This window comes from Musa acuminata, chromosome BXJ2-8 (assembly GCF_036884655.1).
Source record: "Musa acuminata AAA Group cultivar baxijiao chromosome BXJ2-8, Cavendish_Baxijiao_AAA, whole genome shotgun sequence".
Lineage (NCBI taxonomy): Eukaryota > Viridiplantae > Streptophyta > Magnoliopsida > Zingiberales > Musaceae > Musa > Musa acuminata.
The window spans coordinates 8823575-8884522 of record NC_088345.1 but is presented as its reverse complement, the minus strand read 5'-3'; the positions used below and the strand labels follow the sequence as shown (position 1 = coordinate 8884522).

General features: G+C 40.0%; 7 protein-coding genes and 1 long non-coding RNA gene across 13 annotated transcripts; 4 read left to right on the top strand and 4 right to left on the bottom strand.

Moving 5' to 3' along the window:
- Positions 1–775: 775 nt before the first annotated feature.
- Positions 776–4755, bottom strand: LOC103993212 (F-box protein At4g00755). Its single transcript, XM_009413186.3, has 5 exons — positions 4380–4755; positions 2780–3196; positions 2510–2688; positions 1942–2060; positions 776–1498 (listed from the first exon to the last, which is right to left on the bottom strand). The coding sequence occupies exons 1-5, from the start codon at positions 4504–4506 to the stop codon at positions 1174–1176; spliced, it is 1167 nt and encodes a 388-aa protein (XP_009411461.2). The 5' UTR covers positions 4507–4755; the 3' UTR covers positions 776–1173.
- Positions 4756–9420: 4665 nt separating this feature from the next.
- LOC135619085 (COP9 signalosome complex subunit 1-like) lies at positions 9421–16075 on the top strand. The gene is made up of 6 exons (XM_065120707.1): positions 9421–9964; positions 12171–12491; positions 14487–14603; positions 14698–14783; positions 15269–15503; positions 15669–16075. Exons 1-6 carry the CDS (start codon positions 9536–9538, stop codon positions 15843–15845), a joined length of 1365 nt encoding a protein of 454 aa, XP_064976779.1. The 5' UTR covers positions 9421–9535; the 3' UTR covers positions 15846–16075.
- A 1050-nt stretch (positions 16076–17125) lies between these two features.
- Positions 17126–19942, top strand: LOC135619084 (protein IQ-DOMAIN 22-like). The gene is made up of 5 exons (XM_065120706.1): positions 17126–17279; positions 17388–17892; positions 18687–18881; positions 18970–19041; positions 19114–19942. Exons 2-5 carry the CDS (start codon positions 17452–17454, stop codon positions 19831–19833), a joined length of 1428 nt encoding a protein of 475 aa, XP_064976778.1. The 5' UTR covers positions 17126–17279; positions 17388–17451; the 3' UTR covers positions 19834–19942.
- A 3024-nt stretch (positions 19943–22966) lies between these two features.
- On the top strand, positions 22967–27833 carry LOC135619083 (E3 ubiquitin-protein ligase At1g12760-like). 2 transcript variants are annotated; one of them, XM_065120704.1, is made up of 5 exons: positions 22967–23647; positions 25198–25317; positions 25399–25531; positions 26352–26513; positions 27438–27833. In XM_065120704.1, the coding sequence occupies exons 1-5, from the start codon at positions 23112–23114 to the stop codon at positions 27609–27611; spliced, it is 1125 nt and encodes a 374-aa protein (XP_064976776.1). In that variant the 5' UTR covers positions 22967–23111; the 3' UTR covers positions 27612–27833. The 2 variants fall into 2 exon arrangements, with proteins under 2 accessions (XP_064976776.1, XP_064976777.1); XM_065120705.1 differs by lacking the exon at positions 25198–25317 and having other exon boundaries at positions 22972–23647.
- A 2877-nt stretch (positions 27834–30710) lies between these two features.
- Positions 30711–38586, bottom strand: LOC135619082 (mitochondrial inner membrane protein OXA1-like). 4 transcript variants are annotated; one of them, XM_065120699.1, is made up of 11 exons: positions 38251–38584; positions 38073–38148; positions 36968–37429; positions 36803–36893; positions 35343–35384; positions 35069–35127; positions 33025–33100; positions 32761–32892; positions 31458–31565; positions 31233–31287; positions 30711–31103 (listed from the first exon to the last, which is right to left on the bottom strand). In XM_065120699.1, the coding sequence occupies exons 1-11, from the start codon at positions 38327–38329 to the stop codon at positions 30841–30843; spliced, it is 1443 nt and encodes a 480-aa protein (XP_064976771.1). In that variant the 5' UTR covers positions 38330–38584; the 3' UTR covers positions 30711–30840. The 4 variants fall into 4 exon arrangements, with proteins under 4 accessions (XP_064976771.1, XP_064976774.1, XP_064976773.1 ...); XM_065120702.1 differs by having other exon boundaries at positions 36968–37613; positions 38251–38581; XM_065120703.1 differs by having other exon boundaries at positions 30961–31103; positions 31229–31287; positions 38251–38586.
- Positions 38587–44030: 5444 nt separating this feature from the next.
- On the bottom strand, positions 44031–44520 carry LOC135619081 (uncharacterized). The gene is made up of 2 exons (XR_010489309.1): positions 44382–44520; positions 44031–44281 (listed from the first exon to the last, which is right to left on the bottom strand). It is a non-coding gene; the product is annotated as an uncharacterized LOC135619081 (long non-coding RNA).
- On the top strand, positions 44182–46242 carry LOC135619080 (short-chain dehydrogenase TIC 32 B, chloroplastic-like). The gene is made up of 8 exons (XM_065120698.1): positions 44182–44314; positions 44391–44622; positions 44703–44782; positions 44865–45021; positions 45113–45194; positions 45315–45402; positions 45485–45531; positions 45624–46242. Exons 1-8 carry the CDS (start codon positions 44191–44193, stop codon positions 45834–45836), a joined length of 1023 nt encoding a protein of 340 aa, XP_064976770.1. The 5' UTR covers positions 44182–44190; the 3' UTR covers positions 45837–46242.
- A 1072-nt stretch (positions 46243–47314) lies between these two features.
- Positions 47315–52016, bottom strand: LOC135619079 (uncharacterized). Of its 2 annotated transcripts, none has more exons than XM_065120696.1 (8): positions 51479–52016; positions 49867–51086; positions 49685–49775; positions 49429–49586; positions 49299–49350; positions 48667–48746; positions 48477–48570; positions 47315–48380 (listed from the first exon to the last, which is right to left on the bottom strand). In XM_065120696.1, the coding sequence occupies exons 2-8, from the start codon at positions 51016–51018 to the stop codon at positions 47803–47805; spliced, it is 2205 nt and encodes a 734-aa protein (XP_064976768.1). In that variant the 5' UTR covers positions 51019–51086; positions 51479–52016; the 3' UTR covers positions 47315–47802. The 2 variants fall into 2 exon arrangements, with proteins under 2 accessions (XP_064976768.1, XP_064976769.1); XM_065120697.1 differs by having other exon boundaries at positions 49867–50994.
- Between the last annotated feature and the right edge of the window lie 8932 nt (positions 52017–60948).

The window sequence follows — 60948 nt, the reverse complement described above, 5'->3', positions numbered from 1 at the left end:
AAATTTTCTTTCTTTTTTTTTCTAAGGGATCGAGCTGCAATATCAAAATTGAAGAAATATAAAAGATCAATAGAAATTTCTTCTATTATTATAAAAGATCAAAATTGAAGAAATATAAAATTGAAGAAATTAAGATCATTTGTTCTTGGGCTAATAATACCTTACATCCTTCCTTTTTATATAATTTCTTCTATTATTATTTCTGAAGAATATAAAAGATCAATAGAAAATAGCAAATTTTCTTTCTTTTTTTTTCTAAGGGATCGAGCTGCAATATCAAAATTGAAGAAATATAAAAGATCAATAGAAATTTCTTCTATTATTATAAAAGATCAAAATTGAAGAAATATAAAATTGAAGAAATTAAGATCATTTGTTCTTGGGCTAATAATACCTTACATCCTTCCTTTTTATATAATTTCTTCTATTATTATTTCTGAAGAATATAAAAGATCAATAGAAAATAGCAAATTTTCTTTCTTTTTTTTTCTAAGGGGTCGAGCTGCAATATCAAAATTGAAGAAATCGAAAATCTCTTGTCGTCCATTTAAAAGTCCGATAACAACAAAACAGGCAAATGACAGGAGTAAAACACATACAGCAAAGATCCTGTGCCTATCAGCTTCTCAGCACCACGCTTCACGTTGCTTTCCAAACAGCATAAACGGAGAATTTGGCTTATTTAACCAGTCCAAAAGCCACATTTCTCACATTCTATAGACTAACCTCAGCTATAGGATCCACACAAGTAAATCATCCAAGGAGGGCACATCCATGTCCAATAAAACATTTGCATTAAATACCATGCAGTTATCAGAGAAATTTGCATCCATGGACTCAGGCAGAATGTTCTTGAGCCTCTAAAAATTGCCCAACACAATACTCTCTAAAACTATGGAATCCGTGAAGCCAAGCGAAAAAGCTACCACTGGAGAACCATCTCCAGTAATATCATTGGGAGACAGGTAGCAATTTTATGAAACCTATACATACCTATAACCAGAAAACCATAGCAATCAAAATGGGCCATACATATCAGTTCTTGACACAAGATTATTACATTAGCACAGCAGAACAAGTGGACCTATGACTCCCACAGACCCAAGAAGGATGTTGACGCCCTCTGTGATATCATGTTATGATGGGCACAAGGGGAGACGGTCTAGAAGCTTATCATGCTGCAGGCTCCTCTTCCAAAGCATCATCGTCACCACCATCACTGTCACCATCAGTGTCATCGTCAGAAAACTGCATGGGTCCAAGCAGTGCGCTTAGACTTACTCCATTCCATCTCCCAACAGCTCTCAAATGCCCGAGTCTCACAGTAGAGGAATGCCGTGAAGATGACTCTCCAGCTTCATCTTCTTCAGTACCCTCTGACACAGTGCAGCTTCTAGCTTCCGGGAAGCACTTCAAAACCAAACTGCCCGTGCTCTCAAGAATGTCAAGACCTAGCACAGGTGATAGTGGACGGCCGATTACTTGTACATGGCACACACTTCAACATGCAAAAACAAATCAAGCGTTAGTTTATTGATTCATAAAATCTAACTTTGGAATTTCTAACTGGACTCAGATGAGCAGGCTAATGGATGCTTGGCATGCTTTCAAACAGTGTCAAGTCTTAGGATATCATGTTTTACACCTTCTTCCACATTTATATAGCAAATTCTACATACTCCGTACTATTATGAGCATTTGCTACACATACATGATCATCAAAACTGCTGCTGCAGTAAAATTCAAATAAAATGAATCACAATAAAAGATGATGGGTAGTTAAAAAAGAAAAAAGAAAGGAGGACACGAAACAGCCACAATTAATAAATTTCAAAATCATAATCATATCAATACTCACCATATATAATACAAAAAAAGAAAGGAGGACACGAAATAGCCACAATTAATAAATTTCAAAATCATAATCATATCAATACTCACCATATATAATACAAATCGTCCGTTTCTTGTTTCTGGACCCTACCCAGCAACTCGATTTGCAATATTCCACCAAGGCAGATAACTGGGCTACGAAGTTTGAACGATTGCAAAACATTTTCCTGGTTAACAATAATTTCAAAGGAGGTAAGAACTAGAAGAAAAAAAAAATGTTCTGCTGGATATGTTTCAGAAGAACTAACTCTTGAACCTAGATCAAATAGTAATAATAAATATTACATCCTCTGTAATTTGACCTCAAGCCCCAGCATGACATATTTACTACTATAACATAGTTAACATCCACCAACTTCTTTTCCTTCACAAGTCACAACTGATGCAATTGCAAGACCATCACCCAACAGGTAAAATCATGTGCAATGCCACACTGCATTAGATGCATGCAGTTCCAGAGTTTCCTAATTAAGCCGTTTCTTTAAATTCATTATTATAGACCACTGAAATATTAAAAATAGTAACTGTAAGTTTCTATTAACCTGCTACTCAGTTAAATGAGTATCTTTTAGAACTATATTATTATGTTAGAAGAAAATCGACATTCACAAGTCACCTGCAACATTGGAAATTCAGGTGAAGTATATGTCCAGTAATAGTTGTCATCATCGGCTGATTGATGTTCTGCATACTCATTTGTGATACAAGAACTCTGTCCTTGTCCTAATCTGGAATAGCCCATCCGAAAACGTACAGACTTTGCTGAGTATACGGGATCACCAGGTTGAAAAAATGCTGAATAAATAAACACAATTATGGATAATCAATAGGAAGGAGCATTATCCAAGCATTATAATGACTAATAGGATATGTTAAAAAGGCAAACCTTTGAAAGGCCGTATCTTTATTTCGCTGACAATACAGAGATTTGCGACCAATCTGTACGTTAGACTCTCTGGAACGCTAGCTTCTCTCTGTCCACCACTTGACCAATAAGAAGGCCTACGGTCCGCTATTTCACTAGGTTCCAATGTATTTTCAATGCTCTCATCTGGATAATTGTCAGTGCTGGAAGCACAAATTGCCTGATAAATGCAATCCCTTTTACCTTTAGGCGAACTAAGACAATGACCTAAGTACAGATACACTTTGTGTTCTCTCTCCATGCTTTGCCATTCCACAGCAGAGCTAGATCCAACTTCTGTAGTCTTGGAAACTGTACTTACTTCAACAACTTGAGCAAATTTCGACGCCTCAGGGGAAATCCTTAGGCACAAGTTTTTGGTGAAACCATTTGCAATAACTGCAGTATATGTCAAACAGCTGCATCAGAATCACATATGAAAGTTGGAAATAAAACTTTCGTAGAAAAAAATGTTTCCCAGCAGGACTTCCTAAAAGACAACAAATACAACTCGTTTAAACCTAAACTAAATGAGTCAAACTTAACTCAAATTTGACTCAAACTATGTCCTGCTGTCTGGACTGGGCTGCATAACCCTTTCCTTGCTATCCCCAATTTCTCCTCCATCTTTCCTATCTCTCATCACTCCTGCAAACATGCAACAAAAACCCCTACCTTACTCTGCACACTGTTAAGCACACATCCTCAGTTTTTCATTACCCAGTTTAATTGGTTATGAAACATAGTTATACGAGAAAGAAGGCAACTAAAATAGGTCAACTTTACATTGCAGTTTCAAAACCCTACAAAAAAGCATCTAATGCCATCCTCATTAGACTACTTCAGGGATCAACTCGATGGTCCAATACCAAATTTGCAAAATGTGTATCACTCAAAGCCTAAACTTCAAAAATATGAAAAATATTTCAAAAAATCTTTCTGTAGACTCTGCATAAAGAATTCCATGAGGTTCAATAAAAATCATTAGTTAATGACAATGCCACAGATGACAGAATACATAGAAAAGCAAAACTTGTAAGAAACTCTTATGTCCGGAACAAGCTGTACATAACTTGTAGAAGAATGCCCTTCTACAATAGTGCTAGCTTTTTACCTAGTGAAACCATAAAAAAATCCCTTGTCAAGGATCACATTTTGTACATTGACCTGGCTTAGTTTTCTCCTTTCAGATAACCATTGTTCATGTACCTCAGCCCACTATTATTTCAAACTAAAAGGTTCTCTTGTCTAAATATAAGACTCTCCCTCTCATTTATTTGCACCATTGCAAAAAGAAAAGTGATGGAAGTACATAAAAGTTATGCTATTCTTAGATTTGTAGACATTTCAACTGTTTTACAGCACATAAATTTGCAGTGACACATCAAACTCATCGAGTCTAAGGTGAACATATCACATATCCTGCCCTTTCCCCGCTGTGAATGTAGAACTGCTTCAAAATCCTCAATGGACGCAAAATGGTGGAAACCAACAAACCAAACAATCAATGGCGTAATAGCAACCGAGAAAAATAAGAATCCACACCAGATTCTACTCGCCCGCACAGGACGAGGTGACTCACCGAACCGGCGCCACGATCGGGACACGGAGCTGACCCGCACGAGATCACCCGGATCGTCCAGGAGCATCAGCACGGCCGTCGAGGCGTCCGGCCCCAGCCATTCCAAGAAATCCCAGCGATTCTCCATCGTAAACGATTCGCGGCGATCCGACTCAACCCCAGTCGGGCCCCAAACCAGGACACGGCCGCGGAAGAAATCGGTAGAGGAGGACGAGCAGAGGGGAAGAGAAACCCAACCGAGAGAGAGAGAGAGAACAGAAGGGGAAAGAAATCGAGAAAAAGGGAAAAAGGAGAGAAATCTGAGAAGGAGAGAAAGTGAAGGAAAGGAATGGGAATGGTGGAAGGCAGCAACCGACACAGCTGGCCGTCAAGGAAACATGAGACGCCGAGTTTAGGTTCTAAATAATATTATATTTATACTCCGTCTCTATCTCAACAAGCAGACTCGAGCTTATGTTTTCTATTTGTGACGGTTGACAAGAATTAACTCTCACTCTTTGATTATACACGGCACAGAATATTTAGAATGCCAAATTCTATCTTTTACTAAAATTTTTGCATCACAAATCAACGTACACTCCTCTTATAATGTATTCTTGGATTATAAGACCGAGCGAAAAAGATGAATTAGAAATATCGTTTCAATCGTAACTCTTTCGATTGGCAATATGACGATCGATCGATCATTGTTGTGGTAGTATATTAGACTCACGTACTAATGAGTTTAAATCCTTATTTGATTTATTTTGAAAGTGTTAACTAGTTTGGTCGGTAAAGGCTTCAATATGACCTTATCGTAAAGTCCTGAGCTCAAATTTATTTTTCATTATTTTTTTTTAAAAAAAATTAAATTATTTTATTAAATAAATATTTATTTATTTTGATAAGGTCATATTCATTTGTCAACTTAACTTAATGGAATTGATGCTCAAAAAAGAAAAATCGTTATATGTTCGTAATTTAGATAAGGAAAAAAAAGACTGTCTATATCTTATGTCTTTTTGTCTTACTTCAGTTCAAATATAAAAAACTATATATCCAGTGTCTCGCTTCTTATAAAAGACTATATTAAGAGTTTATTCGATAAAACTCATCTGAAGAACAAGTTAGCACGTGTGCATAAGTTCATTCATTTCCTTCCACATGCCTAAGGAGGTTGCTTTATATAGTGTTGTTCTTGTAACATCAATTTAATGAGCTAATATTCACTTTATATGCTTTACCGACATGGGATGTCCGACAAATACTTTGTTATCTCTCGAAGTTGACATGTCATATCGCATACATATTGATTGGATTTTATTTGACTTTTAGTTATCCATTATTTTTTAAGATAAGGGCTTGATTATTTGATTTGAAACATTAAACACTACTATATATATTAAATTATATTTAAATTATTTTTTATCCTATATAGATGTATTAAGGATAAAGATGATGCTTTGAGATATTTTAAGTACTTTAAATGTTTCGTTATTTTAGACGGATATAACATATATAACCTTACGTGGTATCGAATGCTCTTATGTTTTATATGAATGATTCGTCCAATATCTTATAGTGTATGTCTATAATTCTCTTTTATAAACAAATATATCATGTACAAAGGGTATACCTTGAGTATATCGAGTGTTTCAAATATTTTTTTATTCTAGACGAGCTTATAAATATAACACATTTAAATGTGTCGAGTACCTTATATGCCCTTTTTGTTATAGGCATATGTATTAAGAACAAAGGAGATATTTTCAAATGCATCGTATATATATATATATTTTATCTTAGATAAGTACATTCATACATAAGGGGGATACCTGAGAGTATGTTGAATGTCTAAACACTTCAAATCACATACTTATAGGTGATCAAGCATTTCATACCATATATACAAACGAGATATTTTAGGATGCGTAGAGCGTTTTAAATAATTTAATAGTGGACTTATCGTATACAAATGAGATGTCTTTTGGTGTTTTGAATGCTTCAAATATTTTTTTTATCTTGAATGGATATATATATATATATATATATATATATATATATATATATAGGGGATGTTTTAGGGTGCTTCAAGTAGTTCAAATGCTTCTATGTCTTAGATGGACGTATGACGTGTAAACATATTATTTCTTAACATAAAAAAAATTTAAATAGATGCAAAGGGTTTATTTTAATATGGAAGCATATAGACTCTGGTAAAGTTAGGCTTATGAACCCAAGAATTATTGGGTTGGTCGTACCCGATTTGACTTATGTAGATATTGGACCCACGTGAACCTACTCTAGGTTGATTTGGCTAATTGACCTAACATGAGGTTTCTCAACCTGAACTAGCCAAATTGACCAAACTAGGTTGGTTGGGCAATTTGACCCTATGTGAGATGGTTGAGTCAAGTTGACCCAACACAAAAGCTTTGTGAGCATGCTTGGATGAGGTGTATGATCTAGTAAGATATGCTTTGAGAAACATACACAGATAAATCTTTTATGTAGTTATGTTAGTAATATAAAAAAAAACTATATTATTATAGTTTGAGACTTCAAAATCTCATTCTTTATATTTTACCCTAATCACTGATACGATAGTGGTGTATCAAACTCATTCCCCGTAAGTTCAAAATCTCATACAACATATTTTTAAATGTGTCAACTAGTTTTGTTGATAAAAACTTTGATAGTTTATCATAAGATCATATATGATGATAAAGGATTATCACACATGAACAAATGATCAAGAATTCAAGTCATAAAGATTGTAGAGTTTTTTTTTCATGTTGAGACTAAGTTGGTCACAAGTTTAATCTGATGAGGTTAAAAGGAAAAGGGATTAATACAGGAAGAAGACCTATTGTAAAAAGTCATCTTGATGAGAGATGATATCAAGTTGAAGATATCTCAAAGGTATAATTAGGTTAAAATAGTCATCTTAAGAATATGATCATATAAACAATTATCTTGAAGATAATTATCCTAAAGGAGCTGTTGTCATAGTAATGCGACTAACATGAAGAGCAATTATTTTGAAGGTGTGGTTGACTTAAGAAAGCGATTAACATAGAGAGACCAAATAACTATGGGCTTAGGAGAGTAGGGTGTGAACTTATTATAATCTTTGGCACCCATTGCACCTATGATGACATGACATAGTGAAATTGTGAAGGCAAAAGCTATATAGAATACTTTTCTTTGTGTCACTTCTTAATGTTGTCTTTTTTCTTTTCTCAGACATAAAGGACTTTTGTTGCTATATGGTTATTTGTCCTTTGCAGTAACAAAAAGAATCTTTGAGTGTCAACGAGTTCCTTTTGTCAGTTGGAGTATTTTCACTAAGAATGGTCGGAAATGTCTAACACATAAACGTGTTGGATGTGGCATATAGGGCTATTTGCCTCATGAATACAATAACATGCTTTGAGAGGTGGGAGCTTCCATAAAGGCTCTCTAGATCGATCGAGTAGATCAATTTTTTGAAAGAATATATTCCTTTCAAATATAATAAGCGAAAGAGAATTAGTTCCAAAGCGTCGCTTTGTTGAGTTTTTTTCGCTTACGTCTCGTGCTCTGTTATCGAGTTGTTTGTCTATTTCTCATAATTATTTATGTAAAATAAGATTTATCTCGTTAATGAAGTTTGCTCAGATTAGGTCAGAGGCAGTTGAGATTGAAATAAATTGATTTCTTCAAGAAGCACTCGTAGTGTTGATTGGCCTTTCAAGGAAGTGATTATAATGGAGGGGCTTGTAACATTTTATTTGTTAGAAGGATAACTAATATGAGATTTCCTATAATACTTAGAATTAGTTTCGATTGAAGAATTTCTTATGACCGATAAACATTACGTATTGTTGTTAGCTGCTTGAATTTGTGGATGAAGCCAAAGAAGACCTCAATAAGAACAATAAGTTTGGTTAGATTTCTGGTTAGAAAAAAAAAAAAAAAATCTATGATCACTCAAGACGTATTGTTGGTAGCATATGCTTAGATATTAGGGAAGTAGAGAATTCTTGCCTCTATAGTTAGAATAATAGTCAAGAAGGGTTTCTTTACTATATGCTTTGTGGGATAACCTATCTTGAGAGCTCTCGTAGTACAAATTTGATAAAGTCAAATTTGATCATCAATTTAAGTTAGCAAAATTAATTTGGTTGTGTCGTATTTTGAATACTATTTTTTTCAGAAGAGAGAAATCTCAAGTATTTAGGATTTATCGTATTCTAAACTGTCTTTGATGCTTATCCTGCCTTCAAGCCATTTTTACTAACTTTCCAATAAAAATATTAGATAGATTACAACAAAACTTTCAACACAAACCAATAGAAAGGTATAAGGAAGGACACATACTATTGGAAAATGGAGTTCCAATCCTACATTTTAGATGTCGATAGGAGGAATTTTTCCATAGGTAAAAATATTTGTATTCCATCTCCCTTATCTTATATAATATTTTATATTCATATCTTATATCATATTTTATATAAAAATATTATGTTAGGATTTTTTTTAAAAACAAAACCTCTTTGATAATTAAATTAATGTGTTTGTGAGTTTTTAAAGATCATAAGTAAATTCATTTTTTGTCATGTATATAAGGAGATTATTTTATATACGATCATTTTTATAATCACGAGTTTAATTATTTAATATTATTCTTTATATGCTTTATTGACATAAAATGTAGAGTAGATGTTTCATCATGTCTGTGTGTTCAATAGATATTTATAATATTTCATATGTCAACTGTTGGTTGATAGAAAATAATAATTATATATTTAATATTTTAATGTACCTCTCAATATAGTTTTGTTAACTTTCACTAGTAATTATTTTATGGTATAAATTGTTTAGGAAATTAAGATATTCGTATGAAAATCTCGCATTCCGCGTGGAGATAAAATCATCGAACTGAGACGACACTAATGACCCTCACATCTTTGATTCACGCATCTCAAAGCAACACTTAGCAATGGGAATCGTATCTGACGGTCAGAAATGCCTGACCTTACTTGGATACTCATACCTTCGGGCTTAAAACTATTTGTATCGGAGAGAGGAGCCTTCGTTACCGATCGCAGCATCACGCGATTCTGCTAGGGTTTTTCGAAGCCATTCTCCGCGCCTCGAAGCCAAGGAGAAGGGGTGACGCGAGGGAAGAGGCCATGGAGGGCGACGATGAGGCCACGTTCGCGGCGGCGACGGGCTACGAGGCGATGTACGCCAACGGCGACGCCGGTGACGACCCGCGCCTGCCGCCAACACCAAGGTCGGGCAAGGCGGCCGTGGGCAGCGGAGGAGATCTGATGGACGTGGAGGCCTACGCGGCGCTATACACCGGCAGGACTAAGGTGGCGCGGCTGCTCTTCATCGCCGAGCGGTGCGGCAACGAGGGCATGCAGCTGGAGGCCTTCCGCTTGGCCCACGACGAGATCAAGAAGGGGGAGGACTCCCACCTCTACCGCGAGGCCATGGCCAAGATCGGCGATCGGCTCGGTCCGCGGTATGCCATCGACCAGGTCTGGGCAGACGCCGTCGATCGCCGGGCGGAAGTGCGGAAGGAGAAGCTCGAGAACGAGCTTAATATCTATAAGGTGCGTTCCGCCTTCATCTTTCTCTCCGATTCTTGTCGCCCTTGGTGAAAACCCCCGATCTGTTCTTCGTGACTCCTGGTGAAATGATCCACAACCTTGTAATAGGGCTTGTAGGGTTCAGCCGCAGTGCCCTAGAAGTAGGGATTGACCATGCTAGATAATAGTTTAAGGAATAAGGTATGGCATTCTAATGAGGAGATCATTAATCATGCTTGAGATTGCCATCTGAAGTTTGCATGACAATATGACAGACCGTAAGATGTTTAGACTCTATATTTTTCAAGCGAATTATTTTATTTTATTGTAGTGATTAGTCAAATACTTATTTTCTTTTCAGTACTCATAAGTTCTTAGCACACATCTTAAGGAAAGAGAAACTAAACTTTGCTGAAAGGAACTAAATCTAAACGAAACATCACGTTTCTTAAACTTGATCAAACTTAGCCAACTAACTCGCAACCCGATTCCCCTTACGGAGTACATGCGAAACCTGAAATCCCATAAATTCCTTTGAAAGAAATACAATGCTCCACCGAGATTTAAAATCCTCCAAGGATGAGTGCTCCTTGCCTGCAACAAATTAGCCAAAGCAGTATAGTCTTTCTGGCATGTGTCATCCCTTAAGGCTGTTTCACAGTATAAGCTGTCTCTACCGGTCAAGTACTTGCACCAAAAAAATAATACCTGCAATAGTCTCATCTTGGATCACAAAATCGATACCCTCATCAATTTCATGATCCTAATTAAGTTCGAACCATCTCACATCATGATGATCCCATCTATACTTCTAAGACAAATCACATTTGGCACCTCAGACTCTGGCTTCAACACCGAGCTATGAAATGAAGCCACAGTCTACCAATCAACACATTAAGCTTGGGATGAATGCTATGGAATGGATTATCATTCCAAGCCTTCCAAAGCACCCACAACCCTTCAGCAATCAGGACCTCATGCGTGGAAGCATTGTTGTTGGATAAATTGGCACCCTCACACAACCAAGCTTCCTCTTGCTGCTGACCAAAATTTTGGAAATACACATTGAGAAGTTTCTTGAGAATCTTCCCAAACTCAATAACAAAACCACATTAAAAATATCCTAGCACAAACCTTAAATTTTTTATATTACTAGTGAAAGTTGAAATTATGAAAGTCATAGATGCAATGATTTTAATTTCGAATGATATCGTTCGTATCGGGCGGTACGTACTAGTTCACTAGCAGATCGGTACGCAGACCGCTTGCTATCGAGCGGTATCAACCTAGCTGTGGCCTGGCTGCAGTGAGGGAAGAAGAAGCGTCGAGGGAGAAGAGGGAGAAGGCACTCGAAGAAGAGGGAGAATCGGGAGAACCTCGACACTTCCTGATCCGACGTTGCCCACCCTCGACGATCCCGATCTAGGAGGCAACGAAGAGGTGACGGCTCAACTTCTTATTTGTCGCGTTCTTCGTTGAAGGCCGAAGACTCCTGCGGCCTTCGCCACGTTTTTTGCCGAAGGTCGGAGATGTCTGCGGCCTTCGACGTCTTCGCCAAACATTGCAGATGAGGAGAAGACCACATCTTCTCCTCATCTAACACGACGAGGAGAAGAAAAAGGAAAGCGATGTCGTCGAGGTAGCGTACACCTCCTTATATATATATATATAGTGGTATACTTTGGTGTATTGCTCAGTACGTCCGTACCGTATCATACCAAGCAAAGCTTGAAACTCCGGTATGGTATGAAATTACGAACCTTGGATAGATGTATCTGAATGTACCATTAAAGCTTGAATGATTGTTATCTTAAGAATCTTATTTAGAGCATATATGAATAATTTATTTCCTTTTTCCACTTCTAACATCATAGTGTCTTGCTGTAAGCATCTTTAATCTTCACTATCTGCCTGAATTTGTTGAAGATATAGCGTGTACACATGATTGTCAAGTCCTCTGTCAACTTTTTAACTTGATCTTGATAATTTTAAATTTCCTTTTATTGTCCTAGCTAATGCTTGATTTTAAATTACCTTAGCAAGTTTGACTGATCTTTATTTTTTTCCCTTAAGGTATGTACTTATGAAGTTCTTAAAATCATTGTCTTAATGTATCAATACATTGTTAGAAGCTCTTGTGTGATGCTTCCTCTTAAGTTCATGTACTACATTATCTTATGTTTTTGTCTCTTCATGAATTATCAACTGTCTTCTTGAACTTTTTGTGCAGACAAATTTGATCAAAGAAAGCATCAGAATGGGTTACAATGATTTAGCAGATTTTTTCTATTCTCATGGTCAGCTTGGTGATGCCTTCAAGAATTATGTTCGTACACGTGACTATTGCACTACCTCAAAACACATTATCCACATGTGTTTGAATGTTATTCTGGTCAGCATCGAGTTGAGCCAGTTCATGCATGTCTCCAATTATGTCAGTAAAGCAGAGCAAACACCAGAACAGTTGGATCCTGTAACCCATTCAAAACTGCGATGTGCTGCAGGGTTGGCTCACCTAGAAACAAAAAAATATAAGCTTGCAGCCCGCAAGGTAAGTTTGTTGCAACATTTGTATCTTTTAATGCCATTGTTAGTATCATCTAATGATGTCAAAAGCACTAGGCACTATACTATCCCTTATTGGTCATTGCGCTAGGCACTCCCCTAGGTACTTGCCCAAGCAAAGCAAAGGTAATCAAGAATATAACTCTAATCAAAATGATCTTCATATCATTTTATCAATACAAGAACTTGTTATTGTTCTACCCAAAATATTCCGCTTCTAGTGGTATAGCCACGAAATGTGCAAGTGATAACATTAGTGTCTTTTGGATCCCCTAGATAGGTGTACCTTCACACAAGATCCTTTTTAATGTTAGCCGATGATGTTTTCTTTGACTAACCTATAATTATCATTGTACCTAAATTTTAGCTTAAATTGTCTTGTTAAATTGATTAGTTAAGCCATTAAGAGAAGGATGGAGAAGGGATAGGAAGAGGAGAGAACGGGAAGAGAAAGGAGGGCATCGACAATGCTGATTGCTGTATGCAGAGAAGAAGAGGGATGGGAGAGATGAGAGCGGAGAGGGTCAAGAGAGAGAGAGGAAGGAGAGTAAAAGGAGGAAAGAGGGAATAGACAAGAGACAAAAGATGATGATGATGGCAGCCTAGCATCCATGGAGAGGAGAGAAAGAGGGAGGAAAGAGAGAAGAGGGTAGAAAGAGAAGAGAGAGGTGAGGAAATAAGATATTACTGAATGGAAAGAGAAGCTGGGGGTGGAAGGTCAATGATAAATGATAGGGCAGAGCCTAGTTGTTGGTTATTTGTGGCAGGTGTTTGGTTTGAATCAGGTCCAGATTGGGTTTGGGAGGGAGAAGTTATGCAAGATTATTGTACTTTATTTCTTGTTTGAATAACTCCTATTTGTTTTATAGGTAATTTGCAAACATTGTAAATTGTCAATTGGTAACGTTTTCCATAATTCTACATTATTCGTTATGATTTCCCAAGGAAAAAAAAGGAAAGCCGAAAAAGAAGGATTTTCCACTATAAGGAGGTTTCTTCTTGATTGAAAAATGTTGATTAGGCTGAGGAGGGAATTGATAAATTGGATTTGGACCAGGTTGGGGATTTGGGTAGCTCAAGCCAACCCAGATGAGCACTTGGGATGCCTAGCTCTTCTGTTAAGGTAATCACCTAAAATGTGCCTCGCCTAGGATTTATTGAGGTGCTCAGGTCTTGCTTCGCCTAGCCTGAGCATCTAGATAAGCACCCTCTTAATTTCACTGGTATCACCTTTTTGATCAGTCTGACAAGTTACTTCAGTAGTGGCCTTATGGAACTTTCGTGGTATGCTATATGACTTTTATGGTAGGGTCCTTAGATACTGATTCTTGGGAATTTGAAAGATTGTTGTTTTCATATATTTATGGTCTTTATGCCCACCCATTTGTGCCTTCAGAATTCTGATGTGTTATCAATGTAAAGAGTTTGTACCAAGGCTATTAGGCTGATCTTGAACTTAATTTTCAGAACAACATTTCTTTCCTGTTGACTATGTCAAATTAGAAAATATCATAAGAAAATTTTAGGAGATTATTAGTAACTGTACTCACACTACAGAGGTAGTTTTTGTCTATCTGTTTACATTCTGTTATCTCATATTTATTATAATTGGGTGTGACATTGAATTTTTTATTTTCTATTTTGATGCTGAACAGAATATTCAAAGGTTGAACAATGTGTAGGCTTTATTTACTTTCTCCCATCATGTAATTTTTAAATTTAATTATTTCATCACAATTGATTGGAAGTTTTTCTGATGTTTCTGTTTGTGGAATCTGCTGCTTTTATGGACAATCTGAGGTGAATAGTATTGTAATAACTGCAGTTATGATATCTCTTTAAAATCTAAAATTGCTTTTTTGTTTTGGGGTTCCATTCGTAGATACCTATCATGTTACATCAGTGCCAACATAAATGATATTTTTTGCTTATTAGGCCCTTTCTTGTATATTCTAATTAATGGTTTCAAATAATTCTACAGTTTTTGGAGACTGGGCATGAACTAGGAAATAACTACACTGAGGTGATAGCACCACAAGATGTTGCTATATATGGTGGGCTTTGTGCGCTTGCTTCTTTTGATCGAACAGAGCTTAAGGTCTTTCCTTGTTTTTTTTTTAATGTTAATTGTTTTTCCTTCTTACCTTCTGTTCATCCATCCTGTATTTACTGTTTCTTTTTTTCTTTGCCAGAACAAAGTCATTGACAATGTTACTTTCAGAAATTTTTTAGAGTTGGTGCCTGAAGTAAGAGAACTTATAAATGACTTCTATGCAAGGTGAGACTGGACTTTTCAGGTTTTTCACCTTTTTGGAGATGAAGTAGAACACAGAAAGATATTGATCATTTGAAAGTTCCTCGACATGTATCCGTCTAATTAATTGATGCATCAGTCTTAGTCTAAATTCTTGATCCAGCTTATTTTTTTAGCTTATTTATCATAGATTTCTTATTGTTTAAAGTTCTGTGCACTTTTCAGATTCAGGCACTTACCATATGAAAAGATATTTTCACCATGAGATCCATAAGCTTCCTGAAGAAACGCATTAGATCCTGCTAAATTAATTCAACATGTTTACATGTCGAATCACTTGCTTAAAATTAGCATTCCTTTAATCTCACTGCAAGTTACATAGTGCTGGATTGCTTTAAAATTTTGTAGGTTGTCACTTAATGGGATATGTGTGCTTTTTAGAGTTCCAGAACTCTAATTTTGGGTTTAACATTTTTTATGCTCATTCTGAGAACAATGTTTCACTGCAGTCGCTATGCCTCATGCCTGGAGTATCTCGAGAACCTTAAACCAAATCTACTACTGGATATCCATTTGCATGATCATGTTGAGACACTTTACACTGAGATTCGCCACAAAGCCATTATTCAGTATACAATTCCATTCATTTCTGTTGATCTGCATACGATGGCTGGTGCCTTCAAAACTAATGTTGTTGGGTTAGAGAAAGAACTGGAAGCTTTAATTACTGATAACCAAATTCAAGTAAGTCGACATCTCTTTTTTGATTGAACCTAAGTATGTCTGTGAAATGCTTGCTTTATATTTGTTGTTAATTAAGAAGATATCCGAATTAGTTCCTTTTTCTGCATGTTAAGTCTCCAGTTTGGTTGGATATTATAACTTTGTTGGTATGTGGATTGGCTACAGGCTCGGATAGATTCTCACAACAAAATTCTTTATGCGAGGCATGCTGATCAAAGAAATGCAACCTTCCAGCGTGTCCTACAAACCGGTGTCGAGTTCGAGAGAGATGTTAGGGCCATGTTGGTCCGTGCAAATTTGGTCAAACATGAATGCATCACCAGGGCAGCAAGGAAACCTTGAAAGCTTAAAGGTGATCTCATGACTGGAGATTTTAGATTTGCACCCACCATGGATGGAAAATGATTGTTATTCTTTTGCATTGTATTCAAGTCCATTGTACACGTCGGCACATTGATATGTATTTGCAGGACAATGACTCCTGTGCGTCGGTAATCTATTTTGTTGCAATAGCGGTTATGTACATACTTTTGAGGATGAAAACACCTTCACACATATAACCGTTCAGGCAATTATCGGAGTACTTTGCATGTTGATTAACATGACAATTCTTTTTATCTGAAATCTAAGAAAGATGATGAGATTCCGGTCCAGGTTAACTGGTAATTTTACATTCTGGTTTTAGTATAATTCTACTGTGCATAAGCTTTTAGTATAATATTTTGACTAGGAATGGCATTTAATTTTTTTTAATATTTACTGTATGCTTTAATTAACTTAGATTCCAGTCTTGCTCTTTTATAAATTCTGCTTAAAATTATAGCACCGGACATAAAAAGCACTGCTTTAATGGGTACCCAACTTGTTAGGTGATGGATATCGGGTAAATTAAGGGAAGAAGAGAGGAAGACCACCGTGAACTGGTGCTGACTCTCAATTATTCGGTGGAATGGTGACAAATGTTTTAATTACCTCTTCATCTTTTCCGTCGTCGGATGTCTTGTCGGTGGTAGTGATAAGCTGTAACGATCTCTGCCTCGGATCACTAACAAACATATTAAATCACATGATCTGGTGCCAGAGGCTGGTCGCTCATGAACAATCCAAATCTACATCATTAAACTCCTTGGCGCATGTTCTCTTCCAAACGTGAAGAAGAGAATCGAACTCGCTTTTCCCCCGTTGTATCGTTCTTCATACTCGAATTCGGTTTCATTTTTTTTTTTGGTCTTCCGAGAATAAATCGTGTGAGAATCGAAGAACTCCAACCAAAGCGTCACATCGCCTTTCCCTGCTCTTCTCTCCCTGTCGTCAGCACCATTGTTGCCTACTTTTGTATGGAACCAGAAGTTGTTGAACAAAAGCAAGGCGCCAAGCAGACGCTCGCCGTCGCACATCCATGCCAAAGGACACCCTAAGACTTGGATCACGAATCCAACGGTGGCCGAAGCCGCTGCCATTTGCCATCGAACCAGCGTGTAGGCCCTGCAGCGTCGTGTAGCGTGGGTTGCTCACGTGAAGCTAGAAGCGAGTAGCAGCAAGGTCAGCGAATTGTACGGCCGACACAGCGGACGAGGAGGAAGCGGATGCAGGGCTATCCCGGTACTTCACGTGAGAACGCGTTCTTCTTCGTTGAACATTAGGTTGAGTATTACCACGACAATTACAGGTTGAGAGAAAGAGAGAGATAGCGTGAGAGAGCTGATGTTAATATAAATGAGAGTTATGAGAGTGCTCCGTCCCCCCACGCTGTAGTCTCCCTGCCCTGACTACTTGGTACACTTTTCCCACTCTTCCAAGTCTTCTTCTTTCCTTCGCCTTTCTCCTTTTTCTCGTTTCGGATTTGATTTCCCGCTCTTTGGTTGTCCTTTTCGTGTATTACAGGGGGAACAGAGCCGGGCCATAACCGGAGAGCTTGGGTCACCGCTTGCGGTGGACCGGTGAGCGGATGGGACGCGCCGCGAGGTGGCTCCGGGGGCTCCTGGCGGGGAAGAAGGCCGACCGCGGCGAGCGCCCGGCGGAACACAAGGAGAAGCGGAGGTGGGGCTTCGTGACATCGTTCCGGGAGAAGGAGCGGCGGCCGCAGCAGCGGAGGGGAGAGCCTCCGCGGCCAGCGGCCTCCGAGGAGCGGAAGGGGCCGCACATGGACGCGCCGAGGCCGTATCGGGCGGCAGCCGCGCCAGTGGTGAACGAGGAGGAGCAGAACAAGCGGGCGATCGCAGTCGCGGCCGCGACTGCGGCGGTGGCCGAGGCCGCGGTGGCCGCGGCGCAGGCGGCGGCCGTGGTGGTGAGACTGACGAGCAGCGGGCGGCCTGTGACAGGGCTCGTCTGCGGGAAGCGGGAGAAGTGGGCGGCGGTCAAGATCCAGTCTGCATTCCGTGGTTATCTGGTTAGTCTTCCCCCCTTTCTCTTCCCTTCTCTCGATATCAACTCGAAGAGTGAGGGAAAAATTACTGAAAGTTTCAATTGAGAACACTTCGCAACGATTGGAACCATAAAGTTCGAAGTTTGATGTGAATCTACAAGAAAATCCGCTTCTTTTCCATCTTAAGCTCTTCATTTTCTTATCATATTACATCTTTTTTGTGTGAACTGAGTGTGTATCATTTGGAGTTACTGCTCGAAGCTGCAAGATGCGATTTCACCCACAAATTGCACTCCATTGATCTCGGATTAACTAAGCATTTGGATACTTGCACGCCATGGGTAAAGCTTTGGCCTGTGATTCCAATGGCTCCTTTTACCTCAAAGTTGCCATCTTTTTGCATCGCAGACCTTCCCTCCTTTTAGTTGGCTCAAGCTCTCTCTCTCTCTCTCTCTCTCTCTCGCAGAGGGGAAAGTGACACGGTTCATTTAAGCATAGCTCTTTTGCTCCGTTGCTTTAGCTTTTGCATTTATAGTATCATCTCACGGTGGTAATAGCCACAAATGGACTTGGAATCATAGCCGCCTTCTTTGTCATAGGGTTCTTCTCTCGTGTTTGCAATGATCACCGTGACGCCATGAATTCTCTGGTCTTGTCTGAGAAAGATGGCTATTTTTTGGGCTTGATTCCCTACTCACAACTAGTGCGGTATCAACGCGCCAATCCGATTTCTTCAGCAAATGAGCCTATTTCCCTGTTTGCTGAAATTTATTGCATATTTTTTTGGGTTAGATGACTGATTAATCGGTTCTGCGAAGGCAAGGAGAGCACTGAGGGCGCTGAGAGGGCTGGTGAAGCTCCAGGCGTTGGTCAGAGGCAACATCGTGAGGAAACAGGCCGCAGAGACTCTGCGATGCATGCAGGCGTTGGTGCGAGTCCAGGCCCGAGCTCGGGCCTGCCGAGCCCTCCGCTCCGAGAGGAGCAGGCCTGAGAAAGCTCCTCGACCTCATGCTGTAAGTCTTCTTCTCCGATCCCTGTTCTTCTAATCGTCGTTCCTTTTCCAGTTCGATCGCTCCGGAGTGTTTGCCTTTTTGCGTTCAGGGTCCTCCAACTCCTGAGAAATACGAACCGAGTATTCGAATAAATGCCACTGATAGGTCCTGCATGCTCAAGGTAAATCTCAGTTCTTGAACCCTGGTGTTGGAGGTTGCGTGAGTGATCGCTTCATGCTGCTGTCGTCTGCAGAGGAACTCTTCGAAGCCCGCTGGAAGGGACGCAGTCGATTGCGACAGAGCAGATATGGCAGCATGGAACTGGCTGGATCGGTGGATGGAGGAGAGGTATCGGGACAGTCGAGAAGGCGCCAAGAAGGCAGGAAGCTTCGCGTCCATGGACGACGAGAGGAACGCTAAGATCCTGGAAGTAGACCCTGGGAAGCCACAATTCCGCCAAAAGAGGAGCAGCCACCACCAGCACTCGTGCTCCAGCTTGACCTCAGAGCACAACAGCCGCGGCTTCACGGCCGCCGCACCAGACTCGCCCTCGAAGGACTCCACCACCCTGCACCACTCTGTTCCCAGCCCTTCCTCCGTCGACATGCAGCAATGCCTGGGCTCCCTCAGGTTCCCGATAGAGTCCGGCGTCGGTGAAAGCCCGCAGTTCTACTCTGCCTCATCCCTCCCCGGCAACGCGAGGAAGGGCCTCTTCACGCCTTCGCGGAGCGAGTGCTCGCGCAGCCTCTTCAATGGATACGCAGACTACCCGAACTACATGGCCAACACGGAGTCGTCGAGGGCGAAAGCGCGGTCTCAGAGCGCACCGAAGCAGAGGCCCGAGAGCGAAAAGCCTGGTTCTCTCAAAAGATCATCAGCTCAAAGCTCGTCTTCTCTGCGCGCCAAGTTCTCGAGCAAGGCCTACCCTGGATCAGGCAGGTTGGACAGGTTAGGGATGCCTCTCAGAATCTGATGACCTCGAACACAAAATTCTGCTTCACAGATTCATGGCTGTTCTTGAATGATGTCAAACTAACAATGTCATCTTGTATCTATCTAGTTCAAATCTGTGATTTCCTCGAGTCAACAGTGTTGATCCAATTAAAATCAGAGGACAAAGCAGGTCGGGGGTTTGAATGGTGTCGGTGGGGGATTGCCGGCTACTCCACGTTCTCTCCATTAACGAGCCATTCAATCGAGCGACTGCTACCTGATCGTGCCATTCCACCGATTCCAATGCTTTAGTGTTTCCCCAGGCCTTTGTTTGTTCCATGGAAGTAAGTGACTGTAATCTTACGAGTCCAATCGCGTGGATCCGACGGCCCCGTGGAAGGAAGAAGGGACTCCTCGTCTCCACCGCACTCCTCTGCCTCCCCACCTCCGAGTACGTACGCGTGGATGGAAGGCTGCTGTTCGCGATAGGTTTGGCGTAGCTGTTGGGTCCAAAGATTACCGAGTGTGTTCTTCGCAACATGGTCAGCGACCTCACACCGGCTATTAGGAGCGGTGGCAGCGGCCGTGCGTGTAGATCGTCCTTATCGATACGTGTTCCGGAGGGGGAGGGACCAAAATAGAATGCAACGCTGGCTCAAGCCGTCGGCGACAACACCGGCATGGAGGTGACTTGGAATGTAGCGCTCCACGTTCTGATCCATGGCCATGGAACAGGGGCTATCTGTTGTTACCGCCGTTGGTATTGGGACGGTGAATTGTGCGGAGGGGATGAGCCTTTAATTTAGTTATAATTAGTCAACTTAAACTAAAAGATATTTCAATAATAATATCAAACTCGTAAAGTCTCATAATATAAAGAGCACTTAAATCAAGATATATAAAGAGTACTTAAATCAAGATCTATATGCCACCATCAAGGTCTATAAAGAGTCATATTTTTAACTTAGCTAAGAGTATTTATAATTTTTATTAAGGTTTTTTTAATATTCCTCTATTTTTCATCATATCATTAATAAATAATTATTTTATCTCTTCTAACAATATGTAGTATATGCTCAATAATACTTAATTATTCATAAATAAAAATATTTTTTTATTTTTATTTTTATAACTCATACATACATCTTAATATTTTCATCTTAGTAAGACACATTTCTTATGTCTGACACTCATATCAAAAAAAAATATTATTGATCTAATAATTATTTTATATTTTTTTTATTCACAAAGCTATTTGATGATCTAGGCATCGGGATTGATCTCGTCTGTAGGTTGGGGTACCGATGCTGTTTGAGGGGGGTACGTCTCTTGGTCGAGGTGGTTGGACATTCGAAGGCGGTCACACTCCTGCACACAAGGCCCTCGTTAGGTGGTTCCCGACTTTGGCCCCTCGACGACTAAGTTAGCGATTATTTTTCCTCTCTATTTTTTGCCTCCCTTTGGCCAAATACTACTCAGGGATTTTTATACTACTGTATGAGGGTTGATCGTACGCAGATTTGGCGCGACGATCAATCTCCGAGGGGTAAGATAGTACCTTTGTGCGGTCGTTGTCCTAGAATGCACAAAACGACGTCATATGGCGTCGTCTCGAGCTTTTCGAGACAGGATGTGCCAAGGAGTGCTTTGGTATGGATCTTGTTTGGCGCGTGGAAGTACTCATCGTGCTGACTTGGCGATGACGTGGTGCGCATCGATTGCGACGTGGTTGGGACCCAAAATATGCCTCATCACATAACAAAATGATTGGGATAATCGTTCGCCTCTTAATAATAATAATAATAATAAATAAAATAAAAAATAAATAATTTTAGTTTTAAGAAAAAAGAAAATAAAATCTAGATGGCCACCCGAGTGCATAGTTTAATTGAAGTTAATTTTACGAGGAATTTGACTTTGAATGGCAGATGGATGGAACCCCCGACGGCAATCAAATGAAGCTCCGGTGTACTAAAACAACATCTCGTATCTATCCTACCCACCCTCTTCTTTAGCCATTAATATTATTAAGATAAACATAACTTTGTGAATTCGAGCATAGGTTGATCAATTGATTATAGGATTTAAAAGTATGTATAAAATTAGTGGATCGTATCCATATCCGGACCGAACACAAACACAAATTTTAGTTTAGGTTCATATTTCTTTTCTTTTTCTTTTGACACATTGTGACAGTATACCAAATCCACTTAGCCACTCATCCGATGAGTTTAACACCTAATATAATTGAATTAAAAAGAATACTATCTCAAATTAAAATTATTTTTCAACTTAAATTTAATCTTTTAGTAACTTCATTCTATTTTGATTACATTTTCAGGTCAATTTCTTTAAATAACTATCATGTATCAATCTTTTAGTGCTATTGAACCAATCATGATAAGGAATCCAAGATAGTATTGTTGTTACATAAGAAATGAACCATAACAGGTCTATTTCTCCTCAACCGATGCTGTGCCTTGTACCTGTGCACAACATCAAGAAATAGATGCAACAGTCTTAACATGATCCATGTCATGGTCTCATCTGTGCAAGAAAAAGAAGGCATACTTTAATGGAAGAATCCAAGAAATCTGAAACAGTCTGCTGTGGTGGTGGTGACTGCCAATATAGCAGAATCACGAGGCTCATATGATTCATGGCAGCCATCCACCCGTCACCATCGAAAAACACCTTTATCAAAATTATAAATAAAAATAATTATTTTTAATTAAATTATAAATATTTTTAACTAAATAATTATAAATCTCAATCTCGACAAAATATTTTAAGTCGTAAATGATTATCGATCTTATATATAACTTTTTTTTTGTTTTTTTTGCATTGATCGATAATTGGGACATCAAAAGGTTTGATGCAGTGTGGTGATAATTAATACACTGATGCATTCAGAAATTGCCATTATTTGGTAATTAATGGTAAATTGGTAATTAAGTAACTGTTTATGTAGTGATTAAAGTAACGCTTCAGCCACCGCGACGTGTACGATTGATTTCATACACCGCACAGCAACTAAGCTGTTCCAGTGCTCCGCGACCCGGGAGTTCTGTACGTTGCTACGGCTACGTGTCAACAATTCTTTGGCCACACGGCCGGTCACGTTCAAGGTGGTACGGTTTCGCGTCGCTCTTCTTGGCGCTACTGCGATCGACCCATTCCTTTCTATCTAAATCGAAGGCTCTCCTCCCTTTGTTTCGCTTAGGGTTTCGTGGTCTCGGATTATGAATCGAGGGGATCGGATCGATTAGGGCTAGGTTAAGGGTTTCCTTCTCCGATTACAATTCGTCGATCTTGAGGATGGCGACGGCGAGGTCTTCGAACCCGGGCGGGAACGCCAGCGTCGACGCTGCTCCGCTACTCGGCACCCAGAACGGCGGCAGACGGTCCGGGCGGCGCGGTGGACTCCTCCGCGCCGCCTGGTTCTTCCGCCGGACGAGCAGCCGGCAAATGATGCGGGAGCCGTCGATGATGGTGCGGGAGACGGCGGCGGAGCATCTGGAGGAGCGGCAGACCGACTGGGCTTACTCCAAGCCCGTGGTGTTCCTCGACATCCTCTGGAACTTGGCGTTTGTGGGCGTGGCCGTTGGGGTGCTCGTCCTGAGCCGGAATGAGACGCCGTTGATGCCTCTTCGAGCGTGGATCGTGGGGTATGCGCTGCAGTGCGTGCTTCATATGGTCTGTGTTTGTATTGAGTACCGGCGGAGGCACTTACGCGGGGGAGCTATTTTGGACGAGGAAGAGGGTGGGAGTGGAAGGAGCTCGGCTTCAAATTCACCAAGGCGGGTGGGAGAAGCTTCAGAAAATGAGCAAGGCCGATACGATGATAATCCTAGGTAAGGGGCTTAAATGTTGGCTTATACTATAATGCTAACAAACTATTAGAGTTTTTTCCCCTTCTTGTTATGGGCATGCACATAGAATCATTTTATAGCATGCACATAGAATCATTTTCTATATTGGTGGTTTTCTATTGATTTTGAATAAAAGGTATGCTTGTTTCCTTTAATGTTCAATTATTATTATTATCTTGTAATTTACATCGGTTGTCACCGAAGGATATGCGCTGCATGGGCTATCTTTCAGTATGTTAGATTCTCTTTATGGTATGGCAAGAAGATTGTAGGAATGACATGTACTATGCGATTCAACATGAGTAACTGGACAAAGAGACTGACATATCCAACTTTATTGTCTGGTAATTGGCATGACTTGTTATTGTAAAAGATCATTTTGATTGTGAGACTAATTCTATTATGATTTTTTATCCTTCCATAGAAACAGTTTCATAAATTGATACCAGTGAACTGAGAAGCCTCAAAATACGGAAATGTTAAAACGTGAAAACAATGCATTTTCCAAACCTCATTTCAGGATAATAATGTTCCCAGATATCAACTTCTTTCTTTTCTTTCTGGGGCTTTGTTGCTTGTTCGTGAAAAAACCATGAGAGTAAAGAAAAAAAAATCTATTTTCTTGGTCTTCATTGATTCTTCACTCATGTATTCTTTGTCACATTTTGGTCCTCTATAACCATTCTTATTGTTATCTATAGTCATGGTTAAATTGAGTTTGATCAGTTTAAGGGCTGATTGCTTAAAATAGAGCTCCAAAAGGCAGTTTTGGTGCAGGAATAGCAATACAGAATGTAAAATATGTGTTCCTGAATATATCTGAAGCTGTATGAACTTGGATTTGTGAAAGATAAAGGGTCTAGTGTCTCTCTGATTTAATGTTCTTTTCTGTTTTCATTGTTTAGAAGACTAGTCTGACGGTAGTTGCAATTGGTCGGAATCACGAAAAAATACCCTTTCAGAGAGGTGTATCACCACGTATATCTGACTCTCCTTTATCTGTAAAGTGATAGGAATCCCATATATTGGCTGCCTTTGTCTATGCTTTGTTTCTAATTGTCGCTTCCAAAATATGCTGAGGAGGCAATGAAATATCCTACCGCATGTGTTTGCTTCGTAGTAGCCATACATGCAATTATCACCTGATTGCTGCATAGATTTTTTTTAGTTTTAAAATATGGAAGTAAATTTATTAACTTAGTTAATAATTTACATCTATCTAAATTTTGATATATGATGTCCGCTATAACTTGCCACTTTATTTTTGCTGGAATGGCAAGTCTTGATGCTGTAAGCTGCACCGTGTTGCGATTTAACTCTAACACTTGTATTGCAAATAGATCCCCACTCTAAGAGGACAAGGGCCATAGTTAGGAATAAATGCCCCTTGTAAATTATCAGATTTGTATGTCTTCAGATGCTTAACCTTTGTATCTTTTAGGGATACAAGACTATCTCAAGTTTGTATGTCCTTTTAATCATGAATACCATGCTTACTTTTTGATCACGTCTTTCGTTACCTGTTTTGGCAGTTGTATAAAGCATCTGGAATCAGTAAATACAATGTTCTCATTTATATGGTGGATTATTGGATTTTACTGGGTATCTGCTGGAGGCCAAGCGCTGACCCGTGATGCACCCCAACTTTACTGGTTTTGCTAAAATATAGATATTTTTTTCTTGTCATTTTTAAACTCTAGTATTGAATAACTATGCACCTTTCTTGTTTGCAGGCTGTGCATAGTTTTTCTGGCGTTTGACGTGTTCTTTGTCGTTTTCTGCGTTGCTTTGGCGTGTGTGATTGGCATAGCTGTTTGCTGCTGTCTGCCTTGCATCATTGCGATTTTGTATGCCATTGCTGATCAGGTGTGCCACCTTTATGCTTTCATATCTATATCATGTTGTAATGTTGTATCTACAGCCTTTGCTTGATGAATGTGACTTGGAGCAATTTGTTAAGACCTAAAATTTATTTTCTTGTCAGAGTAATTTCATCCATAATGAAGATAAGGATTGAAAAATAAACTATTGTATGTAACTGGAATAAATTAATAGATGCCCTTATCTCTTAAATTTGTTGCAGTTGTCATTTATGTGGTAATTGTATGATCTGGATCTGATTTAGTAAAATTACAGGCGCCAACCCCAGTTAATACTTCATTGTTATTGTATTATCATTAGTGTTTTTTTTGTTTTTCTTGCACGCCTAACTTTTCTTGTTAGGCAATAGTCTTTGTAGTTTCATTGACGTGTTCTCCATCTTATATTAATTTGCCTTTTTTATGGCACATGAGGTTCCTTGTCCAATACCTTTTTAATAAAATATTCAAATTATTGTAATGCTAACTGCTGGACCAGCTTTACATGGGTTATTTTTCTAAACATCTGTCCGATAATTGGTTTTTTTGTAATTACTAATGGGGGATATGGAGATTTATTTTACCATCATGACAAGGGTGTACATTAGTATGCTGCATGTTGTGTCTGCTGGCCATATCTACAATTTTTTCTGTGGTACTTATGGCATGCTGTGCCATCGTAGTTCTTGGATTATATTTTGAGGCATGAGAAACAATATCCAATATGCCATGTGGTTGATGGGAGCATATGGTGCGGTAGTGTGGCAGCTCAATCCATGAATTTATGATGTCTAGTATGTGATGCATTCATTTCACTTCCAAGACAGGAAGGGGCATCTGAAGATGATATAAGCCAACTTTCAAAGTACAAATTTCGTAAGATTGGAGATTCTGAAAAAATTGATGAGATTTCAGGACCTTTTGGTGGAATCATGACAGAGTGTGGCAGTGATCCACCCGTTGAGCGCACTCTTTCAGCAGATGATGCTGTAAGCTTTCCTGTCTGTCTACTCTTAAGATTTACATTTTTTACTTCCAGTTACTTTGCTTAATCATGTATGGATTTATTATTAGTCAGGCACCTAAGAATTCAGAGTAAGTAAAATTCTCTAAATACTTGTAGATCTCAATGAGAGTTGTAAGTGCGAAGATACTACTACTGGTTGATTCTGTTAATATCTTAATTTTTTTGTTTTTCTAAGACCTGGTGTTCTCTCTACTCTATTTGTCACTTACAGTTAAGCTCTCATGTATCATCTTTATTTTATTAGCACTATAATGATGTAAAAAATAAGGGCTCCTCTGTATGAAGAGTCTTTATGCTATTAGTACTGTAATCATGGGGACTTCTCTTCATCCAACTTTTCTTGTGAACCTCTGCGTCTTACTTTACAGTTACTAAACATGAAGACATTTCCAAGAAAGAGAGGTTTCTGTAATCTTTTGATGCAGTTTACATCACCACAGTTTTGTTCGTCGTCAGCAACTTGCATGTTTTAGAGTGCCTGTAATACTCTTTACACTCCAGATTAGTATTAGTTTGATTTGAGTACCCTTCTCCCACCAATGTCATCTGATTGTTTATATAAGCTCCTAACAGTATGTAGGTTTGACCATGATTTGGTACTGTCGTTGGAAGTGATATCATCCAAAGCTTTGGACAGATATTTCACTTTGTTTCGAGTGCCTCTTTGCAGTCAGTGTCGGTATTTCATGAGATTTTATCCATTTTAAATTCAACATATTTCAAGGGAACCAACCGATGTTAACGTATCCAAAATATTGTATCTAGTTATATTCTATCGTTGATTTGTTTGGGTTATATCTGTTTTGTTAATTTGATAGCTTGAAATTATGAGCTTTATTTTCTTGCATGAAAGCCAATGCCACCAATCTGTCTCCTCTACCTGCAGGAGTGCTGCATCTGCCTCTGTACCTACGAGGATGGTGTAGAGCTGCGTGAACTCCCATGCGGGCACCATTTCCATTGCGGCTGCATAGATAAATGGCTGCACATAAATGCGACTTGCCCGCTCTGCAAGTTTAACATAATAAAGAACAACAACCACGGAAGGGAGGAGGTATAGATGATGCCTGCTTATGCGATATGCTTGTTATTTGCCTACTTAGCTCGCAATTCGAAGTGGACTCTGTATGATTGCAAAAGAAAAAGAAACAGAAACCTCATGTTTTGTGTGTTGTGTGCCTAATGTTCATGAATGATATGTTATTTGTCTCAATAGTCTAAAACTATGATGTGAAACACGCTTCCTCACGAATAAAAGTAGTGTTCAGCATCAGTTTCTTTCTGTTCCTCATTTCAATTACAATGTTATTGGTGTTGCTTCATATTGTTCTCTCCAGTTCAGCATTTCACTGTCAAATAAGATGAGGACCTGCTTCAAACTCCATAATCTGTTCTAGCATTTATTTGTAGAATGGTATTTTCAGTACTGATCGACCCGAGTCAATTTGGTCGAATCGGCGATATCGTATTTCCTTTTAATAACATGCAAGTAAGTATAGCTAATATTTTTGTTATTTAATATTATTATATTTGTTAAAACGTGTGTGTTTATTATCTGTAATGAATAAAAAAGACGGGTCCGGCAGGTTCTATATGTTCTGTTATCGTCCTCTAAACTTCCTCCCAAGAATTCGTTGGAGGGGGGGAGGAGGGCGTTTCTTAGAGCACTTTGCCTCCGGTAGTCTTCCAAGAATTCGTCTCTTTGGAGGAGGAGGAGGAGGAGGAGGGCATTTCTTGGAGCACTTTGCCTCCACTCGTCGGCGGATAGGATCAATCCTGTCTTCTTCTGCAGCGGTATGGCCGCCGTCGGTGACTCCTCTCGACGCGTCTCCTACAGCCGTCCTCGTCTAGGCTGGCTGGCTGGCTGGCGCCGACTTGGATATGGCTGCGGCGATCCGGTACGTTTCCGCTGAGCTTTCGTTTCTCGTTTCGCTGCTTTCGTTCCGGTTCTTGGAGTTCTTGGTGTGATGACCTTACGCGGTGGGATCCGGAACCTTTAATCCGAGCTTTCGTTTCTTGGTTCTTGGATGTCGCTGCTTTGGTTTCGGTTCTTGGAGTCCTTTTGGTGTGATCTCAGGCGGAGATTTCGACCCTTGAGAAGATTCTGAGAGGTGTCCTTGGAGGAGGGGGGAGGGGCTGGATTACCCGATCATGGTAAGGATATTAGCTCTGTTCACGATTTCTCATTGCTTTCTTGTCTTGAGACATCCGCTGCACGAGTGCTACGATCAAGCATGTTTTCTTGTTTTGTATACCACATGTGATACCGTGATTAGACATATCTCATTCGAATTACCCCGCTAAGCCCATCTACTCATGCTTCTAAGTTCTTGGGAAATGTTTGCTGGGGGGGAGGGGGGGGTTTGTTCATGAGTTTGCAATGCTATCATGAAACACGGCTGCATGAATGCTACCATCAAGAACGTTTTCTTGTATAATACCATCATGGATCACACCATGATGCTTACAATGCGGTCAGGCATGCCTCATCAGGTACAAAAGTGATGTAACCTTCTTTGCCTATCTGCCTATGCCTCGAGACTTTGGTATCTGCTTATCATTTCTGGTCCGTGTCTTGTTTGGTTGTTCCATTCTTGTGTCATATTATTTGATGGTCAGTCGGCGAGGAGTCTTAGAGAAAGAATAGGTGCAGATTGGGGGGCCAGAATCAGTTTCAGCTGAGCCTTCTCAAATATCGCCGCTTTCATTCTGGTTGTCGAGATGTACTCGTATTTGCCTTATGTATGATGTGCATCATCATAGCATAGCATGCGGTATTTATGGATGCTTTTCTTTAGTCATTCTTGTTGTCAATGCTCATTTCTTGCGTGGCACAAGGTATGAATGATTAGCTTCCGTGCTTTATGCCGACATGGCCTCTGTCGGATAAAAATATTAATTCAGAATTTTTGTATTTTCGTGCAATCAACCTTTTTAGGAGCTAGTGATACAAGTACGTACTGGATAGGGCTGTTATAGTTTTGTAGATGTGTTGTCGGAATTTAGTTCCTATTTTATTGCTACTGATGCAAATTGTCATGGACCGTAAAAAGGGAATATGATTCATTTTACGTATATCGATATGTAATTATGAATTTACATATTGATGGATTGACTATATATGTGATGAGCCTCTTTATATATGAGTTCGGTTGGTTGTACCATCGACTGCAGCATTTTCTGAGGCCTTGCTTCCTGGGCTTCGTAACTATTCTGATCTTAAAAGGAGAGCGGTGGGTAGCATTATCATACCGTAATATCATGACTAAAGTATATTTACAGAAAAGGATTCTTAGAAAGAAAAAAAAAACGTAAACCAGTTATTCAGAATCTATTACTGGTCGAATTGGGGGCGGTGTGGTGAGCGTATACTGGCTGGTAAATTATGGATATGCTCACAAGTGAGATACTGAATGTGGTTTTTACTTGGCAGCAACTAACTTCTGATTGTGGTTTCTTTTTCTGCTTTGTAATATAAACTGTTCATCATAATGATCGTTCAGACTTCTCAGCTGACTATAGCAAAGTTTGTTCGATTATGGTAACTCATGTAACATTCAGATGTGACCTTAGTCATCTTAGACGTCTGGGTCCTCTACTTTCTGGATGCAGAAAATTTGGAAAAGGCTTGTTCTCTTTGCCATGCTAGCGAAGGCGCTGAATGCAGTCACTGAGAAAGGTCACATTTTATTGATATGCCAGGAGCATCCTGATATGCGTACACTGTTCGGCAATTGTTATTTGGAAAACACCCGGTATGTTCTAATAAACTAGAACTTCAACACCTGGTATGTCTGAAGGCCAAATCAATCCATTTTCGTCATGTCTATAACCTATTCCTGTTCAAGAATCACCGTCAAAAGTGACTTATTGTGCTGAATAATACAATAATATGTGTTCGTGACAAATTTTAGTAAAATCATGAAAGGCAAAAAGAAATTTTATAAATGTACAGAAGTACAAACTCTCAAACGCCAAAAGAACGAAGTACCAAATCGACTGATCACCCAATCTGCTCAATTCTTGCTACATGTTAGCCCAAGCAAAATTTCTTCTTTCAGAACAAAAAATGTTGCCTACATCTCCCACACGGCTATCCTCCACTAAAGAGGTTGAGGATAATACACACATACAAGTAGTTCTTGCGGTTAAAGCAAAATTCAATATCAAAAATACATTCAAGAATTTTATTTTCTATTTAGTTGTTAATTATTACACCGGTATGAACGGTTTGCATGCTGAAATACCCTCCATTATGTAGCCAAAAATTTCCATGAGCTTTGCAGGTTTTACTTTTTCTTATGTTTATTTCTAGCCTTTACCGTCTTTTCTAGGTTTCTTATCCTTTGGCTGATAACAGAAGATGAAGATAGCCTTCTGGCTGGTGTGTTAGTTTGATCGGAGTCCTTTGCTGGTGGTAGTGGAGAGGCTGCCGGTAAGATTGGCTTGGATGCACCAAGCAAGGTAAAGTTTGGTTGAGCTGCAGATTTGGTGGGTTCAGGAACTGAATCAGGGAGATTCAGGAACTTCCTCACCCGTGTAAGTTTAAGCACTGTCAACAAGTCAAAAAACAAATTATATTTATGTGGGTTTGGCTACCAAACCTGTAATGGCAGAGAAGCAACAAAGGATCATAAAGAAAACAGAACTACATGAAAGGGCTGGCTTTTATACAACTCACCAAAACCATACCCAAGTGAGAAAAGGTTTGACGTAATCCAGTAACAGAAGATGGCCTGGAAAAGACAAAATGTTAATTAGAACATCACTACATGGATAAATAAAATTCAAAAGATGGAATCATGGTATAACACTTTCTTTTTTTGGCAAATGGTAAGTGGTGTACACTTTCATCTAAAGCATCATCAAACTGATAGAGAAGATATTTGTTCAATAGGTGTATTACCTTTGGGAAGTTAGCAGTAAACGGGACGGTCATAAATGCAAGAACTCTGGAGAAGTTCTTCATGGTATTCGCCATAGGATTTCCTTCCATTCCTTCTTGCATGTTAAGCTGAATGGTCAGAAAGTTACCTCAGTTTGCCTAAACTAACAAAAATATTCTACTCAAATCAAATTTTAATATTTCATCCTTTGATATCACAACAGCATCATGAGAGGCTACCTAAAGTCTTTACTAATGCCAAAAAAAGGATCAACATGGACCATAAAAACCACATTGTGACCCACAAATTAAGCCCATGACTATGCCAAAGAACCCATACGACACTCGGACGTGTAGAAAGATACCTCACTGGCCTCAGGATAACCATATCAAATCAATTATCCAGCAAACAAAGACCAAAGAAAAGTTGGAGAGCCATGATACTGATTTTGTTTGGAAATGAAAAACAATATAAAATTGAGATTACACAAACAAAAGAAGATTCTAAATTCAATGAATATCCCATTCAGACAGAGGTAGATACTATTGAAGGTGGAGGGCAAGAAAACAAATAAAATTAGAAAGCTTAATTACATTATCCATGACAATAATGGGTTTGTTCTGTTTATTGGGGGCAGATACACAAGGAATAGGCCAACTATATTCAATGAAGCATTTGCCATTAGGGAAGGCCTGCCGTATGTGTGAGAAAGGAGGGTGCAAATGATACGATGGAGATAGACGTAGAATCTCTGATCAATAATAAAAATTTATGCTATAATTTGGGCATGTTTGTCGAACATAGAACCACACATGTATTTAAAGAGGAAAATCGATCAGCTGATTGGCTAGCTAACTTTCCCACACACAGTAGGATCAATAAGATATATAAAGTTCCCCCTTGAACTGAATATTGATATGCTCTGATCTTAGGGGCACTCTGTAAACTCATTTGACACAGTAAGATAGCTTTCTTTTCGTTTTTGGAAAAAAATAAATAAATAACATGCTGGCACAAGTTGTACCAATCAACAAAGGTCTCAGTCAAGCAAGAAGAATATGTACCTTATCTTGACAAAGAGTGAACTAGAAAACATAAAAGAAAGCCCAATAACTTGGCCGGCCAAAATGTCCCTCTTAGACCAATTGACAACTTATATGTAAGATTTAGAGAAAAGCCAGTCACAAAGACTACATATAAAACATTACACTTAACAACAGATTTTATAATTCAGATACATATGAGTCAACAAAATACTAAGTTGTCCAATTAATTATCCACTAACATACTTTCCATGTAATGATAAGCATTGTAGGAAGTTACCTCCGCAGTTGCTAAGAAGGTCAATCCCGTTAGCGCTGGAAGCATGTACTGAGGATCGGGCGTTGTCAAATCAGTAAACCAAAATGCCCCACCTCCTTTAAAAGAAGGAACTTTCTCAACCATGTTTGAGATCTATAGGAAACAAAAACAAATTAACCTATCTGTAAAGCATTAGAAGTTTAAAGGTTGAATGTGGCCATGCCAAGTATATATCAAGTAGTTCCCACAACAAAAAACTTCCTTAAATGAGGTCAATAAACTTACAGCTAAAAAGAAACTGATAAAAATTGGCCCTTGGATAAGAAGTCCCTTCAATGGAGTAAATGGTGTAATCCCATGCCTAGAATCACCAACAGAAAGCACATAATAAGCAATTAGACAGTGGCATCTAAAGAGAAAACAAGTTCACTGTTTAATAAACCAAAGATGATGTGAAAACCCATGGAAAAAAATGAAAATTTGATAAACTGAATATTCATGAGAAACAAGCCATAGCACTACACAATTTGTCATGAAACTTATGCACTATGTGACATCAGCCCTATTATTTATTATCTGCAGCTAAACTATAGCATAACCTTGAGTCCAAGTCTATATACTACTTGTGTTTTTCATACTTTAACAAAATCAATGAACAGATAAAAGAAATTAAGCACAAAAAACTGTAATAGCACAAATAGCCATCATATGTGATTGCCGGTATGGAATCTTGCTTCAATATAGGTTTCAAAATATCAAATTTGACAAACTGCCACCTAATCAGCATTCTTGAACTCTTGTAGCTGCTGAGATATTCATCTACTCAATACATGCCCATGAATCAGAAACTTAATTCAACTCCAGTTAGTTTTCAAGGTTTACAAATATAATATTGAACACATTTATTACATGTCTCATTTAAAAAGTGCATTTACTTGCATTCTGGAAAATAAATATTACAAATATAATATTGAACACACCTTTTTGACCTTTTCTTGAGCTCGGGCAATTTCAGAACTTGAATCAATCAACTTGGTTGATTGTTTTAATACTTTAAAAGGTTGGAGCCATGTCAAAAACTTTATATGGTTTAGGCTAAGGGCTTGCTTCAAAATAATCTGAGATCTCTCAATCCCTCATCTTACCATCAGCAAGGTGAGAACCAGCATCAAGAGGATTTGTGGAAGAGTAGTCTCACTAAATGTCTTATAAAATATTTTTAAAAGTAGAATTATGAAATATTTTTAAGAACAATTTTCTTTCAATATTAGTAAAACAGTGTAAAGTTTGCAGAGTATAAGTTCCAATCCAAAATCAGGTTTAAGACCACCATGGATCAAGTTTTAAGGTGAATGCCCGTTCAATTAACGCTTTAGTTTTATCAAGTTACCATTGGCCCACAAGTTGTCAAGAAAATGCAGCACCTAACTGTACCAGCTGTCAAGGAATGTAACTAGAATTGGAGATTACTTTGTGTGTGTGTGTGTGTGTGTCAAAATATCCTGTTATGGTGGCATAATGGTACCAACAAGGTATACAGTGCTGCATGCAACTTTCACAGGAATATGCCCTAAATTGCAAGACTAGACATCTGCAAAAATAGATGAACTGTCACCATAGGTCTGGATCAATCATCATCAATGCCTGCCAATTGCCAATCATCCTCCTCTTTTTGTTTTTTCTCTTTCCCTCTTCAGCCGCTACATTTTAAGCCAAGAAAGGGCATCTGGACTAGAAAAACTCTTCCGCTCCGGCAAATTCAAAATACAGGTATTGTCTCCAGTTAGGAAACATAGTAACAGATTCCAATTCAAACTGACCCAAATCAGAACCAAAAGAAATTTGTTTATCACCATGCACTAGAAGCTAAAGTTTCAATAATGGCTACCATCACAAATAGGTCATATTTCTCTCTTCTTTTCTTATTGTGATTCTCCTATTTCTAGCCTCCACTATAAAGTTGTCAAATTAAGTGCAACTTGCTTGACCACAACTTGTCAAATCTTTAGTTTGGAAACCAGTGACCCAGATAGGTGGTCAGGTTATGCAACACAGTTCTCATTAGCTGACGCACTGTTGTTGCTGTACATTTATGCTCAATTATCCATCACCTTTTCACATTTTGCTACTAACATGTTAACATAATTCTAAGATTTACACTAATGACAGTTTCATGTGGTGCTGTGCACTATAAAAAAAGAATATGACATTTTTTGTATTCCAAAAGCATGATGCTAATTTAGCAAAGTAAGGAACCTCTTCCTATAGCAGAGGAACGAAAGACAGAACAAGTGATGAAAAAATATGGCCCTCACTAACAGAAACGTACTTTTGGAACAAAGCTTTCATTCGTTTCTGACCCTCCTGCACTGATTCGGGATCCATTGACTGCAGCAGATTATCAAATAAGTGCATAATGAAAAAAAGGATAAATAAAAAACAAAGAATAAAATCAAGTAGCAGCAATTGACCAAAAGCATCTATCAAATTTAAGATCAAGCTACGTCGGTGATGATTAAACTATATCCATGTTACAAAAGATTCAGAATATGGTTCATTCTATAGATTAGGCAGTGAATCCATGTTTGGGAGTAAAAACATACATTAATTTGTTCCTTTAGCTGTTCCAACTCCGGTCTCATCACCTGCAACCAAAAAATATGGAAAAATAGAAATTTATTTCAAGTTTTTAGTAACTACAAGGTTACTTGCAAAAAAGTGTGATAACCTGATATTAGAAAGTACAAGATAGTACACACTTGTCAATGGAAAAACAATAATGTGTTAAAACTAAAGAAGGTAAGAAAAGAATTATTTGATGGATATGTGTCAAATATTAAGGGTCAAAAACTATGTCATGATATCAGCTGACATGGTGAGTAGTCGTTAGAGAAAACGAGTTGGTGCTCTGTTAAAGAACTGAATATAGTTATCAAATGTTAACAAAGTGAAGTGAAGTTCAGTATCAGGTGGAGGTGTGTCGTTGATGTTACACTTTGGTGGTTGGGTTTTTTGAACTTTTTAAAAATGTTATATCACCTTTACACTCTTTATTTATAACATTTCATATTATATTATGGTTTTCATTGATATCTATGGTGCACTCAATCAAACAGCTCCAACTCACTAATACAATTTTTTCAACAGCATTTCTGAAAACACAAGAAATATGTCTTTATTTATAGGATGAATTCTTAGAACAAAAAACAACCCGACAGAAGCCATTGGCAGTCCCTTCTCAATATATATGTTGGCATATTGCCATAGCCCAATGCTGTGGCAATGATAAGACTATGGCTAAGAGCATCTGTTAAAAATCCCCACGTTGTCCAGCTGTTCCTCACTGTCTCATTCTCCTAAGGCTATTACAGAACAACAACAAGACATAAGGTACCAAAATGTTGGATAGCCTATATTTTCCTGCAGCTAAGCTCTATCGAGGACAAAGCAACTAAAGCTTATTATTAATGTTTCTGCTCAAGTTTACTTAGATCTTCATATACTTGTCCTAGCACTAACTGATCCAGTTGACTCACCTCATATAAGAAGAGTATCGATGGATCTCATTTAGACAAATTCATACCACCTAAAATAATTTGTCCTTAATCAGCACAACCCCTGATTATCACAAATGCAAAATTCTTTCTTAGTGTCTCATTTTTAGTAACCCCATACATCCAACTCAACACTCTTGTTTCATCATAATTTTTTGTATGTGTTTTCCAACTACCTAACACTTTGATCCAGATAGCATACTTGGACTTAGAACTTGCTTATAAAATGTGCTGGGAGTATGCGTCAAACATTAAAAAAAAAAAAGGTGCTAATTTGATAAAACTTAATTATACAACAACTCAATAATTAGTTGATGAGGTAAGCATAGATAGCACAGTCGATCAGATTTTGCATGTTGATCGACCATAAACGTAAAAATCAAAAAGCCGAATACAAGACATCTAAACTCTAAATAGCACATTAATCTCCAAAAGACAATGGAAATCACCAATCAATAAAAGAGAAATCAGAAAAAACATGAAGCTACGACAAGTTACAACTCACTTACGTTAAGCTTCACCGTGGCCTTCATTTGGTTCAACAAAAGTGGGACGGTAACCCCTCTAATCAAGAGAGTTGTCAGAACAATAGAAGCCCACCTGAGATATATATAGAAAGTATATCACTTCCTGTCGTTGATTAATATCAAGGAAAGACGGGTGAAGGACCCAACCAGTTCAGACCGCTAAAAGAATGGACTGCATCAATCAAGTGCTGCAGAGCTGCCACGGGGAGGAACGAATCAGCCGCCGCAGCTGCTACCTCTCCAGGAAACGGAGTCGGAACCGCCGCAGCGGCCACGGTAGCAGTTTCCAAACTGCTGTCCGACAAAACCTCCGCAACATCCTTGATGTAGATCTCATTCGATCCCTCTGCGCCCGAGGAGTAGCTCCGAAGGAGGCCGGGTTCGAGGCCGAGCGGGAGAGAGAAGCCGAGACTTCTCCACCTGCCAAATCCGGAGACAGATGGGGCAGAGGAGGAAGCGTGGCGACGGGATGGAGTTGGGGGCAAAGGCAGGGGGTTTGAGGGCTCTGTGTATTCGCGGTCGTCGCGGAAGATGTGGGCGAAGGACGGGTGGAAGCGGCGGGTGAGATGGGTGAAGTTGGAGGTGAGGCTTCTCCGGCCGCAAGCCATTCTGGAATGAAAGATCTGAGGTGGGTTAGGGTTTTGGACGAAAGAGAGGCCGGCGAACAAGAGGAGGGATCTCTTGTTCAGGCTTATGGTGGCGGCGAGAGCTACGATTTCTGTGCAGGCTTATGGTCGATCTCGGGCGGAAAAATGGGTCGAGCGAACCGGAAACCTTCTGACGCATGCCGAACCTACACCGGATCGAGTTAATTGACTCGACAAATTATAATCAAGATGGTCTGTACGACCACCCGGTTGCCTATGGACATGGATTTGAAATGGGTTCATGACCGATTAAAATGGATGGCAAACACAAATCATATATATGTAGGGCATGAATTTGATTACCGTAGATCTTTACTCGAGGAGGAAGAACAGGACAGACAGTATTCTTTTCTTTTAGAGCATTTTATTGAACACAAGCCTTGATCTTATTTCTGCGGTCTGTTGTTTTCTAAACAGACTTAAGAAAACCTACAAGCAAGTCGCAGAAGGACTTCTTGGAAGTCGACTGCAACCGAAGCATCATACTGAGGCAACAACCAGAACAGATGAATATTCATTTACTGTTCCTGGGAGATTTTTCATCATCATGGCGAAAACGAAGATCAAGAAATGTAGGAGAACAGCGAGAAGACAACTAGTCATACCTGCGCTCCCTTGTCCAAAGTATCCTTCGCCATCTCACCACAGACAAAGCGGCATCCAACTCCCGACTCTTCTTGGCTGATTCACGAAGAAAACCCCAGAAGAAAAGAATCAACAAACAAGAAGAATCCAAGAAGCATACTCTCCAACAGATAGATTAGGGGGAGGAAGAACATAAACCAGGATCATCGCAAGCCCCTCTCCGCATCAGTGGAAAGGAAATCCCCAAGAAGGCGCTCGTGTTCCCACATACAAACATGAATCGCTGCAAAATCTCCGAGATGGCGACGACGGCGAGGAGCTCTCGCCTGCCCAAGACGGGACTGCCGCTTGGTAAGAACCAGAGAGAGGAGTAGGTTCAACAAGGCGGAGGAGCCTTCTTTCCACCGATGCCTCAGAACCAGAGACACCGTCTCAAACGAGAGAGAGAGAGAGAGAGAGGGGTGGGTTGTGTGTGTGGGAGAGGGGATGTGTGGGAAGCGGAGTCCGTGAAAATGGTCCATCGGCTACAGTCCATGGGCTAACTAACTCCGTGACTTTATAACCGAGAAAGGAAACCGTGACGGTGTTCGCCTATTAACTAAAATTCTTAACCTTAGAAGCGCGCGCGCGCGCGCGGACACACACATATGATAACATCATATGTCAAATCAGAAGGTATATATTCTTGCTCGCATTTTTTAATTTATAAAAATCTTTTGCTAATATCAAACATCACAGCATCTCATCAATAATAACAACAATAAATCACAATTTAATTTATTGCAATATGTAGTATGGTATACATTCCTAATCAAATAAATATACAATCATATTTTTTACTGACTTGTCTTCGGCAAAGTGTTTTAATTTTTCATTTGATCCTTGATTTAAGGAATCAAAATTGGCTGGTTTGAGCCAATGTCATGGGCCCAATCTTCTGATCCGAGATGGGCTAAGATGAGGCCTATACTGAAATATATACCCAAAAGACTACTAAGCAGCCTTAATCACCATCTTATACCAAAGAGGCGACAGATGGATCAGTCTCCATTGTCAAATGATGGGATATATATATATATATATATATATATATATATATATATATATATATATGTAGTGAATATAAAGTTACAGCAATGCTGGAATATTAATATTGGCACAAGCTTTTAGGTGACATGATACTAATAAAAATTTTAACGCAATACGCACGTGGGACAATCCAAGGTTGGACAAAGTAGAATGAGACAACCATTACATTAAAAGAAATAACTCCAAGACAAACTATGAGATGAGCAAACGAAATGGAGATCGTCTTTTCTTTTAGATACAGTACTTAAATGCAGTGCATCGATAGACAAGGAATGCTATCAACAACTCCATTAGAATAAGAAGCACGAAAGGGAAAACCAGGTTTAACGTGATTTGCCGACGATCGAGGAAGATCTTTGTCACTAGACAACGAGCGAGTGAAACATGGCATGATGGTTAAGCCCTAACTTAAAAGAATATTTGGCGAAGTAAGGTGCTCTCTCGAGTAAAGAAGCACTTCCTAGTCATTATCACTCTCATTGTGTAACATGTGCAGTTGCCTTCCATTCTATGAGGATTTCCATATGTTGGCCAAGTTAGGCACAATGGTATAGCACCTCCTATAGTTTATGGAAGGGCAGTGGAGTAGGTCCAGGATCACATCCTAAATCAATCAAATTAGTACATTTCTTTGCTGCTTGAATGGTGAATTATGAGGCTGATGATAGAGGAGGAGAAAGGGATTGGAGGAAGGAAAGATGATTATAAATATGTTGTTGCATCACCCACTAAGTAATCAATCAAAGCCTAATAAACTATGGAATGTGCCAAAAGCGTAATCTCAATTGGATCCATACTTCGGTGATGAGCTGCACCACTCATTAAGAAAATAAATTAGTAGTGCTGGAGATCCTTTAATCGTAAGCAGAATCCACTCCGAAAGCCACTCTTTCGTCAAAAAGGAGGAAACAATGGAAGTACGCAGCCAATGAGCTTAAAAGGCACCTGAGTACTCTAAAGACGAGAAAGAAACAATATACTGTTCCTGCTCAGGTATGTTCCTAATTACATATTACTATCATGATAAGGTATATGATCGATATACTTTGTAATGTTATATATTGTACAACAGTCTGTAAAAAGACATAATATATATATATATGTATATATATATAATCGAAAGATCTAAAATATAGGAATCCTGATATATTTTCTGCTGCTCCTTTTCATCTCCCTGTATTCTTTATATGTCATGTGCTTCCACGTGAAGCGTGCAAAACTTTATCCTTATGATTGGTCTTCAAACCAGTAAAAGAAGTTGAGCAATCATTAAACAGTGACACCAATTAGCACATAGTTCAAAAAATAGCTTTCGTTGATATGAATTCGGTCCTTCTTTATATTGAAATTGGTCAAATGAGGTAGGTGAGACATGCTTATTGAGGTGGATGTGTGGATGCAAACAAATTGCGAGGATACACTATGATATCAAAGTAGGGTTAACCATATCTCTTGGAGCATCCTACTAAAAGCATCTTCATAAAATGACAAACAAGAGTGGGACAATTTTTCAGTGCGAGGTTGCATTTGGGGGAGTCTTCATCTCTCTAAGATGCCTGTGATTTTTCTTTTTAAAAAACAGGGCTCAATAATGTTTCTTCGCATTGGCTCCACAATAAGTTTCTTTATACTCTCACATAAAAAAAAAAATTATATACTGCAGATATTATGTTGAAAGAAGCTAAATAGACTAGAGCAGTGAAAGCAGGTGATGACTTAACATCTAAATGTATGGATCAGTGGTTGCATCATGTGGATGTATTATGACTGAATGGGGTTTCGTAGTTGAGACCCACCTGCAAACATACAGGCGTGTGTGGAATCTGACATAGAAAAGAATAGTTTTGTTTTGGATGTTTATTATTAATTCCATATTTGAGTTAGTTGGCCTTTCGTTCAGCATTCGATGACAATATATTCCAATATTATGATTCTTAGTATCCATACCCCTAAAGTATATGTTAAAACATTAATTTTATCAAATAAAAAATGAAATAAATAATTTTCCTGAATCCAACAACTAATTTATCTAACTGACACGTTTCAAGGAGATGTCGCAAACTGTCGCTGGTGGTAAAGTTCGAAGAACCTATGGCAAGAGGACATCTAGGAACCACGATCAAATGACTTTGACAACGAGACACCGGTGAAGGAGCCCACCAGGTTGCATTTAAGACGCAACCATGGTGGCCACCTTCTCTTCCTCCTCCCATGTTATTGACGAGCGTGCGGAGAAGGTACACATAAAAACAAAGGACTACTTGACTATGAGACAACAAAAGGAAGCTGCAACTGGTGATTACAGAAGGTCGTAGTTATTAAGTCGGATAAAATATGTGATATGAATGGTCACCTGCAAGGCCTTCTTTATTTTAAATCAAAGATACTCCTACAGATGTAGTTGTACTCACCGATCACATTGTTGTGCCCAGAATAAAAGTGACGAGAACCACATTCATGCATAGTCTTTGGGTAAATAACAAGTTGAGTTAGCTATTATACTATATGGAACCTGAGGGTACTTGAATTGTTTCACGAGAGAAGAAAGAACATGGCGATCGATGCCCCCACGGGAGGCCTCGATCTTGTTGGTGAGACTGAGAGCAACTTACAGTATGACAGCAGATCTTAAGCCTCTTAACAAACGAGTGATTTAACGAACACGGGGATTGGAGCTGATGTCACTGTTGACAATCTAAAATTACCATTCCCTTAGCTCGTCAATTCCAAGACACGAATTGACCCGTCTGCCACAAAGCGCCACGCCTCACGTGTTTCCCCCTCGACTAAAATTGCTCCATGACCTTTTCAATCTCCATATCTGACCTGTACTTCCAACTGCGTTCCAAATAAACTATCCATTGCTAGCAAATCTCTCTAATATAGAGAGAGACCGCTTTTATTACCAAGCAAACATATCCATGATGTTTAATCAGTACATAAACGTTCGATTTGGGCACAGGGAAGGGCAGGGATTGGACGTGTCCAGGCGGGTGATGGGACTCGGACCACGACGAGCATTAAAGATAATTGCTGGGTTGATGAGGTGTAAAGCGTTGGGAGAAAGCAGCATGAGTCCCTATCAATCAGACAATGCTCCCCAGCTTCATCGTTGCTCGTGAGATGCCATCTGTACTTCAATATGTGCGTCTTACGATCCTGTGACTCTCGGTTAGCTCACTCATCCATTCACCAGCCACCTCAATTCTCCCTAATCTTAAATGGTTTTGATGAAAATGACTTATGATAGTCATTCCCTCTTGTACAAACCATTATATCGCTGAGTATTAATGATATGCTCTGATATCATAATAAAGTTTTTTAATTAAATTAGTACTACTGATTTTTAAAAATAATAATAAATTGGTAGGAAACAATCTAATTTCCACTCGAGCAGTTCCATTTCTTCGATCAGTAATGACAGATTCCAAGTGCTTCGGTGGTCGTCATCAACCCACCAGCCCCACGTGCCACATCTCGAGAGTCTATCATCAATAGCGATCGAAGGGATGGATGGTTCTGATAAGAAAGAATTTGAAGCTCCAGATTAATCCAGTTATCCATATGAATTGGAGTCGATGCTGAACACAAAACCACACCACTGGTTAACCTTCTTCACGGACATTTCTACAGGCTGCGGCCGTAGGCATCCAAGAACAGGTAAACACCGTGACTAACACTGGCCGTATCCCCTCCAATCGAATTCAAGAAGGGATACGGTGATGATGGGTTTCATTCGTTGGGAACCCGGTGGTCTGTGTGTTTCCTTGGCACAAGGCCAGAAGGTGAGATGAGAGGGACAGGGAGAGGTGCGTTGTCAGGGTGCGATGGGGATGTGATCACCAACAGCCATGCTCGGAGTGCAGCATGACGCGACTCGGGGGGGGAGCCGAGGAGAGCGACCATCGGTGAATTATGTTCCTCTTGACGGTGTACCTCCGTCAGGCTCATTCTGTTCTGGCGTGTGGAGTGGAGGCCCCTCCTCTTCTTTGTTGCAATCAAACCTATATGTTGATCGCATCAAATGGATAGGACTGCAAGAATCTTGCGATTGTTCCGGTGCGCCCCAGTGACTATTACATGTATATTAAATGAGCATCCGAGCTAGTGTGACCATAAACCCCAGAAAAAAAAATCACGGAGTTGCCACACCCGTCCTCTCGATTCTCTCACATACAGCCAAACCAAGCTGTCGATGATTAAGCAGCTGGGACGCTCGCAAGTACATGGTTATGGTAGATCATTGCCTTGTGAATATGGCATGTGGATCGTACCGTTTAGATAAGACTTGCGTGCTGTGATTTGTCAATAATTGTCCTTACAACTACATGGATCGAGCAGTGCTCTAACCCGCCTCATCCTACTCTTGATCGTTACCATTCTCACCCGATCACCATCAACTTTCCGCAATCCCCGTCAGGCTCTCCGTTTTCCTTCGTCCAATAGATTCTCTTACCAATTCCGCCATACCACCATAAAGTGGGTAGAAAGAACACACGACTTTTATCACATGTTGTGCATCATATCATCTTCTTTATTTGCATCCATGCCTAATACCTGCTCAACCGTATTCTTTTCCTCCTCTCCTACTCATCACCTTTGACTCGATCATATCTCCAGTTTAAGGTGGTAACAGGAAAGAGAGCAGGAGTGTGCCAGGACGCGACTTTATTACCCACTCGTGCCAACGCTGGTATAACGTCCAAAGATTCCACCGTCCATTGCAATTGCTCCGAGATACAATAGAGTTAATGTTGGTATCGTTCTACCTTTCTACATGTCTCCTTCCTGCTTTAGCTATAAATGTGGTGCGTGCCTTTCTACTTGTATCTGACACTTCGGGTGTAGCTCCTTCCGAAAAGCTTCCCGTCTCTTTTTCTCTCTCTCTCTCTCTCTCTCTCTCTCTCTCTCTCTTTAATTTCCTCTCTATTCAAACCCTCTTCGATTCCTTTTTATCTTTTGTAAAGTGGAACCGAAGGAAACCAGAGAATAACAGGGGAAGGAGGAGGAGGAGGAGAAGGAGGAGGGAAGAATTGAATAGAAACGCAAATGCTCGAGACGGTCAAGTACCTGATTGGTTCCGCCGGTGCCAGCGGGTTTGGGTCCAGATCCACCGGCGAGGAGGTCACGGCAGTGGCCCCTGACCTCCGCTCCATCACAGCGATAATCACCGGTGAGTGATCCCTCCGATACAAAGATCGAGCAACGTAGAAAAGGGAAGCGAACCAAAAAATTCTTACCGAGCGCAGGGGCGACGTCGGGGATCGGGGCGGAAACGGCGCGGGTTCTGGCGATGCGGGGGGCGAGGCTGGTGCTGCCGGCGAGGAGCCTGAAGGCGGCAGAAGAGACGAGGGCGCGGATCGCGGCGGCGTTTCCCGGTGCCGACGTCATCGTGCTACCTCTCGACCTCAGCTCCCTCTCCTCCGTTCGATGTTTCGTGGCTCGCTTCCTGGCTCTCCACCTCCACCTCAACCTTCTCATGTACTCCTCCCTCTATATATTAGAGATTTGGAATGAATGGTCACAAGAATTCGTCACTGAAACCAACGGCAATTTAACAGAAACAACGCGGGCAAGTTCTCCCACGAGCATGCCGTTTCGGAGGACGGCGTCGAGATGACCTTCGCCACCAACTACTTAGGTCTTCATCTAACTACCTACCTCATTATTGTTATGATTATTCTTCAATCGACCGCTCGTTTAATCTCCCGTTTTGTCGACAGGCCACTTCTTGCTCACCAAGCTACTGCTACCTAAGATGGCGGAAACGGCGAGTGAGACGGGGATCCAAGGTCGCATCGTCAACGTCTCCTCGAGCATCCACGGCTGGTTCTCCGGCGACTGCCTCCGTTATCTCGATCTGATGACCCGCAAGAAAATGTAAGCTTAACTTTTTCCTTCAATTTTCTTTTCCTCTTCACTATTTATTTACGTAACATACCCGTTTTTTTTTTTTTTTGCTGGTCCGCAGACGGTACGATGCCACGCAAGCCTACGCGCTATCGAAGCTTGCGAACGTCCACCACACGAAAGAGCTGACAGGGCGACTCGAGGTTCGGCTTCGCCATCCTCGTCATCATGACCCATGATCCTCTGTCCATCACATGCATGCCGCATGTTGATGACCATCATGCTATCTTTAACTGCCACCTCTGTTGTCCTTTTGACCGCAGCGAATGGACGCCGATGTGACGGCTAACTGCGTTCATCCCGGGATCGTTCGCACCAGACTCACCCGCGACCGCGAAGGCCTCGTCACAGGTCGTCCTCGATCCACCTCCCTTTCGATCCTTTTTAGCCCTCTGATCTGATGTTGATCTAGAATCTTCGGAATCGACGGCAGATCTGGCCTTCTTCCTCGCGTCCAAGCTCCTCAAGACCATCCCCCAGGTGAGTGCACCCGCTCCTCGTACATCGATGCTCCGTTGCAAGATATGGCAACGAAGGAACTTACGGCGGTGCTCCGCTCCGGCTCATCGCAGGCGGCTGCGACGACGTGTTACGTGGCGACGCACCCGCGCCTAGCAGGCGCGTCGGGAAAGTACTTCGCGGACTGCAACGAGGCCTCGCCGTCGTCGTTGGCGTCCAGCCCGCACGAGGCCGGGCGGCTGTGGCGCGCGTCGGAATCCATGACGGCCCCGCGGTTCGGCCTCGAACCGGCTTTCCCCTCCGACAGCCCAGACGAGGAGATGTGACGCGTCGGCGAGGACGAGAGACGCATTACGTGTGTACATTTGACCGAGGACAGCGAACAAAAGAGCGTAGGACAGAGCAAGGATTAATGGCGCGGACCGATGGGAGAGTAGGCTACGGAAGAAAGTACCGCGGAACAGCAGCGACAGCGGCAGCGTAGGTGTTGTACGTGCATCATAGGATGAGCAGGCGGCCGTACAATGCTATTATGATGCAATAGTTAGGTCCTCTGCATCATGGTGAGTACATATTATATATAAAGAATATACGATGTATTTAAGTGTGATAGGTACAGACAAACAACGTATAGTGTAGTTGATATGGTTTAGTTAACTGGGAAGGGAAGGTGGATCTCCTTTCCAGTTTTGGTTGCTTTTCTGCAGGAAATGGCCATCTCAACTTTCGTTTTGTCCTTCTCTTCTTCATGATTTCCACTTTCTTTTTCGTTATATATTCGTTTTCTTTAACGAAGAAAAGACGTTAAATTGGTGGTGGGCATGACAGAGCAATCATTCAGTGATCCAAAAACGTTAAAGTTCCAGCAGATTTATAATCCTAAAGATTTCAACCTCATGTGAAGCAAAGTCGATAGCTTCGTTTCTAATCCTACAGACAAACCCCGCATCGTCCTTCTTTAATAGGAAGGAAATAAACAACATGCGCACGGGGGTGGGACATCTGCAAATGTTGGGCAGAAGTTGATTGCTGCACCAAATAATCTGCCTAGGAGAGGAGTTTTCTAATTAAAGTCGTTGTTCAAGTCACAAATTCACAGTCTACACCGAGCAATAGCACAGGATGACAATTAATAGTTGGATGCTGAGGGTGCATAAATCTACGTAGGTGCTGGAGACACAGGAGATCACGAGTTAGTAGCGTGGATCGGATCGTTGGGATGTTTCCGTGTTCATGTTGCTTCTGTTTGTGAAACTAAGCACTCGATGCAAAATGCACTGCTTCCTAAAATCACAGCAGATGTATCCAAGGCTGGAAAACTAGCTAATCAACAAATCTTTTCATTGAAAAATGATGGGGGAGAATGGTACTCAGAATCATCTTGATAGCTAGGATGAGTCTCAGTGGTGAAATATAAAGATCTTTAGGTCCAAGGTCCAAAGAAACAAGAGACTATCTACCCAAAGTTGTAGGCACAGTTGGCTTTGATAAGAACAAAAAGAGTTGCAGCCATGTCCCATGCCAAATCAGTATGCCTGAGGCAGTAATGAAAGGATCCAGGCATCAAAGAATCTTTATCTAAATGTAGAACAGCTACTATGATTTACAAAGAAAGACATGACCAGGAAGTGCAAAGGGCTTTAGTTCAATTCACTCTAATGGAAGCACAACCAGACACCAACCAGAACTGGAGCATCCATCCAGAAAGAGCTCGAGGGCCACACATACATCGGCCACAAACATTCCACATGCCCACATCAATAAATCGGCCACCCTAGGAAGGCAAAATAATGGATGTCCAAAGTTGAACAAATGAAAGAATCAGCTTTACTAAATCATATTGCCCTATCCAACAGTAACTCTAACCCCCCCCCCTCTTTTCGCCCCCTGTCTGCCACTTGTTGCAGTAGGCGACGGGGATACCTTATACAAATTGTTGTAATGTAACTGGAGAATATCTACAAACCCCAAAGGAGAAAAGAAATATCAACTTTAAAATCTCATCTACACTGCCCAAGTCTGCAAGAACTTGAACCTCATGAGCCTACCATGATTTGTTGATGCTGCCAAGATTTTCAAGGACCACGAGCGTAAGTACGCAGCGAGGGACCATGCAAATTTTGGCAGGACCAATGAGCATGTGATCTCCGTTGTACGGTACGATCCTCAAATGGATCAGCTGCATTGTCATAGCCAGAAGCTTGGCTTTGGTTGAAGAGAAGTGCCAGCAAAAGTCTACGCGATGATCATTTGATGGTGACTCCCAACATACCCATGTGTTGGCCAAATCAGTCATAGATGTACAGGCAAACCAAAATTTTGATAGGACCTGATCCGTCCGTCCCGTCCACCAGTTAGTATCACCTGACCCCAGGCATGGGAAGTGTTCCTGCAAGATGTCTTCAAGAAATTGTGGTGGGATTTGGACAAGTTAAGTGCAGCAGAGTTCAAAGGTAGCTTCTCCTCTGGCCATGTTGCTGAGCACTTTGGCATAAACTTTGAGAACTCATGGCCCAGAGCAAAACCATGAGAAGGTGACAGAAACAGGGTGTCATTGCCATTCGAATCTTCTAAGCGACCTTTAGATTCATCTTTTGTGCCTCCCGCTTGCTCACTGTTGACTTGTTGGGAATGGAAAACCTCAGAGGTCATAGAGATCCGATTTCCGGATTTGAAACCGTGCCAACTTAATGCAATGGAACAATTACTGGAGAAGAAATGCTCACAAGACCGTCTGCTCTTAACATGGTTGGAGACTGGGGCATCATGGCTGCTCCAGACATAGACATTGGAATCCTCACTGGCAGAGATGATATGCTGCCCATCTGCGGTAAAAGAAGCAGATATCTGACTTCTGCCATTATGAAAACCTGAAAATAGAAAGTAAAAGAAGTGAGGATGATGGACCAACAACATTTCTTGTGAAAAGAGGTTGATATGATCAAGAGGATAGGATGAACACAGACCCTTGTACTTGGAGACTAAGTCGATCCCATCAAAAACTCGAATACATGAGTCTGCAGAAGTGACCATCAAAGTTTGAGGATCCCTTGGGCAAAACTGTAGGTAAAAGCCAATTTACAGAAGTAAGAAATTACACGAGAGCAATTAAGAATTTATGCGAAGCATGAATAGTTGATGTTCTCTGCAAGCTACCTGAAATCCAGTAATCCGCTTGCCCGGGGACTTCTTTTTGCATTGCAAGGATATCTGAGATTCAATTTGCAGATAGTCACCTGTCACATATACAATAGGAGAAATAAGTGACCTCATACAAAATTATACAACAAAGATACAGAGCAAACCGCCGTTAAAACACAATACTGTCTCTGCAGAATTGATTGTCACATCTTCAGGCAGCATATACATCAAAAAGTATGTTTTGCTAAATAGGCATGCGATAATTTGAACAATTATTTTCATTAAAAATGTTTTCAAGGTTCAATATTTCAAACATGTTAATATTTCACTACTAATCAGTATCAAAATGTATAACTAACTGATCGAGACTTTCTATATTACACAGAAATGCGACCATCGAGGCTGACATAGCTGATGAATTTTTTACCCATATATCTCAATATATCTTCATATTGAGATGGCATATCCCATGAAAGATAGCCCGTAAACAAAGGTTGCCAAAACAAAACACCACGCAGATGTTATAAAAATAACTCGACCACTGACAGAACTACTGTATAAATATGGATCAAGTATTTATGATTCATGCAATGATATGAAACATGCAAACAGAAGAATTTATAAATCCGCAAATAAGTTAATATTACCTGATGCATCATAAAAGCAACAATTGCCTGTCAAGGTGCCCACGACCAATCCCTGTAAGAACCATGAATTATTCATATAGATTTCCTTCAGCATCAATTCTTCATAAACAATCAGAAAGTGACTAAATACCTTTCCATCGGGCCGGTAACAAATTGCAGTGACTATTTCTCCAACATGGACCCAATTCACAACTTGACCTCCTGAAATATCCCAAATACGAACTTTTCCATCGATGGATCCACTTATGAAGAAATTCTCATCAATGGGATTATATTGAACACAAGTCACTGCATTATTTATTTGATAACCACAGAGGAATATATCAGAATGAATAGAAGAAAAAGATTCACAAAAATAACATAAGTACGTTACAATAAGCAACTACCGTAATTCGTATGGGGAAAAACTTTGAGGCAGCTATCAGATCCAACTTGCCACAGGCGAACAGTTTTATCTTCGGAAGATGACAATAGATGCTGCATGGAAATAATTGAAGAATCAGGACTCTTGAAAGCAAAAGTGAAAAATCGTAGGCACAAAAACAGTCGATTAAAGAAGGTGACAGACCTTATTTGATGACCATGAGAGATCCAACACATCTGCAACATGCCCATGGAATTCATGTACCGGTTTCTCAGATAGCCGAAAAACAGCAGGGGGAATAACCACACATGCTGAATCTGCAGTTGTCCTCATACCCCTGGACTTGGACTTGTTGAGCCTATCAGCGTGCACCAAAGTTAACTTGCCACTATCATTCACTGTGATGTATATGCACGAAGGATCATAGTCGGGAATACTGATTTCATTTGTCCTTTCACATTCCATGACACGCCACACCCGGACGATCGCATCTGCACCTCCACTGGCCAAGTACTGTCCATCAGTGCTAAACTTCATGGTCAAGATTGCACCATCATGTGCTTTGATGTCTTGCCCTCTGTAGACTGCAGACAATACCTTTGACCACTTTCTCAATGGCCTAACTTTCACTCTCCCAGACTCACCAATTCCATTCTTATCTTTGTCTGAAGAAGATGAATTACACTCCACACCTTGCCTATCTGTTATGCAAACCCCACTACCTAATCTACACAGCCACCCAAGCCTCTTCTTCTGCACAGAAATGTCGGATTTTCTTGATGCATTACCTTGTCGATGCATGAGCCGCTGGATAAAAGACAGTGGACCCAAACTTCTCTTGAATTGATCATATATCCGGTTCGAACCAACTACATGAAGGCTTCTTACGGTATCATCCGAATTCTTGATTCTGCATATCGAGTTCTCTTCCGAGACCTCCTCACAGGATGTGCTCGCGTCCTCTCTCGACCGGCTGGAGACTGAATGGTTATACTCCGTATCATAGCCTCTTGGCACAGACCCAATATCCGACATGATCCTGTCGATGTCTGGCTGGATCTCATCTTCGACCTGTATCTGTCCAACTCGATAGGTGGAGCTCCGAAGCCAGCCGCTCATGGGATCCATGCCCATCCATCTCAAGAACTTATCTCGGCGTTCTTTCACGCCGTCGGGACTCGTGATCCAGACGTCGAACAAGGGACCGGCCGGTGCTCGACTGATGAACTGATCCTCCGGCAAAAAATCGTCCTTTGTTGGGGTGCTGGGACAAGAATCGAACACCGAGGAGATGTCTTCCCGCGCCTCGAAAAATAGATCCTCCTCTTCTTCCTGAAACATGAAACCATGAGCCATGATTTCACACTTCTCTCAAGGGAGAAAAAGGAAGACCTCGGTGCACCCAAGCAACACCCTCATCCGCTCTGCAAAAACAGTAAGCGTGGATATAAATACATGTCCCAAATCTAGACAGATTCAGCGCCGTGGATTGCCTTGATTGCAAGACAGATCACCGGTCACAACCAGAGGGAACGAATCCCGCTGCTATGGTGCGGGTGCTACGGGATACATTAAAAATAGAAAACAATTGTCCTAAAAGGGAATGCCGACTTCTCTCCATCCATGAGAAGGCCTCGATCCCCAATTGTAGTCGAGGAGACGCCGAAGCCCCGAAGCTCAAAGAGGTAAATATTCGATTTCGATAAAAAAAAAAAGAGAGCAGGAAATCACACGAAAAGAAAGCAGTTTCGATCCAGAACAAATAATCTGCGCGAAAATTCCACATATGACGCCGAATACAACAGGAGCATCTCACCTGGAGGCCCATCAGGGGCCGGGCACCGCCCGAAGGATCCGAGGCGAGCTATCTTCGGCAGCAATCCCGTTTCACCGATTCCCTTCCCCTCCCGCCTCCAATTCGGAGATTTCGACTGCCCAGCAATAAAACACCGATCTTGCAGTAAAGGAAGGGGAAGAAACCGAGGGCAGAAATCTCGAGTTCCGAGTTCGGTGGCGCGAGGAACGAGATTCGAAGGCTTCGCGCTCCGGCACTCGCTTTCTCTCGGTCCGATATATGTTATCTTGGCTTCGCTTTGTTTTGCTTTCGACCCTCCATGTGTGTACTGCGACCTTTTATGTCATTCCTTCTCTCCTCACGCCGCTGCTTCTGCTGCAGCTGCTGCTCCTGCTCCTGCTCCCTTCCTTTCTCTCTCTTTCTGCAGCAGCAGCGGCAGCAACAGCTGCTGGCTGTGGCTTCCCAAATCTGATCCGGTTTCTTCTCTGGCCCGACCAAAAGACGGAAATCCCCTGCTCCCTGCTCCCTTCTTGCACTGACGCCTACCCCCTTCCCCTTCCCCTTCCCCTTCCACTTCCTAACAATATCATTAACCTCATCGACGCCGCTGTCGTTTTATTCTCTTTAAGACGGTTTCATCTCAACCCCATTCCCAGTCCAAAGTCAAACCGGGAACGCAGTGGAAGTGGTCCGCATACGTCAACTCGGACGTGTGTTCCCTGCTTCTTACGTGGATTAACGTAACGGCGATGGTTTCTACGACTCACTCGGGGGCCTTAAGATTCGCATCGACCCTGATGAGCGCCATCGAAACCCAAAGCCTTTTGATCGCACGATTTGGGTTGATATGGAGCATCCAAGCCGTCCATCGACTCTGATCATCAAGATCACGCGCGAATCTCAGAACACGTGCATCCATTCTTTTAGATGTTAATTGGTTAAGCGTGTCTGGAAAATAGGCCCCCAATTTTAGATGATCATTTTATACTATACTGGTGGAGCATTTATTTGATATGTTTTGGGAAAGTAGTAAATGCGATGAGACTACAATTCTCGAGACCCGAAAGAGAAGGTGGTGGATATGGTGATGTTTTTTTTATGGTATTTGTTTTATATTATCGTGTAAATATAATTTTAGGTAATACGGCCGATTTTTGTGGGATGGGAGAAACGCACAAAGCTGTGATGGTCATGCATGGACCAGAGAAGGATATCGGTTGAACATGACATGACATGAGATGTCTGGGAAGTTGTGGAGCGGTGGTGGTGGTGGTGGTGTTTTCAGGTGACGGTCATCCGTCGGCGTCGTTTACGGTGGGGTTTCTTGGTTTCTTTGTCTTCCCAAACATGGCGCCGCCAGCCGCGACCACCTCTGCCTGCTTCCTTTTCAAGTCAACACTTGGATTTGACTCTTGCCGGTCATCGCTCTCTCTCGTAGCTTCTATAATTTTGAGTATTTAATTAAATCTAAATATGATTAGATTTCACAGATAAGTCACTTCCTTTAAATTCTGGAATCCCATTAATCTGACGCGGTGCAGCCATCAGACGGGAAGGGGCTTCTTTTAGTTGGTCCGACGAGTGGGGGCCACGAGTTTTCCTCGGTGGTGGCTCGATGAAGACACGAGAGCAGCACCCTTCTTTTCGCCGCCTTTTGATCGTGCGTCGCAGATCGGATGGTGGAGATTGGATCGCGTGGCCCTCCTCACTGATGGCCATGCCTGCGCCACGTACTCGCACCGTGTTCGTATACGCGGCACTAATACGACAAGGCGACACAAGTGCCGGTCATAGTCCACCACAAAGAACAGTCAACTTGGTAGCGTTTGCCTTTTCACATCCTCGCAAAAACCCTTCTCACATTGTTTTGTAAGATTATGTTGGGTTCCAGATGTGTCTTGTCATCCCCATCGAATAAATGCATGCACTATCCATGTGCCACCATGTTCTAGGGTTTGCAGGAAGCACAACACCAACGAGATCTCTCACTCTGATTAGGGCTGCTAAAGCATGCTTGTTTCTTGCCCCCACAGTGATCCGCATGAGTCATTAGGTGGCAATTGTTTTAGCAGTAGCTCAATCATTCCTTGTCTTGATGTCTAACCAGTTGTTGCCACACGAAGACCGTGCCTCTTTCAAAGAAGTCGATGTGATGGAACATTACACCTGCATTGTCTTATGTTTGCAGTCTTTGCGATATGCGCGTGGAACATAAACAAAACAGGCTGCACCTGTGCAAGTTTGGGTTTAATGATTAGAGATCCCTGTTGGAGAGGTCGTGGACAGATCAGCGGATATGTTTGTGATAATTGATGGATGCGATTAGGTTAAGAAGAAAAATAACGAGGAAGGAAATCTTTACGCAGTAGATTTTTTTGCTGGTAATGATTTGAAATCAGCTATATATCAAGTAGTTTATGGAGCTTCTCGATCCATGTTACGTGGGTATATCTTGCTGTCCACGTGCACGTGCATGCATGGTTTCTCAGTGCTCGATCGTTGCGTCGATGACAACGCCAGAGAACTCCTCGCTGTGCAGACTTAGTATACTGTGATATTCTAATGAAATCAGCAACTAATCGATTGATGAATCATTCGAGATACGAGATATACGCCATCCCTTCGCAGTCCAATCCGTGGAAGAAGAGAGAGATTAAAAGAATGTCAGCTGGTGGAAAGATTTCAAATGATAGTATATAACATGGATGGTGTTTTGTACCATTAATACTGTGGTCGAGGTATTAGCTCGGCTTGGCGTATCTCAATGCGTATCAGTGTGATCTCTGAGCTTGTATTGACTTGGAGTCGGGTTGAAGGGTTACGACCCATGTTCCCACAAATGAAGGCGATGATTAAGTTAGCAACGGTTTTGAGAGTTTGGGAGAATCTATGAATGTTTTTTTTCTTGACCCTCTCGGTATTGTTCTTGGGATTGCTTTTATACCTGTTTCTACGTGCGATCGTACGTAGCAGCTTTAATAATCCTTGATCGTTATCGTACATAGGTGTTTAATGCCCACTAATACTATAGGTGATTGGCCCGTACTTTTGGTGCAGGCGTCGTCTGATCTGCTCAATTAAGTCTCGTTCGATGTTGTTTTTCGTCTCGTGTGTGGCTTGGTACATGATCGTGCCGCACCTATATAGCCTCGAGGGAAGTGGATGTAGAGGGATGACATTAGGTGGCTAACTTGTCTTGGCTCGTGGTGCTGCATTAACTTGGTGTGATGTGTCGGTTTACAGATGTCACGTCGAATCTGTTGTGGCAGCTGACATGTCACGTGAAGTGAATGGCAAAATATGCTATATCAAATAGAGACAACAGTTTCTTCTCCCCCCTTCCACCAAGCGAATAGTTAGTAAGGAGAGAGAGAGAGAGGGAATACATCGATCTCAGGTTAGCAGGAAAGCAACCTTGTATCTGTTAAGGTCGATAACCGGACCGATTCTTCTGCTTTGGAGCTTGAAATGGTCGCAGTTGGTGTCCTCCTCATCCCAATACAAGTCAAGTCCAAGCAGTGTGCTCTTGATTTGACCCCTGTGGCCGCTATCTTTTCGGTAGTAGCACTAAATGGACTTCTGCTTTGGAGCCAATGGATCCTTTGACATACAAGGCATGCCACGGTGTCCAAGTCAATCCATTTCCATTGACGGTGTCAAGTGTGTTTGCACTGCCTTGGCATGGTATGCATGTATTCCACATGGTTTCTCTAAGATTGGGCCCAACACTTACTTTAGGGTACAACATGGACAATGGGCCGAGCGAGCAACGATGGACGTTTGGCTTGAAAGATCGAACCATCTCAAGTGCGTACAGCATTTGTACTTAACAATTTCTAAAAGAATAAAATACTTGAAAAAGAGCAGGAAATTTCCATCTTGATGCCTTTACTTCAAATAATATATGAAGACTTTCCAAGCTAAAACACTTCAGAAAGTCAATAGAAATTAAATTATTTATTATCAATTATAAATACCATTGAGTTTAGCACAAACTCATTTCTGTACCCTCTCACAAAAAATTCAAAAAATTTCTCTAATATTTTTCTCTCACCGTGTCTAAATTCACTAGAGAGAAACCTAAGAGCATTTAAAATATTTTCTCACATCTTATTCAGATCAAAATCTAAAGATACATGTAATATTTATAAAATAATAATATCTAAACTTTTTTATTTTGGAGAAATTAGAAACATATATAATTTTTTTGAAAAAAAACAAGACCCTTTCCTTAAAAAGAATTTTTTTCTTATTAAAATTTCTTCTCCCTCCAGAATATTGACTCTACCAAGTTAAGAATACTTACTAACCCCAATGTATATGAGAATATATGTGTACATACATGATGACATTATTGTTTGCTGGCTTGAGTAGATGGTAGAAAGTTTTGAGGTCCATATCCATTTTAGGTTACTGCACTGGATCTGAATGGATTAAGCTTTCAATTAATGGAGAGTGGAAGAGCATGTTAGGTTGGATATCAAGACTCTAATCAGCCAGTAGAGACAGTGAATCTCTCTCTCTCTCTCTCTGTGTGCCTTGCAGACTTTTGCAAGGTTCATATTTCTGGGCCACAATTTAGAGATAGCATCTGTCAGCTATAGAAGATTACTTTTTTTTTTGTTTGGTATCATGATGAGTGGCTGAGGCACGAAAGGGATAATACATCTTCTCATGTTCATAGACATGGTTGGTGGGGCCATGGGAAATTAAGTACTTTGATCCGCACGGAGTAGTCCTTCAAAGTACAATAAAGGACATGGAGACTGTGCCTACTTTCTCTTTACCTCTCTTTTTCTTTATCGGGATTAATTTGGGTCGTCTTTGCTCTCACAATCAGTAAATTTTGTTTTATTGGATACTGTTATGTTTGGATTTGTTGTGTTTAATCCTTACAGTAATGAGATGTAAAAACAATTATCATCTTCGTATTTCATTATAGTAAGATGATCGAATCATCCTACTATTTTATTTTATGATTTAGCTGAAGAACTGAAGAATGAAATATTTTTAATAAACATATGTATATTTGACATATGGATTAGATAGATCGAAAAAGATAAACAAATTGAGATGTGATAATAAATAAGTATAATATTTTTTATAGTATCATGAGAAGATGTTATTGACGTCCTCGTGAATATGACATGAGCCAATTTTATATGTAAAGAATTATTCAAGGTAAAAATATAATATTTTCGAGGTATCACATTTTTTAAGATCGAGGTTAAAAGAAAATTTTCAATCTAATTTCTCTGATATTTGAATTAGTAACCCAAGATATATATATATATATATATATATATATATATATATATGTATGCATAAATTGATTATGCACTAAAGTGAGATTTTATATTTTGTAAAGAGATAATATATTTTATAAAAATATTCTATATAGTGATAATCCTCAACTGTCTCTAACAACCTTCACATGATCTCTAATAGTTTGGTCTCCCTATTTATATCGATAATATTAAATGGAGGCAACATATGACAATTAATCGATGATTTTTTTTATCAAAATTTTGAATAAATCGAAATCTATCAATAAATACATCAAAATGGTCGATATATCTATGTATTTACCTAATAACCCTTAGGATACATATATCTATGTACTAATTTACTCACTCGTCGACAAAGATCAACTCCTTCATGCATGTTGGGTCTTGCCTATATACGAGCTTGGACTAGATGATTTGGATAGTAAACCTAAATTTGATTTATTAAAAAAAAATTAAAAAAAGAAAGAAACGTGCATAGTGCGAGTAGCAAACAAAGCGAGAAAAAAAATAATGAGAGAAAATGAGAAAAGATTTCGGGAGGTTTTTGCTAGATGATCGAGCGACAAAATTTCGTTGATTTTGGCTTAAATTTTATATGAAGAATCCTTGCAACAAGCTCTATAATCTTAATAGTAATGATGTGCAGTTTGTTCTCTCTATGGTGCTTTCATGTTATATCCACTTTGTGAGATCTAAAATTTTCTTTTCATAAAATCTATCTTTGACGATGATGATATATTAATATGTTAAGTCAAGATATTTGTTCTTTATGTTATTGTGATCTTTTGGTTATTCTGGAGAAGACTTATTGTAAACATATTATCATTATTGGTGATAGTGGAAGTTTGAGGTGGACTACAGTCCCGTGGTTTTTTCCGCATCGGGTTTTTCACATAAAAATTCGATATCTCACTTTGTGATTGATTTATTGTTCTACTGTTTATGCTGCTATGGTTAATATTTACATTTTGGCAACAAGTTAGTATTTTGATGAGGAACCCATTTTGATACACAAAGAGGGAAAATAATTATTTTATTATAACAGTTTTTCCTAACAAGTAGTATTAGAGCAACATATTGTTTGGTGCTAATTTTTTGTTCTTGTGTGATTGAAATGGAGGAGTCAGATGATATGATTAAATTGAACTAATTAAATTATTCCACTTGGAGGTGTATGATGGAAGATTTATTTTATTACAAAGATTTGTCTAAGTCCATCAAGATTAAAGATAAACCTTCTAGTAGATAAGGAACGAGAGGTTCAACATAGAAAATCTATTGTTTATATTAGAGATGGATGTATATACATTTGCATGAACATATTTCTGATGAAACCAGAGCGGATGTTGTTTGACAAATATTAGAAAATCTCTTCGCGAAAAAAAATAGTGGGAAATAGAATTTCTCTCATGACTTGTAAATTTGAAGTATAAAGATGGTGGTAATATTGTTGAGCACATAAGTCTATTTCAGAGTCTTATAAACAAGCTGGTTGTATGAAAATGAATATAGATGATGAGATGCAAATATTATTACTTCTCAGCACTTTACCAGAAAGTTGGGAAACGTATTTGGTGACAATTTGTAACTCCATGCCTAAGGGGACTTTAACTATAGATACGGTTAAAGACAGTTTATTAAATGAAGATACTAGATGGAAAGAATAGGAAGAATCTTCAAAAAGACATGGAAGAAGTTATATCAGAAATCCACATGGTTAAAGAGGAATATCCAAGTCTAGAAGAGATATCAAATGATATTTCTACTGTAACAGGCCAGGTCACATGAAGAAAGGGTGTATGTTTTGGAAGCAAGAACAGAATGAAATGAAGAAAAATGAGAAAAAGATCAATACAGTTACTGCTGAAGGTGATATAATTATTGTTTGTGATGATGGTTAAATCAGTCTAGCAGGGGAGGATAGTAACTGGGTAATTAACTTTGGTGCTTAATTTCATGTTACTTCTCATGATGATTTCTTCAAATCTTACACTGTTGGTGATTTTGGTAATGTCAGAATGGGAAACAATGGTACATCTAAGATTGTGGATATTGGAGATATCTGCTTGGAGACCCGTATTGAGAGCAAATTGATACTCAAAGATGTCAGACATGTTATAGATATTCGTCTTAACTTGATACCTATAGGCAAACTTGATAATGAGTGATTTACACATTATTTTGATGAAAGCAAATGAAAACTCACTAAAGGTTTTTTAATTACGATAAAAGGAAAGAAGTTTAACTCTTTTTATGTCATGGAAACTAAGCTACACAAAAGAGAGATTAATACAATTCAGAATAATGAAAGTATAAATCTTTGATACAAGAGGCTTGGTCATATTAACGAGAATGGACTGCAAACTCTTGCTAGAAAGTGATTCTTAGTTAGAAAAACACAGAGTCATCTTTCATACATATTCATGATCTAGAAGATCATATATTATTGATTTGATTCATACTGATGTTTGTACTATGCAAACTAGAACTCTTGGAGGTGCTCTTTATTTTGTTACTTTCATTGATGACCATTCTAAAAAAGTGTGGGCTTTTACTTTGAAATATAAAGACCAGGTACTTGATGTTTTCAAAGAGTTTCATATCAGTATTAAAAGAAAAACTAGCAGAAAGCTAAAGTGTATTCGAGTAGATAATGGTGGTGAGTATAGGGATCTTTTTGAGAATTATTGCAGGTTCCATGGTATCGGGCTTGAGAAAACAGTTCCTAAAATTCTTCAGTAGAACAGTGTGGCAGAAAGGATGAACAAAACCATTAAAGAAAGAATTAGGTTTATGATTTTCCATGCCAAGTTACCTAAGTCATTTTGGGTGAAGGCCATGAGAACTACAATTGACCTTATAAATCTTTCTCCATCAGTTCCTTTGGAAGGTGATGTTCCAAAGAGAGTTTGGAAAGGAAAATATATATCTTATAATCACTTGAGAGTCTTTGGATGCAAAGTATTTGTTCATATTCCCAAAGATGAGAGGTCCAAACTTAATAATAAGGCAAAAGCATATATTTTCTTGGGATATAGTCATGAAGAGTTTGAGTACAGATTATGGGATCCAATGAACAAGAAGATTATTAGAAGCAAAGATGTTGTGTTTCCTGAAGACCAATTGTTTGATGATGGTGATAATGTTGAGAAGCCAAAAACCTCTATTTATATTCCTTAGAGTTTGGGTCTAGTTCCTTCACCTGTAGTTCATGATAATCATGGGGGAGATGAACAAGAAGATTATTGTGAGAATGCCAGTGATGATACTCCTATAGTTGATGATGTTGAACCAACTAAACAATCTACCATCGGTTGAGATTCTATTGAGAAGATTCATAAGAGAGCGACAACCATCTATCATATATTCTCCACATGAGTATGTTATGCTTATTGACGAGGGAGAGCCAGAAACTTACCAAGAAACTATTCTACATGAGCATAAGAATGAGTGGGTTAAAACTATGCAAGAAGAAATGAGATCCTTACTTGAGAACCACACCTATGACTTGATAAAGTTGCCTAAAGAGAAGAAAGCTCTTAAAAATAAATGAGTTTACAAATTAAAGACAAAAAATAATAGCTCACAACAAAAATACAGGGCACGACTAGTTGTGAAAGGATTTAGTCAGAAGAAAGATATTTACTTTGAATAAATGTTTTCTCATATGGTGAAAATATCCTCTATCCAAGTTGTTCTTAGTTTGGTTGCCCGTTTGAATTTAGAAATTGAGCAACTTGATGCGAAAACAATATTTCTTCATGGTGACTTAGAAGAAGAAATTTACATGGAGCAACTAGAAGGTTTCAAAGTCGGAAAAGAAAATATAGTGTGCAAGCTCAGGAAAAGCTTATATGGACTCAAACAAGCACCCAGATAGTGGTACAAGAAGTTTGATTCCTTTATGATGAGCCGAGGGTGCAATAGAACCACATCTGATTATTGTATATTTACAAAGAAGTTTTCATATAATGATTTCAATATTCTTCTACTATATGTTGATGATATGTTGATTATTGACTATGATGTTTGTAAAATTAAATAGCTTAAAAGAAAACTAAGTAAGTCTTTTACCATGAAAGGCTTAGGATCGGTAAAATAATACTTGGTATGAAGATTCTTCGTAATAGGAAGAAAGGGAAGCTTTGGCTATCTTAGGAGATCTACATTAAAAATGTTCTTGAAAGATTCAATATAAGGAAA

Coding starts and splice junctions, on each gene's coding strand:
- LOC135619080 (XM_065120698.1), top strand. CDS start 44,191: ATGCTCGAGACGGTCAAGTACCTGATTGGTTCCGCCGGTGCCAGCGGG. Junction 45,022..45,112: donor CTGATGACCCGCAAGAAAAT/GTAAGCTTAACT, acceptor GCTGGTCCGCAG/ACGGTACGATGCCACGCAAG. Junction 45,195..45,314: donor AGCTGACAGGGCGACTCGAG/GTTCGGCTTCGC, acceptor TTTTGACCGCAG/CGAATGGACGCCGATGTGAC.
- LOC135619084 (XM_065120706.1), top strand. CDS start 17,452: ATGGGACGCGCCGCGAGGTGGCTCCGGGGGCTCCTGGCGGGGAAGAAG. Junction 17,893..18,686: donor CTGCATTCCGTGGTTATCTG/GTTAGTCTTCCC, acceptor GGTTCTGCGAAG/GCAAGGAGAGCACTGAGGGC. Junction 19,042..19,113: donor ATAGGTCCTGCATGCTCAAG/GTAAATCTCAGT, acceptor TGTCGTCTGCAG/AGGAACTCTTCGAAGCCCGC.
- LOC135619079 (XM_065120696.1), bottom strand. CDS start 51,018: ATGGCTCATGGTTTCATGTTTCAGGAAGAAGAGGAGGATCTATTTTTC. Junction 49,776..49,866: donor TCTCATGGTCATCAAATAAG/GTCTGTCACCTT, acceptor ATTTCCATGCAG/CATCTATTGTCATCTTCCGA. Junction 48,381..48,476: donor CTTAGTCTCCAAGTACAAGG/GTCTGTGTTCAT, acceptor TTCTATTTTCAG/GTTTTCATAATGGCAGAAGT.
- LOC103993212 (XM_009413186.3), bottom strand. CDS start 4,506: ATGGAGAATCGCTGGGATTTCTTGGAATGGCTGGGGCCGGACGCCTCG. Junction 2,061..2,509: donor CTGAATTTCCAATGTTGCAG/GTGACTTGTGAA, acceptor ATTGTTAACCAG/GAAAATGTTTTGCAATCGTT. Junction 1,499..1,941: donor GACGATTTGTATTATATATG/GTGAGTATTGAT, acceptor TGCATGTTGAAG/TGTGTGCCATGTACAAGTAA.
- LOC135619083 (XM_065120704.1), top strand. CDS start 23,112: ATGGCGACGGCGAGGTCTTCGAACCCGGGCGGGAACGCCAGCGTCGAC. Junction 25,318..25,398: donor GATGCACCCCAACTTTACTG/GTTTTGCTAAAA, acceptor TCTTGTTTGCAG/GCTGTGCATAGTTTTTCTGG. Junction 25,532..26,351: donor TGTATGCCATTGCTGATCAG/GTGTGCCACCTT, acceptor CTTCCAAGACAG/GAAGGGGCATCTGAAGATGA.
- LOC135619082 (XM_065120699.1), bottom strand. CDS start 38,329: ATGTTTGTATGTGGGAACACGAGCGCCTTCTTGGGGATTTCCTTTCCA. Junction 35,128..35,342: donor AGCTAAAGGAACAAATTAAT/GTATGTTTTTAC, acceptor AATCTGCTGCAG/TCAATGGATCCCGAATCAGT. Junction 32,893..33,024: donor TTATCAGTTTCTTTTTAGCT/GTAAGTTTATTG, acceptor TGTTTCCTATAG/ATCTCAAACATGGTTGAGAA.
- LOC135619085 (XM_065120707.1), top strand. CDS start 9,536: ATGGAGGGCGACGATGAGGCCACGTTCGCGGCGGCGACGGGCTACGAG. Junction 9,965..12,170: donor ACGAGCTTAATATCTATAAG/GTGCGTTCCGCC, acceptor CTTTTTGTGCAG/ACAAATTTGATCAAAGAAAG. Junction 14,784..15,268: donor ATAAATGACTTCTATGCAAG/GTGAGACTGGAC, acceptor GTTTCACTGCAG/TCGCTATGCCTCATGCCTGG.